Raw genomic sequence first — 56,315 nt, 5'->3', positions numbered from 1 at the left:
CTAGGGACTGAATGTATTACAGGCATCTAGCATGAGAAGTCCTTCCCTTCAAACAGTCACCAACTACTTTAACTCCCAGATTCATGACTGTGTGTGTGTGTGTGTGTCACACTCCAATAGTGAAATACACAAATGGAGACAGCAGAAGGGGTCATGGGTAATCTAACACCACTGGTCTTTTAAACAACTGCCCACTTGTGGTAGAAAGCAAAAACTACAGCTGCAAATGGGCTTTAGTTTGATTCAGTAATGTGTTCAATAATGGCTGATGATTATATATAATAAGCCTGCAATTGTTGTTGACTCATTTCTCCCTCCTGCGAGCTCCCGTCTGGCACAGTATGAAAAGATGGCCATCGAGTCCAGACGCTCACAGCTTCATTCCCCAGGTGGTCAAATGGACAAATGTCTCTGCTCCACCAGACCATTATCACCTCTTCAGATCATTTACAGTTAAAAAGAATTCTCTTGTCATGCGCTTTTTATTCACTGTGCTGTGTAACTTACTTTTGTTTCACATGTTGTCCTGTATACAAGATAAACAGAAAAATAAAAACCAAGAATACATAACAAATATCTGTACAATGAATCCTTGCAATAATGTCACATGTTAATTAAAGTTAAATTAGTGGGGAAGTCCTTCTTTTAGAAAAGCAGACAATATACAGACAGTATTCTTCAGTGTCATTTGTTGTTTTCATATTTGACTTAAATGGCAACGCTGACATAAAAATCAAAATATTTTTTTCAATATTTACAAGTGAGTGACGGATTAAAGGGAAAAAAAAACATAAAGCAACCATGAGCTGTAAGAGTGTCAGAACTCCTAACAATTATTTTGATTAAATGAATAGATGTTTGGATGGATGGATGGTTGGAGGGATGGATGGATGGAGGGATGGATAGATGGATGGGTTAGGGTTAGGGTTAGGGTTAGGGTTAGGCACCATTTCTCATTAAACTTTCTCGTTAAACTTTAGTTAGTAAAGTTAGTATAGTTAGACTTAGTTATTAGTATAGTTAGACTTAGTTCCTGTGACAAAATAAATGATTTTATTTATTACACAGGTACATTGCAGTTTAGGCAATTATGTTTATTGGATGATTGAAGGACGGATGGACGGATGGACGGACAGATGAATGGACAAACGAATGAATGAACGCACAAATGTATGGCTGTTTGGATAGTTGTTTGGGTATTTGTATGCATAAATGGATGAATGAATGAATGAATGAATGAATGAATGACGTGCAGATGGATGGATAGATGAAAATTTCAGTGGATAGATGAATCTAAAAAAATGAATGAATGGATATGTGGGTGGATGGATGGATGGATGGATGAATGGATGGATAGATGGATGGATGAATGGATGGATGGATGGATGGATGGATGGATGGATTGATAGGTGGATGGATGGAGGACTGATTGAATAGACAGATGGTTGAGGTTGAAATAATAAATCATTACATCACAATATGCATTATGATTAACTAAATTGGTGCATGCTTGTGTGCGTGTGTGTGAGTGAGTGTGCGTGTGTGTGTGTGCGTGCGCGTAGGTGTTTGTGCAAGTGTATGTGTGTGCGTGTGTGTGCGCGCGCGCGTGTGTGTGTGTGCGTACGTGTAGGTGTGTGTGTGCGCGTGTGTGTTCGTGTGTGCGTGCGTGTATGTGTGTGTGTGTGTGTGTGTGCGTGCGTGTATGTGCGTGTGTGTATGTTTGTGTGCGTGTGTGCGTGCGTGCGTGCGTGTGTGTGTGTGTGTGTTCCAGGACAATTCACCAGCTGATTGTGGACATACAGATGTGTTACATTAAGGTTATGTAACAGCACTGAGCACAGGCCACTAGGAGTCTGACTGATTGAGCAGTAATCCTGTTCATGCCGCTCTCTCTATGTGACATGTGACAATGTAAACAATCAATATTACGGAGGAATAGATGAGGTACGAACAGATAAACAAATCACATTCAGAGCTGTGGCAGAATCACAATCTCCGGTACTGTACTAACAAATGTAGTTATTTACCCAAAGTAGGCCATCATTATGGTGTTGGTGTGTAAGTGCCATGCTGTGTACAGTCAATAGGTTGTTCAGTTTATTTTGTAAAGTGTGTTGGACACGTGATTTTCTTCACTTACATTTTGCTGGAGTTAGAGGAGAGTGAGGAGTGATTATGTGAAGCATTTCTCCGCTCTCATGAGAAAGGGTGACAATCCCATCATGCCTCATGCATTGCTCACTGATTTCTGGATTACCCTTAATGTGTGATGTATGGGGATTATCTCTCTCTCTCTCTCTCTCTCTCTCTCTCTCTCTCTCTCTCTCTCTCTCTCTCTCTCTCTCTCTAATACAAATTGAAATGACATCCTGAACCTGCAGCTTTTTGTTTAATATTTTGTAAGGATTCTGCTTGACTGATTGTAGACATGAGCACAGCTGGAGTGCGACGAGGCTTCCTGAAGAAATACGGTAAGGTGTTGTTTTATCCTGATGACCTAAAGGGTTAACAGGTCTGTATTTTCTCGAGTTTTTTTTTTTTTTTTTTTGCATCATGGTTGCATCTTGCCTTCAATGATTGTATAGTATTTATAACAGACAAAGATTAGATGAAATATTATTGCAATGTAGTGTGAGATGTAGTGTGTAATACTCCTGTGTGTATGTGTGTGTGTTAAGTATTTTATGTCCATGATCTCTCCACACAGATTATTTTGCTTATAGTGGACTGCATCCACTATCCACTGCATCCACATCCACTACTGATTTAAAGATATTTCCAACGATTCTCTAACCTGCATTTTGACATATTCTTATATTTATGTTTCTGACATTCGTTTTATTAAAATTGCACCTATATGTAATTGCTTGAAATCATGAATTCAGAAAAATCTAATAACTTCCAGATTAGAAGCCACAATGTATTTACACAGTTTTTGTATTTACACACAATTTGCACCTCTCTATTTCTCTCCTTCTCTCTGCTGTTTAGGTTTGTGCTCCATTTCTGAATTCCCTCTTTCTTGTTCGTACGTCTGAGTCATACACTAGTTTGGGTCATGTACGTCGACCCGTCGACTGCCTCTAATCCTATCTGGGACCACAATAATCCCTGAAAAACAGAGCAGACTCTGAGCTCTCCACATGTGCTCTTAATCTATGTCTTTGAAAGCGTTCTAGCTAGAAGATGGTGAACAACCTGACTAACCAGGCTGACTATCTCTTTAACTAACCCACGCTAGATGGCTCTCCCTGTCACACCTAGCAGTTGCTTCATAGTTTATTTCCAAAGTGGCAACATAGACATTTTTAAATGTTTGTTAAATGGTGTTAATGAAGCTCTAGAAGCAGGACAGGCTTCAGATTTTATATTAATACACTTGTTTCTATAGTAACATCTTACATTACCTGACAGATCAAATCAACTTAATAGTACAAACCCATAGACACCCAAGTCGAAGAACTCCATTTATTTTGCTCACACACTATTTTTCTCTCCTCTCTGTCTCAGGAGGCTTCATGTTTAAGCAGTGGAAAGAGAGGTATGTGGTGCTGACCGTAGAAGGTCGGCTGATGGTGAGTAAAGATGCTGATTCCTCTCCAGAGCAGGTTGTGGTGCTACAGAGTAACTGCCGGTCCATTGTGGAAGGAAAGGAGATCCTGGATCTGCCCCGTTTGCCACCAGGAGGGCGCAGGGACTGCTGTTTCGCCCTCATCTTGTCTCAGGATAAGTTCTTATTACTGCTCTCGGATAACCCTGATGACTGCAGGTCCGTCTGAGTGCATATGAGTTTTTTTGAAGCCTTTATCCCCATGTAGTGAAGTTTAAGTTACATTCGGTATTAATTTAACATCACTTTACCCTGCATAATGAATAGATTATTAATGAATAGATTTATTTTAAAAGCAGGAGGCTTAATACATGGAAAGTTATCCAGCACTAATAATGGATAAGGATATTTATGTTTGTGCTTTGACCTACATAGTTCATTTAATAAACCATTTCAATTGTTTTAAGCTGTTTTATTTCACCTGAATTTCCAATCTCCTAATACCCAGAGAGAAAGAAATTGGATGGAATCTAGGATGTTAATCCCAGAATGAGAATGAGTGATATGTAATAAGGAATTTTCATCCCATTAAACCCTAGGCATTGTGTTGCAAATTGAACTGAAAGTCGATTTCTGATTTTTTGAATTTTTTGATTTTCTTCCACAGCCAGTGGCTGAAGTTAATGAAGAAGGTGAAAGAGGTGAGTCTTTGTTATATAATTATACAGTTTATAATCCATCACAAAATTGAACCTTTTTACTACTTCAGCTTTATCATTATCTGAACTAAATCCATTTAGGATCAATATGAAGATCTCAAATCTAGATACTAGAGGTGCTGTGCCAGGATGTGGAATAATCACACAGACAATAAGTTGATCTGTATGTAGGTGAAGTTCAGTGTTAATACACCATATATAAGGCATATTGAGTGACTGTTTTGTTTTAGGGTGTGTCCTCTTCATTGATGCTGAAGCGGCAGCAAAGCATCGCCCCATGTATCACAGACAGAGATTCTCTTCCAGACACCCCTACTGAGAAAGAGCCCCAGTCCCCCAGCTTCAGCGACAAAGCCGTCAGTTCCCCACGGACCCAATCCAGAGAGAGCTCCTTCAGAAGCAGAGGTGAGGAGCTTAATGTATCAGAAAAAACTACAATAATACTGTATAAAAAAAAAAGCAAATCAATATAATAATGTTATTTGTGTACATTGGAAATAACATATTATGAAAAAATACTATTATTTAAAATAGACAGTTTTATATACAATACTTTTCGCATATTGTATTGAAGAGTGCCGATAATAATATTTGACAACATTTGACATTTCATCAGGTGTATATTGTAGAGCATTAAATCTTTTCTCATGTATCTTTAAGGCAGCATTAGTCAAAGCCAAAACCACAGCCCCAAGTCCCTGCCTCATCACTCCAAGGACTGCCTGCGCCATGGTAACAGCAGTGATGCGCGTGCTGTAAGGGCGGTCTGTTTGCTGATGGGTGGGGCTGCTGCCTCCTCAGCATTGGGTTATCTAAGCTCTTGTACAGGCTCCTCAAGTGTTACTGCTCAAGCACCAGAAATCACCCACGCAGTGGGTTTCTCAGAGCTTGGAGGAGGAATGTCCTACCACCACGCATGCGTCGAGGCGGTCGACTCGCCTCATTACAACAGCTTCGACTTTGAAGGCGACTCAGACTTCGATGCTTTCGACTGTGGAGGGTTCACTTTCTGATGGAGGATTTGAGGTTCTTAACTAGGGAGCAGTAAATGGTTTGTACTGTATAGATGGCATTAAAACTCGAATTGTCTTGTTCACCGAAGGCCTAAGAGTTGAGCATTTAATATCAGAATCAGACCATTATTACCTTTATAGATAGACCTCATGAGTTAAAGTTCATGAAGACTTCAAATCTATTTAGAGGTTACAGGAAGGCTATGCATACAGGGTTGAGTTACACATGTGGGGTTGAGTTGTGATGTAACTGACGTTTTAATGAATTCATATTTTAGGATGTTAAACACATATATGAGGCTAATTAATTAACAGTATCATCCAAGAGCGATTGGGGACAGTGGAGGAAACAGTGTCTTCTCTGATTTGGAGATATTGCTTATCTCAAGGCCCAAATTTTGTATAGAAAAAAATTAGATGAATTATATCACTGTAAACTGAAATCATAACAGAAATAAGGTTATGCAGATTACTGGAATGCACACCGAGACATGGACTTCACCATCTCTAAACGCATCCCAAGGAGAACAAACTGCTTTTACATTACAGGATATCAATCCCACAAACGAACACCTAGGCAAGGCATGATGGGAACTGGGATAGAACAAAAGATAACACAGATAAATGTTTTGCTTTTGGTGTTGAATATCTCAAATTGGTTCTTTAAATTCAATAACGATGAATTACGCTCACTTTCCTAGTGGATTATGTCGTAATATGGTGTATTTAAAATGCAAACAAAAAATTATTTTTCTGAGAATGTGGGAATCATGACAAGAAGATGAATGTTAAAAGAAAAATTCTACCAGTATCCATCATTTTAGTGCATAATTCAAGGCAATAGAGAGGTTTTTATGTCCTGAGTGATTCAGAATAAGGCTGTGTGTTAATCTGCTCCGTCATGCTACCTAAGCAGCAGTGTGAATAGGTGCACTGACCTTCATGATGTTTTGTGGAAGAACGTGATAACCTTCACCCTACAGACTGCTGTAATGTGTGCTGGATTGAATGGAAATATGTTTGGGGAAAATTGGTGAATACAGTGTTGTATAAATTCTGTCTTTCTTTCTTTGTTGGTTTGTTTTGGTATAAAGGTCCTTGTTTGTATTGTCTGTGAACTGTTCCTTCATTTGTGGCCCTCAATCTGTAGAGCAAAAGAAACACCCAGTGTTTGTCTGATTGTGACAGAAAATATAATTATCTACTGTTGTTGAAAAGTTCTAGTGTGATGATAATGTTTTTTTATTTCGATGTGATGACTGTGCAATTTATACCTGGTTTATTTCAAATGTTTTATGGAGTCTTCTGGATTTTTTCACTCTTTTTTCGTGCTCATTATCTTATCCTAATGTTTCTGTGTGAGTTTATGACCTGATTTCCTAAATCCGTGTGTGTGTGTAGGTGTGTGTGTGTATGCGTGTATGCACGTACAAAGCTGACTGGTGCAATAAAGTAAAGATGATGTGACTGATGCTCTATTTGTCTGTCTAAGGAGGAGGAAATGTATCTGTTGTTTAATTATGCAGTAGAAACAAATAGAGATTTTGACACGTGTCATATTCTTGAACCAGGATACACGACACATTAGACAAAGCCACATGCAGCAGCCTTCTCTCCAACATCTTCACATTCATGGCTTCGTCAAGAGAAAAAACACACAAAGCCAAGCCTTGCTTGCTTTAGCAGCATTTCTCCATCATAATCTGTAGGGGACAGCAAAGAGTGAGTGTTACATACACGCCAATATGGTGAAGCAGGAGGAAAAATGTGCTTTGTCTGTAGACCATAACAAACATATCAGCTATGTTATGTTACTGCAACATGCTTCTGATATAATACAGTAAGTAAGACGAAGTCTACTTTCAGCCACAGTATCAGCATGATGAAGCATATGGGTTCTGTCACGAGTTGTCATGAGTTTTGTGACAAAAGCTCAGTGTAAACCCTGTTAAAATCATGCTGAATGCTGACTGTTTATTTTGCTATTTCAGGCCTCATCACTGTTACAATCCCAGAAGGTGTTTAGGGGTATGGATGGGATGCAACAACATGAAATGATAAGGTTGGATTTTCTTTGGTGTGTATGTGGCAATCAACAACCAGGACAACAAAATAGAGGGCAAAACCTGTGTGTATTAATATACAAGTGGTTGTGACAAGTGAAAGAACAGCTAATATTTACAATATTTACAATACTTAACAAAAGACACAAAGGGGGAAAGGGACACGAGCTGTGCCAAAACAAAGAAATAAGCAAAACAAAACCACTCTATCTTGAACTTAACCCTCTAACCTAAACTACAAAGGAAAAGTAATGAGACAGATCTTCAGCGTCGAACGACGCCCTAACTAACCTACACTACCTACCAGTGTTATATAAAGTATTAGAAAGCAATACTTGAGTAAAACTACAAGTATCGTACTAGAAAAAGACTTTGGTAGAAGAGAAAGTTACCTTTTAGAATATTACTCAAGTAAAAGTCTTAAAGTATCTGATATACTGTACTTAAGTATCAAAAGTAATTTTCTGATATTTAATGTACTTAAGCATTTGAAGTAAAAGTAAAAAGTAAAATTTCAGTGATTTTCGGGAGGCATAAGAGCACGGGCGGTTCTAGGACGTCATCTTTAGTGGGGTTTAGCCCTCAGTGAGAATTTAAAACAAGAAGAGTTTTATATATGACTACATAGTAAGCCAAAAGTTATATTATTAAATGGCAAAAGTGGACACCAAAATGTTATGCATGATGCCAGTCTTGAATCAAATCGGTTTATGTACGTGTGCATTCTCTACAAACAGTTTGTCCAATAAATGCAGTCTTTAATAAAAATATTCACAAGACAAAGACCAAATCAATAAATGTTATTTTTATTTAGTATTGAATGGATTGTTTGCATTAATATTTTGTTTCTGCTATCAACTCTGGTAATAAGAATAGTGAAATTTCACTGCTTTTGGTTGCCGTATCTGCGGCTTTCCGCCGATTAACATTATAGATCAGAGGTATTCAACTAAAATTTAAAGAGGTCCAATAAGAGAAAATTTCTTGAAACAAAGGTTCGGAAGTTCATAATGTCTAACTAGTTAGTGTGATATATATTTAAGTAGCCTAGTAGTTGTATCAACATCTGCAAGCAATCAATACCTGACTGTCAAATCAAATAAATTCACTACAATTCAAAAACTTTTTGACAATATTTGTCACGTAACACAGAACTGAACACATGTATGATTGTAGATATGGATAACGTTCGCTCATTAAATAAATAAAAGTAGGGCTACATTTCAATAAGAGAAAATAAATACAATGTGAAAATTGTGTATGTTTAAATAAAGTGCTTAACTTTCCCTTTTATATCTCAGTGAGAGAACTGAGCTCTAGCTTGGCTTGGGTTAGGGTTAAACCTGGGCTTGAATGGAGTCAGGGCCGTTCTCATACACACGTGGAGGTGCTCATTAGTGACCCTGGAAGCATATTAAGTTTGGATTATGTTAATTGTAGAGAAAGCTGCCTCGCAGTTGCATGTAGAGCCAAACATGGTCAGGATGTATAGGGCTACTTCCCTCAGACCTGGGAAAGCTGTCTCAGGGACGCTGTCTTCAGATTTGAGTGGATATGTTTGTTCAAAACCTGTATGTTTTGTCTCATAATGGCGTTTCACATTAACACTTTTAATAAGTGCCCCGGTTTCTGTACATATGAGACACACTGGTTTAGTGTGAAGTGGGAACAGAAATTAATCTGTCCATTCTGGATTAAATGCTCTATTCTCGCTGTCCACTTTTCTTTTTTTGGAGAGCGGCATTTGTTCTTTATTCTCCCGTTCTCCGTCTCACTCGTCTGTTTCTCGCCCTTTCTCCATCTCACTCGTCTGTTTCTCTCCCTTTGTTTTCTACATGTATCGCTATCTTTCTTCCATGTGTAACTTTACTCTAATTCTCTCTCATCTGTCTTGCACTGTTGAGTCGCAGTGTTTACTTCAGGAATGCATAGACTTGATTGGCTGAGTACTATCACGTGGTATGGCTTAACTCACATGCAATTGGTCTGTGCGTTTACACTACCACTCCCATAAAGATCGCAAAAGCTGCGTCGGTGAAAATAGAAGCGCCACGTAAATTTTAAATCATAACCTTTTGTTTGGGCTGTAGGTCCGGGATGGACAGCTTCTGGGTCCGGACCGCGGTCCGCCTGTTAGTGACCCATGTTATAGATAAACGCCTCCAGCTCTAACTGCGCGTGCACGCTGCGCGTGCCTGAGCTTCTCCGTAGAGCATGCGGAGCGTAATGCAATCTAGAAGCAGTGATTCGCCAAACCTCCCTTATTGCAGTCGCACACATTTCTTCTGATTTTATTTTGTAGTAACGAAGATGTTTAGCGGAAATATAACGGAGTAAAAGTATACATTTTATCTTGGAAATGTAGTGGAGTAAAAGTTGACAAATTTAAATAGCGAAGTACGGATACGTGAAATTTCTACTTAAGTACAGTAACGAAGTATTTGTACTCAGTTACATTACAACACTGCTACCTACCCAAACAAAACGTACAGAGGGTGGCACACGCTCCTAACCTAATGTGTCTGATACAGAAATGATTACCTACGTGTTGCACAATGTATGTCACGTGGCGTACTTACCTGTCCACTTCCCCCAATATACACAATGTCACACACAGGGCGAATGAACACTAACATACATACGCAGAACGAGTGACTAACGAGTTGGGCTACATGAACAGTATGACATACAACGGAAAAACGCAACGCAACGCAACGCAACGCAACGCAACGCAACGCAACGCAACGCAACGCAACGCAACGCAACGCAACGCACAAATCAGCACACGTTATCAAAGCAGGGTCAAGTTCAACCGGAACACGAGCGAACCAACTTCATGAATGAATGGTGGCGGGTTTAAATAGGCGGGATCGGGCGTTGATTGGTGAATCAACGAGTGACGTCACACAGGGTAATGAGGATTGACAGAAAAGGTGTCCAATGGCAGGGATCTGAGGAGTCAGATAGCGGAGCAAAGAGAGAGAGCGGGAAAGAACAACAAAAAAAAAACACAGAGCCGACAAACACAGCACGTAACATCCACACACAAGGTAAAATATCTGCATCATCTCCATATTGCACCATCAAACCAAGTGTTTTAATCTTTATATATTATACTTACTTTAGTACATTACAGTGCAGGTCAGTACTTATTTACAGTTAGAGGAATATCTTATAACTGATTATGTGCATACAAATGTTACGCAAACTCTCTCAAGCTGAGATCTTTAATCAGTGAGTGACACCCACCCAGAAGTTCATGTTGTACTTTAGATAGTCACATGTGTTTCAGCTCCTCCCATCTACTGATGGCCAGCCCCAACACGAAAGTGAGTAACACCAGCCCAGTGAAGTGCGCCACAGTTTCACAACTCCATTAAGTTGAAATATTCTTTCTGGAGAAGAGCTATGGACGTCCCCAGCACGTTACTATTGTTGGGTTTAGTGATAGCTCTGTTAATATTGCTCAGATGGAGAAACAAGCCAAAGAATCTTCCTCCTGGACCTACAGCTTTGCCTCTAGTTGGAAATATTCTCACCATGGACAACCGTGCACCCTTTAAAACCTTTCTAAAGGTAAGCAGGACTTCATCTTCATCAGATATTCTTGTAATGCATTTTCCACAAACTCCACATTATTCTTTTAGAAATCATTGCTGGAGGAGTTACATATGTAGTATTTGTAAAGTAGTATATATTAGAGAAGAACCATGCAAATGAGAAGATATAGTTTTGATATTTGAGGCAGAATTTAAACCTCCATAGATCCCTGCTTAACAATTTCATCCACCAAGAGACTTAATTATCATAGCCAGATACAGCTTTTACTTTCAGGACAACATTAACAACTGTTCTCAGACCAGTCCTTCGCACCTAGTGGGTTATCACCTCGGAGCAACACTGACTGGTTTTACAATGAGCCATCAGAACCATCACAGAGTTTCAGGCGCTCATCAACATAGCGAGTGTAACCTCATTAACATTAAAAGCTTGAAATTGTGATTTGACGGTATTTAAGGTTTGGTTTCACTCCACAGAACCCAAGCTGCTTCATCTGCAGACACTGTCATGCTATATATAAAGACTTCTCTAACTTGAAGAATGACCAGAGCTAATATTTTAGCTCTGTCTTGCGTTATTTATTTATTTATTTATTTATTTATTAGTATTAATATTCAACTTATTTGTTTGGTTGGTTCTACTTTTATTTATTTATTTATTTGCAATCTTTGTATTGTTGAATCTATATAAAACCAAAAAAAAAAAAAATCTAAATAAAATCTACATTTGTGGTATTGTATAGTTGTTAAACAGTGTTCCGAACATCTGACTGTTTTAACAGTGGAGTAAGACGTACGGTCCTGTGATGACGGTGTATTTAGGATCCCAGAGAGTCCTTGTCCTGGTGGGTTACGAAACAGTGAAGGAGGCCCTTGTTGACAATGCGGATGATTTTGTCGGCAGAGCCCCGGTTCCTTTCGTCCAGAGAATTCTGAAAGGATATGGTGAGAAAATAAACAAAATGATAGTTTCATATTAGAGATATTCAAGTCAACTCAATGACATATTACATAAATAGAGCTTCCCAAGTTACACTTTTTTATACAGAACAGAACAGATGCTATTCACAAACTAACTATTTATTCAGAAGCTTTAATATTTGATTACAGGAGGAAAAATATTAAAAGCAAAATTAAAAAAATAACAAACTGCAAGATGATTGAAAGTCAGTATGTATTTATTCTCTGTAAGCTGAACCAATCCATACTGATCATGGTGCAGTGGATCCCAAGAAGCTCACAGAGACTTATAGCATTAACTAGTACATTATCATTCATTGGGTCATGTTCATAACCTTCCGCTCATCTCTCAGGGCTTGTCATCAGTAACGGAGAGCGCTGGCGTCAGCTCAGGAGGTTTGCGCTCACTACACTGAGAGACTTTGGGATGGGACGCAAGAGAATGGAGGGATGGATACAGGAAGAGAGCAGACACTTGCTGGACACCTTCAAAGACACAAATGGTAAATGAACCATGTGGATACAAGAGTGCACTGAAGTTGGTAAAGTGTTTTTTTTAGTAGCTGTAGTTTAAGGTCAAGTTTAAAGTTTAAGCACAAGTACAGAATTATTACTACCCGATATTGAAAAAGAGTTTCCCTGTGAACTAAGCAGAATTTAACACTTTTTTTGTAGATAAGGTTAATTTAATTGACTGTACTGACATTAGAGGTGTTAATCCAGTCTCTGGGCATTGAGGAGTCTGATGGCTTGGGGAAGAAACTGATGCTGGAGGAACAAAAGGTGGCTGTAAGGGTCCCAATGCTTTTGTACCTTTTTTCCAGATAGAAGGAGAGTGTTGTTTGTGTGAGGGTGCAAGTGGTCACTCTCCATGATGATGGCTATGTGAATGCAACATAATCAACAACATTTGACCAATCAGACTCAAATATATAACAGTTCTGTGCTTATGTGTGTTATTTAAAGTATTAAATAAATTGTCAACATTGTGAACACAGCAACAGTTTAGTCTGTTGCATGTTTTTGAGAACTCAGAAATGACTCTGGCCTGTTAGATAATCAGGAGCTCTTGGTTGCTTATTTCTGTCCAGTGTCACCAGATGAGGATGATGTTCACTTTTGAGTCTGGTTCCTCTCACGGTTTCTTTCTCATATCATCTCAGGGAGTTTTTCTTTGCGCTGTCAGCTTAGACTTGATCGTTATGGATAAATGTTAGAGATAAATAACAACTTTAAACATTATTATTTTTTTCTGTTTCTATACTTATGTAAAGCTGCTTTGAGTCAGTGTGAATTCTGAAAATCAATACAAATAAATTGAACTGAATTGAATTTAATAAGATGACTGCAAACCTTTCTATATTTGTTTTTTTTTTTTTATTCCTGTAGCTGTTCCATTTGACCCTACGTTCTACCTGAGCAGAGCCGTGTCCAACATCATCTGCGCCCTGGTGTTCGGGCAACGCTTCAGTTATAAAGACACCCATTTCCTGCGTCTACTCCAGATCATCTCTGGTGTACTGCAGTTTGGAAGCAGCTCTCTAGGACAGGTATGTGATGATGTGGACTTCAAATACATTGTGGAATTAAGAAACACAATGTTAGAATCATCGCTTCAAGCTAAAGGTCCAAGCTAAAGGTTTGCTGCTCAGAGTTGAAACCCAAATAAGATATATTTATATCTTATATATTTATATTATGGTTCAAGTGTTTATGATCTGAAAATAATATGAAGTAGAGGTTCAAATAATATCTGATATGAAATGGTAATATTACTTCTGTAACTTTACCGAAATGTAATAATTCGGCTATTCATGCAGCGAATGCATGTACTGGCAGTTTTCAATTAAATTGATGTTAATTACATTTTATTTGATTATTATACGTTATATTTTTTATCCTGAGTGATAATGTCTTTGAGTATTTGTTTAATTTTTTTATTGTATTTTACATTTGACCTCAAAAAAAAAAAAAGAAAAAACTTTTTCCATTTTAGAGTCTGTATTTCCTATCCCCGATTTTATTTCAGGTTTAATGGACAGTTCTTGTGTTTAAGGGCAGTGGTATAGAGAGTACTGAATAAAAATATTTCTGTTTTACAGTTGTATAATGTCTTTCCGCGGCTGGTCGAACTGTTTCCTGGTAAGCATCACACCGTTATGAAGGAAGTGGACGAAGTCAAGGCATTTTCTAGAGGCAAAGTACAAGAGCACAAAGACTGTTTAGATCCCAACAACCCACGAGACTTCATCGACTGCTTCCTTGTCCGACTCAACCAGGTAAGAACACCTTCTTTTCGTTACTTTGGTCCAGACCGATTACGAGCACTACTCAGAGTCGAGTTACTTGTGTGCAGTGAGGTGTTTTAATCAAAGATGGAACTAAAACATAAGCACTGCTCAAGTTGTCCAAGAGTTATGCATTTAGTCTGGAGGCAATCTGAGGCCTGCTTGATTCAGAACTTGGGCTGCTCTTAGATAATGGTTTAAGTGTCAGACTGTTTGATGCAAACACAATGCAGTAAATTAGAATTATTTTTTGGGCAGTGTTGCTGATACACATTCACAAATAGTACATATAAATGAATAGTTTAATAGTTTTAAAGTGAATGAAAACATTTCACACACAGACCCTTAGAGGAGACTAGATCAGAGATGCCGCTCATCTTGAGGACTGCATTTGTTTGTAAATTTGTTTATAGAATTTAGACTTTATGATTACATGATCTTTTTGGAGATTTAGGGTTATGTAGGGAAGCATTGTGTCCCCCGTCTTGTGCCCCATGTCCCCTGGGACTAGACTTCAGTATAACTAAATGTGATGCCCTACTTGATTGGGTTTGCCTACTTGAGTGAATTCTAGGTCAAATATTTATTTAATTTAGCGTTTCTATAAAATGGTTATTTTTATACTGCTGTCTCAGTTCACCACGGCTTTTTTCTTCAACAGGAAAAGGACAATCCCAATACAGAGTTTCATTATGACAATTTGATAGCCAGTGTCTTAAACCTATTCCTGGCTGGAACTGAGACCACCAGCACTACTATCAGATATGCTCTGATGTTACTGATCAAGCATCCTGAAATACAGAGTAAGACATAACTGAAATAACTGAAATAACCCTAAATATTAAATCATTCTGGATACAAAAATCAGCTAAAATAACAAACAACCCATTTGGGATTGTCATTAACAATACACTCACTATCCAATTTATTGGTACACATGTACAAATGATCATTCATGCAATTATCTGATCAGCCACTCGCGTGGCAGCATACACTCATGCATGAGTGCCAGAAAAAGTTCACGTCAAACTTCAGGAAGGGATTAAATAAGATCTTAGTGACTTTGACTGTGACATGGGTGTCAGTGCCCGATGTGCTGGACTGAAGATTTTAGAAGCTGCTGATCTCCACAAATCTCCATCAGATCTCCATCAGATCTCCATTAGATCTCCATTAGATCTCCATCAGATCTCTAGTAATTACACAGAACAGGAAGGAAAAACAACCCATTTAGGTTCCTGTTCTTAGCTGACAGGAGTGGAGCCTGGATGGTCTTATGATGTTGTAGCTCATCCTCCTTAAAATCTTTTCAGTGTTCCTGTATGGTCAGACCAGTCTAACTGAGATCCTCTTTCCACTCAGTGGATTTTATAACAATTGACATGACACTGAGATCACCGTCATTTCCCCAGCTCTAATGTTTAAGGTGATCATTTATCGAGGTTCTTGATTTGTCTCTTCATGACTTTACGCTGCAGTTTCATGATTGGCTGATTGAACAACTCTATGATTGCACAGGTATTTAACAGTACATCAGGTGTCCCTAATAAAGTAGGTGGTCATACGGTGTATAAAATACGGGTCTTGAATTTGCAAACATTCAGGATTCGTTTCAACTTAATTCAAGAACATAACGTTTGTGTTGAAATGATAGTCATCAGAGTGATTAACACTTTCACATGAAGCTATTAAACAAGTTATTAACACAATTAGTAATAACACAGTAATTTATACAACAGTAACAATACTCATAATTCAATAATGCAGTTTGTTTTTATACAAAATGACACAAGTTCCAGATGTCATCGTCATATTACACTGCACACCATTTTCTCAGCTCGGATGCAGAAAGAGATCGACGCTGTGATTGGACGAGACCGGAGCCCTTCAATGGAAGACAGGAAGTCCCTGCCGTTTACTGACGCAGTGATCCATGAAGTGCAGCGTTATGTGGATCTCGTGCCGCTCAACCTTCCTCATTACACCACACATCGCATTACATTCAGAGGCTACAGCATTCCAAAGGTAATGATGGAAAAATTACTTTTAACACCGTAACAGTAACGTCTACACCAAAAACACACCACAAAGAAGAAGAGTTTGTTGAAGTCCCCAAATTATTTTACTCAAGGCCTGATGTAGCTTTCCTACAATAAATGTTGCCAAGAATTGAGAAAAAAAGAGGCATTTTGTAGATGACCAATCACAGAGATTCTCTGGTAGGTTTTCTGTAAAGATTTGGAGGTTATTATTTAAATAGTCTTTCTTTTTTTTTATATTCAATGAACTTTTATTTAGCTGTCCATCAACTCTGTCATGCTTTGAAACACTACTCATGCCAACATTGTTCAAATGTTTATAATTATCCAGGAAACATCTGCATGGAAGTGTTTAAACACAGAATAATAAAACAGTAGATTTTCCAGAGTTTGGCTAGAAAAAGTGCACAGTGAGTTTACTGTATCACCAAATCCACTGCCTCTATTTTAGTTTGGTTTAGTTGACCAAAAATCTTGGTAGAACTTCTGTAGAATTTCTGTCCTGTAGGTTTTTATTTGATTTATTAGAATCTTATTAGAACTCATGTCTTGTTGTTAGTAACCTCTTGGAAATTCAAGTAATTTTAATGCTAACGTTCTGTGAAAAATGATAAACTACGTAGGGCAAAAGGAAGTACGGTAGAATGCCATTGTAAACACAGGTAATAGTAGAAGGTTTGCTGCGCTCTTCTGACAGCTTGAATGCACTCAGAACACATGAGCAAGAGATGGTTGATGGAGAAGTCGGCCTTGTGGACCTTTTGTGGACGGCTGGTTTATAAAAAGCTGTTATATTCAATGTTGTTGTAAATGAGACACTAAACAAAACTACAGTCATGAGTTTTTAACATCTCAGCGAATCTCCTGCAGGATACAATAATCTTCCCCTTGCTTCACTCGGTTCTGAGGGACGAGGAACACTGGGAGGAACCCTGGACATTTAACCCCAAACACTTTTTGGACACAAATGGCAACTTTAAAAAGAACCCTGCTTTCCTGCCTTTTTCTGCAGGTGAGAGCTGCTGTTATTCACCAGGACACAGTTTAACATTAACACACAGGATCATTAATATAGTCCAAAATATAACGGGTCAAACTTTAGAAAACTGCAAACGTACTCACAACTCAATCATTTCTCTAATACTGTTTTACATTTAAGCTATTTAGCAGACGTCCTTATTCAGAGTGACATTGCTCACACACACACACACACACACACTCACAAAAACTCTCTCTCACACACACTCTCTCACACACTCACAAACACTCTCACACACACTCACACACACTCACACACAGACACACACAAACACACACATGCACACCCAAACACACACACTAACATACCCTTTGCTCTGCTTTGTACTGATTTCCAGGCTGATTATTAACTACAAGACGATCCATATGAAAGTGCAGTAAGGGTTGTCAGTGTGATCATGTCAGATATTGAATCTTGATTGATATATAATGGGAAATGCAAACTTTGATCTGAAAAATCTGAAATATAATGTTTCTGAGTGTTTAATCAAAGTGCAGCCACATGCTCTGTACTCTGGTCAGTTCTAAAGTGACAAACACACCGGAGGTCGTTAGATAGAGCAGAGATAAATAACACCAGAATAAGGATGAACCCAATAATGGTTGTGTAACAGTGTGTATGACTGATCTGTCCTTTCCCTCATGCAGGTAAGAGGTCCTGTGTTGGTGAGTCTCTGGCACGCATGGAGCTGTTTATGTTTCTGGTGTCTCTGCTGCAACATTTCACCTTTACCACACCTGGAGGACCCGAGAGCATTGACACCACTCCTGAAGTCAGTGGCTTTGCCAACCTGCCCCGCAAATACCAGCTCATCGCTACCCCCCACTGAACTAGGGCGGTACTGCAGACTGATTATCACCACCACTAGTGTGATCTTACATAGACATTCATAAATCTGAACATAATATTTGTGAATGTACCATTCAGGCATGTAGAGGAATGAATGTTATGTTTTGACAAAAGCTGTCACATCGATAAGGATTAAAATATCCACTGGTTTCAGCTACAGCCTCTGTTTACACAGCAGATGAAGTCTGAAATGTTCTATTCCAGTGGGAAATTTGTGTAATTTTATGTGAATTCTTATTTTCATTTGCACATTATCTTTAGATGCTATTTATAGATAGAAGCTAGAAGAACAAGAGACTAAAAAAAAACAGATGTGAATCATATAATATGATTAAATAAGCTCCTGTAAGAATTCTGAAATAACAGAGCAGAAATCTGAAGCCAGCTTTGTGTTGATCCTTTTTCACAAATGCAATTCAACAACTTACAGTTTCTTTATTATCAGCCACATTTTCATTCATGAACTTAATTAATAGTCATTACCATGCTTTAACGTAATTTAAACAGAAAGCGACGAGCTGTACGTAACTTTACGGTTTTGTTAACATTGACAGAAACACAGAAATCATTTCATCGTGTTTATAAATACATATGAAAATACAGAGCTTGTGGAACGTTGACGTGTTACAGAAAAAGTGTGAAAACTGTCTTATGTGATCATTTCTCAAATTATCATCATCATCATCATTTAAATTTTTTTTTGCTTATTTTCCTACTTTTATTTCAGGATGTATGTTAAAGTGTAAATTATTATGTCTGACAGAATGTAATAAATGAGAATTTCCCCACAAATAAATAACTAAATAGAGCAAATCTCTTAATCTACATTAAATATATAGATGTGATTCGTATTAACTGCAAGGAGCTTAAGAGAAATGTCTGATTCTTCCCTGTAATCGGCACAAACGTCTCGTTCGTAAAAAGGCTGAAACACGAGCAACGTTAAAAAATTGTTCTGTTAAATCCTTAAACTGCACCTTAATGCGCTGAATGATTGCTTTCTGAGAGCAATTCAATGATCCATTTGGCACAAACATGAGAAATCTAGGATTATTAAAGACACTTGAGCTACATCCAGATTAGGAAGCGATCATTTACTTAAGGTGTGCTGACGTATTATTGGAGCTGAGACTAATCACATCTGTTTGTTAAAAGTTGTTTTTAAAACTATGTGATATAAGTTACATGTGCAGCTCATTTTATAGCAGATCCAGGTCAAACATTAAGGCAGTGAAAGCCCTAGAATTGTTCCTCATATCTACAGTATAAAGAGTTGTAATTTCTTGTTCAGGGTTAGATGTTGGGGAGATGGTGGTCGTACTTGGGCTTGTGTTTGTTCTTCAGCTCGGGTGCTGGGGAGATGGTGCTGCTGGTAAGCTGAGGCAAATACTGGGCCTGAAAACCAACGCAAAGGGTTTTCTTAATTTCAGTAATTCATAGAATTGATAAATAAATAACAACATGGAGAACATGGAGGTCATGTGCTGCCGGCTCATGTCTCTACACAGAAATGTTTCAGCTATGGATCTCAAAGGAGGTGATTTTTAATGGAATATTGAGAAATGAGACATTTTATCGACATTGTTCTGACATGAATGAGGAAACTGAACGGGACTGAAAGGTGCACTATTATTATTAATATTATTATTATTGTGTTGTATACAAATTTAGACAATAAAATATAAATTCAAACACAGTATACATTTATTTCAACAAAAGCAACAATTTTGTGCTATTAAAAATTTAATACATCATAAATCTCGCCACCGCACTGAGAGCCGAGCTGCACAGATTGTTCCTGATTAATGCATCTATTTAAAATTGTGTGTGTGTGTGTGTGTGTGTATATGTGTTTATGTGTGTGTGTTTCCTTTTGCTTTTTTGATTTGTTTGTGTGACAAATAAAAGCCTATAGTATAGTACTGAGTATATAGTACTGATAACAGCAAAAACAGCTCCTCCCTCTAGGGAAGGGTTTAAATCATTTCAGTTTTAATAATTTCACAAATTTAATAAACTACTTGATCTTTTCTAAATGATGTCATTCATAACCATGTGATTTCACCTTACACATCCCTTGAATTATAGAACCGCTTCATTATAAAAAGGTTTTTCTAGTGTTCTAATGTCCAAGTACAGAACCCCAGAGATCTATACAGAGGGACGAACAAATGAATTCAGTGTGACGAAGTAGGTGAAAACCATCCACTCCCTTTAAATATGTGCGTACGTTACTGCACTCACATGATTTTTCTTTGTGATTTAGAGCAGATGTACGGACAGGACATTACTCACCCCTGGCACTCTGCGTCTGGCACCTTTCTCATGACGCCTCGTGGGTCGATCGCTTTCTCGTCCCCATCCGACCCCACCCTCATCCTGGAAGTATGGCAGCTCTAATAACTCCTCACATGTCAGTCTTTCAACAGGGTCCATCACAAGACAGGACTACACTCACACAAACACACACATTCACACCCCCACACACACACATTTAACTTATAATTGCATATATCAAATCATTATATTATAATGTAATATGTTGTGATGTATATGCATATGTATATGATGTATATGCATATGATGTAATGTTTATATATTATAAACATTACATCTCCATTTATGAATATTACCTTCATCACAGTAAGCGCATGCAGAGAGGCACCATGAAACCTCTTCTCAAGTGGCTCCTACAATAAGCCATAAGCCATATTTATTAGTTAAGCAGTGGGGCAAATGTGTGTGTGTGAGTGTGTGAGAGAGAGAGTGTAGTGTTACCATGGTATCTGGTTCAGGGATGCTGACTCCACTGAAGAAAGCATTGGAGCGAAACACTTGCTGATGTCGAGGTATCAGATCACCTGAAGCAGCCAAAGTTAAAATCTTTGTTCACAAAGCTTTATTGACTTAGCTGGACACAGACATTATAGTATATATTTTTCTTGTTCTAATTCAATAAAAAAATTGTCCCATACGATAACAGAGTGCTTGTAATTCTGGGAAAAACTGAAATGACAGTCACCAAGTAGCACTGCATGTTTTGTTCGGAAGGAAGTTTAAACAAAAGCACAAGAGCTAAAGATAAAGAAAATTTATCATAATATCGTAAATGGCTAAAAAAAAAAAAACATCTTAGCAACCAACTGGGATAGCATAGCAATCACCAACCAGACAATTGGGACTGCATAGCATCCAATTAAAACATCATATCAACAACCTAGCAACACCATAGCAATAACTGGGTTAGCATAGTAACCATCTAAAATACCACAGCAACCACCTAGCAACAATTTGGTACATCGGAGCAACTGCTTAGCAACACCCTAGGAACCATGGATTGCACATCAACCACTTGGAATATCATAGCAACCACCTAGCAACACCCTCCTGACCAATTGGGATTGTGTAGCAACCACCTGGAACATCATAGCAACCCTGCCCTGCTGTGTTAATCCTCTCTTATTAAACGTGGAGCTGGGGTTAAGATTAGAATAATTATTCATTTGGAAAGTTGATTATTAATAGCAATTAATGATCATTGATGAATTTGCAGTACATGAATGACTGTTCAATTGTGTTCCATCAATGTTTAACACACAGAGTGAAAAGCTTTGTGCAGTTCATGTGTCTTTAAAAGAGCTTGATGACTTTACATTCTGCTTTGCTAACATCTGGTTAGTGTAACTCTACAGTACAGTGGGATCTCCAGTAGTACAGGTCATACCCAGTGTCTTGCGGATGTGGTAGAGCTGATCTACATCTGAGCATCCAGGCCACAGTGGACTCCCGAGAAGGAGTTCAGCAAAGACGCAGCCCAGAGCCCAAACGTCCACCGGTGGGCCGTACTGTGTGTCTCCTACCAGAAGCTCCGGCGCTCGGTACCAGCGTGTGGCCACGTAATCAGTATAGTCATCACCTGGGCCAGCTGTCACACACACACACACACCATATTGGGGACAATTACAATTACAACTTCAGCCATCAGACCACACTATTCCTGTGTGTATGCTCAGGCCACACTTTAAACTATGGTAACGATATACTGAAACCTAAGTAGGTAAACGGAGCTTTAGGCAGCACTAACTGACTGGGAGGCCCCGGATTCACAAAAGACTGATTGGCAAAAGTCTCAAGTTAAATGTGAGATAGGTGGGGAGCAGAAACGAAAACCTGATATCGATGTTTCTGTTATATCACAGTATCTGCTTACAAAGGTGACGCCTCCATATCCTCCAGGAAGCGCAGGCATCCGAGTCAGATCTCTGTGTGTTTTCAATTAACTTTACTTTTCTAACTCAATAATTAATATTAGTCAGAATATGATAAGTGAAGAACTAATATGTTTATATGTTTCAGGATTTTCAAAAAACTATTCACAATATTCTCCCAAACATTTCTCAAACATCTCTCTGTGAAGACCTTCTGGGTGAAAAAAACAAGGTTTACAGAAAAATAAAATATATTTATAAAAGAGAGAGAGAGAATGGGGCAGTGATGCAGTTTAGGTCCCACACATTTAACATTTATTATTCATTAATGAATTAGCCAAACAAATCGAAACATCCAACCCGACACTGAGGAAGACCCTGAGTAAATCCAGGCATAAACCTAGAGCTGTAGAGAGAACAGACTGTGCTCACACTGTGACCTCTGAGCAGAACAGACAGAGCTGCATTTCTTAACCCAATGCACTAAATATAAAGGAAATCGGCAGCAATACGTCCTGTCATTAGGAGACATCATCACAGGGATGATTACAGCCAAATATGTGACTGTCTGCCACAAGCTGAGGAAAAACCAAGCCTCATGTCCCACATGTATATGATATTATTATATTCTAATGACTATAGACTTCAAGTTTTGTTAATTCATATTTTTTTAATTATTTAATACTATTACAGTTATTATTGTTCTGTTGCTTTCTACCTTGTTCTCTTAATGTTAATCTTAATGTAAACACCACAGTCATGCTAATAAAGCTCAGTGAATTGAACTGAACTGAATTAAAAGAGAGAGTGAGTTTGTGGGTAAAAAGACGACCTACTCAGAATTCGGGCAAACCCAAAGTCGCACAGCTTGATGACTCCTGTTTTAGTTAGTAGGATGTTTTCCGGTTTCACATCTCGATGGATACACTGTTGGACACACACACACACACACACACACATACACACACACACACATGGTGAATTAAAAGTCTTACACAATACAAAAAATAGAAGCAGATATCATACCTGCATTACAGTTTTTCTGTTTTAATGTCACTGATGCTTCACTTTTCTTCCTTGCAGCCCTGTATATATTAAAATCCTAATACAGACATGGATCAAAGAGACTCTACTTTAAAGATGTGCTCCCACAAATCAACAAGTCTTCTCTGTCTTTGAAAGAACGAGACGAGGGCAGCTGCGTTATATAAAGCACAGACTGGGAGAGCTAACGGGCTCAAAGAGCTGGATACTGACGTTGTGTTTGTGGCAGAAGTTGACAGCCTGAAGAGTTTGCCAAATGATGCGCTTCAGCTGGATCTCAGGAACCCTAAAGGACACAGGGAATAAAATGCATTTGCACCAAAAGAAAGCTGCACATTTGTAATTCTGCTGTCACAACAGGGCAGAAAAACATCTCTGTAGTAACGGAGATGACTCCTATAGCAAGAGAAAAAAGCTGTTAGAGTTCAGGGATTTCTCTTCCATTTTTTTTCTTGCCATATCATCTTTTCCTTTCCTTAAATAATTAGAATTCCTCTTCTCTTTTATTTTCTTACCTTCCACTTTACTTTTATATTATCTAGATGTTCCCTTCTTTTCTTTCCTTTCCTCATCATTTCTATTCTCTTCTCTCTTCTCCTACCTTACATTTTTTATATGTTCTTGCCATTACATGACTACCGCCTTTCCTTTCCTTTCCTTTCCTTTCCTTTCCTTTCCTTTCCTTTCCTTTCCTTTCCTTTCCTTTCCTTTCCTTACTTCAAGTAAAAGACATGAAGACTAACCCTCTGGGATGCTTGTCGAGTTCATTGAGGACAGTTTGTTCACAAAACTCGAAGACCAAGTGAAGTCTTCTCTTCCTCCTGAACACCTCCAGAAGGTTGACCAGGTTTACATGCTTTAACTGCTGCAAGGGGAACCAGGTGAAAAGAAGAACTATGAGATCAGACACACACACACACACACACACACAAACACACAGCCCTTGCACTTGTGTCACATTTGTTACACAAATGATGCCAATCAGGCTACAACGCATGTCATTGGACTGGGGGAATAAACCTGAGTACCCAGAGGAAACAGGGAGAATATCTCCACACATACAGTACAGTATGGAGGCAGGAATCAAACGCAAGGCAAACATGCTAACCACTAATCTTTGTTGTTATTTATGGCAATGATCTATTTTTACAGTTTAAATTCCTAGGAAATATCATTGCATAGTTAGTGCAAATTATTAACTAGCCTAGCTTGCTAGCTAGTTGGCAAAATCATCATCGTTAGAATCTTCTACATTATAGCTACAACAAAGCAGCACAAATTTAAAGCTAGACACTTATTATTAAATTACTGACAAAAGCCTCAGTAATTATATGATCGTTCTTAATATCTAGTTGATTTGTAATATTTGTAATAAGTTCTGTAAATTAGTTTCTTCTTTTCAATACTTGGCAACACAAAACTGTATAACTCAAGAAACAGAGTACAATTCCCAAAGAAAATGATGTTATTGTTCTTGTTGCTAAGTAGGTTTACGTTGGAAATCTGCTTCCTTTTGCGCCTTTGTGCTACAGGTGACTACATACAGTGTGAGCTGTAACTGATACAGTCATTAGGAGAAGTTTATGTTCGGTTGAAAAACTAAAGACAATGAAGAGAGAGACAGAAGGAAGAAAAAGCCATTCAACCTTCAGCATTCGGATTTCCCTCAGCGCTATTTTCTTGATGACCGGATCATCCTCAGATTCCACAAACTTCTTGATGGCCACTATCTGGCCGGATTCCTTGTTGCGGCATTTAAACACCACGCCGTAGGAGCCCTCGCCGATCTTAGCCAACTTCTCATACTTCTCCATGGTAGAGCCAGTAACCTTCATGAACACTTCTAAACAAAAATCAACACTAATTTCATCAAATATACATGTATTCATCAAATAATGTATATTATATAGTTAGAAAAAAAACTAAATAAACCAATATTCATCTTGATTCATCTTGACCATTCAGATGACTTACAGCACTTTAACATGAAGCAGTATGAACTATCTAGTACAATATTACTAGTTAATACTGTGGAAAGAAAAGTTTACCAAAATCATTGAAGTAACCACAAAATGTTCTTTAGATTCATATGTAGTTACACACAACTTATGGCACCAGTGTAACCTGCCTTCAACATGCTTTGGGTGAATTATCTAATCTGATTGGTCAGAAGGAGTGCATTCAGTATGTATAATAGCATGGAAGAGGTGGTAGGACTGGCTGTAAAGTGAACCTGGGCTAATAGAATATACACAGACTATAGACTATACATAGACTATACATAGACTATACATAGACTATAGACTATACATAGACTATACATAGACTATAGGCTATACATAGACTATACATAGACTATACATAGACTATACATAGACTATAGACTATACATAGACTATACATAGACTATAGACTATTCATAGACTATACATAGACTATAGACTATTCATAGACTATACATAGACTATACATAGACTATAGGCTATACATAGACTATTCATTGATTATACATAGACTATACATAGACTATAGACTATATCAGATTAATAAATACAGACATCTATGTGGTGACGTTTTTCTTTAGAAGAAATTTATTTAACATTTATGGAGTCAGAAAAAGGCTGATTAGGGAATTACATATAAACAGGTATAATAAGGCTGCATGTCTGAATCAGTTCAACAAGAGCTGGTGATTAGATTAGATGTGGGCGTGTCCAAGCGACAAAATTAAAATAAATATGCAAATATGGAGCGACTTGGTGCAGCGACAACCAATAGGAATGAAGGAATAGCGCGCACGTGACACACATTGCTCCTCTCCTTTATCTCGTATTGATATAATAATAGAATTTAGCCTCGCGGCATATAATAGAAATAACTTGAGTTTTATATAAATCACTAAATTCTGATGATAAGTTAGTTCGCGTCAAGCTGATTAGTGACTGTGAGCTTCTATTACCTGTTAATAATTATATAGGAAACATTTAACTAAAAACTAAACCATTATTAATTAACTTAGCTGAATTAGTTTAAGCTGAATTAGTTCTAGTAAAATTATATTTATTCTACATCAATTTCCAGACCTGCTTGTAACGTTAAAAGCTCTGAGTGTTCTAAGTGAGATACATGCACTCAATTCCACATGGGGCAATTTAGGGTAATAATAATAATAATAATAATAATAATAATAATAATAATAATAATAATAATAATAATACCTTGAATATCACCTTGAATCTGCTCATGCATGAAGAAGCTCTCAGGTCTGATGACTTTCCCCAGGTTCTGTTTGGTCTCTGATCACCTCTCTGCTGATCACCTGATCACCTCTCTGCTGATCACCTGATTACCTGATCACCTCTCTGCTGATCACCTGATTACCTGATCACCTCTCTGCTGATCACCTGATCACCTCTCTGCTGATCACCTGATTACTTGATCACCTCCCTGCTGATCACCTCTCTGCTGATCACCTGATTACCTGATCACCTCTCTGCTGATCACCTGATTACCTGATTACCTGATTACCTGATCACCTCTCTGCTGATCACCTGATCACCTCTCTGCTGATCACCTGATTACCTGATCACCTCTCTGCTGATCACCTGATCACCTCTCTGCTGATCACCTGATCACCTGATTACCTGATTACCTGATCACCTCTCTGCTGATCACCTCTCTGCTGATCACCTGATCACCTCTCGGCTGATCACCTCTCTGCTGAGTCCGTGCGCGTCGTCATTCCTTTTGAGTTTCCCCCTTGAGTTTATCCAAAATCTTAAGTTGTTTTACCCTGCTCTGCCCGAACCTGTGGACGTTCACCTTTCCCTGCAGTGCAGTAGTTCACTGGACACCACGCATAAAGTAATCTCTTCTTTGGGTCGCATCCCAAATCGGACGCATTAGTACTTTTAAGCGCCTATCACCACTGACCATTTGTCCTGGCTATGAAGTGGACTAGTACAGGGTGTGTGGATATAATCTGAGTTCAACCCAAGCTGACTGCGTGCCACATGACGCTACTGCATCCGAGCAACCGGCCTAGCAACGCGAGCTGTTTATATCCGGGTCACTGGGAATGAAATTTTGTACCAATTCTTTTGTTTTCAAAACATATTTAATATTTAGTTAACGTTAAAGACTCCGAAGCAGCAGCTTCCATATTCTTTGTACGAATTATATATGTTGTATTGCAATGTCTAAATGTTGCAGGACACTTATTTGGTTTATCCATAAGGTTTATAAAAGGAATTAAATCCGAAGTAAATCATCATGTAGCAAAACTATAATTCTATCTCACAACCATTTCTATGGTAATTTGGAAGTTTGGGGTCAAGGGCTAAAATATCCTCATACCTTCCTCATCCTCATGGACACCTACCTGTTACATAAATCCACCCTATTTATAGGATTCAGTCATTCATACATAATTCTTTCTGTTTTATTTAGAGGTGTTCTAAGTGGAAGTGGTTAAAAGGCAGACTATACAATAACAGGATATTTTCACAACACTGTGTGAGAAATTTGGGAGAATTATAATTGTTTCAAGATGACTTTAAATCAAGGTGCCAAATCTTATGGAAGAGTTCCAAACTGACAATAGAAAACAGACGATATCTCTTTAATGACCATACAAGCAGTTTTTCCACATTGTCCACTCCAGTTCCTGGAAGAACTGCTTTGCTTTCTGTATAACTTACAAAAGATCCACATCAGTCTGCAGAAAGTCTTTGACCAAATATAAGGCTGCACACACATAAATCAGTCTGTCATTAAGAAAACCAACGGCTTTCAGCATGAAACTAAAAAAGCAAACATCTGATGTAAGTAGAAAGTAAGTGCAAATTGAACATTTTGCCAAAGTACTCATTGAACACTTTCACATGCTTCTGCTGGTGTGAAAATGGACACACCGACAGACGCAAACGGACTATTGGATTGAAGCCTGTACCACAGTGAGACCTCACAGTCCTGAAAAGACCCATTTTACAGAATAGTTAGTATCACTATGAAGCACATTAATAAACAGAGAACACACATCAGGAGCCTACACTGTAAAGACAATCAGCTACATTGGTTTCTAGTCATATGATCCCATGCATACACTACAGTTCTGCCATATAATCCATTCAACATCATTCTGCTGTCTTGCTTTTTCCTGTATGTTTACTATCCTGGGAGTTTACTACCCATCAATCCATCCATTCATCCATCCATCCATCCATCCATTGTCGTTATCACTTATCCAACACAGGGTCACAGGGAACTTGAAACCTATCTCAGGGCACTTGGGGGATAAGGTGCAACCCAATCACAGGGTACAATCACACACTCACACATACTTCTGTTCACATACTGCAAGCAATTTAGAGATGCTAGTCAGCCTAAAGCTCATATCTTTAGACTGGGAGAAGAAACCAGAGGACTCTGGAGGAAACCCCTGGGAGAACATGCAATCTCTGTGCACACAGCGGAGGCAGAAATCGAACCTTCAACCTGGAGGTTTTTTTGCTGGTCTCAGCTATAAATTTTTAAACTTCAACTTCACAATCCAGAATCTGAAAAACAAACAAACAAGAAAAAAACGTTCAGTAAGCAGGTGAAAGGTTCAAACCAACGAGACAGTCCAAAGGCACAGAAATGGTGAAGATACACTGCTAGAAAAACACATGAATAAAACTCAGAACTTAGGCAAATGAAATGAGGTAAGTTGTGTATATGTGTGAACAGTCTTTTCACACTCGAACAGCAAGAAGTGCTGCGAACATGTTAAACCTCAGGGGAAGAAACTCTGAACTTGTGTTGGTGAGGATGAGACATGCCCTAATGTTATGAGTTGCTTCTGTTTCCCACAATATAACAAACTATTAGACTGATTTAAACCAATGTGACCCTGACCAGGCAGTTACTAAGGATGTATTGATCACACAACAAAAATTAACCCTCAATCTCTCAGTTGTATACCATGAGATAAAAATGTACGTTTTGTAGTATGTGAGCCTACTAAGCCCACTAGAGGGCGCCATGTAGCCATCAATTTATACACCATCAACAGTAACATAGTAGTGGAAGAGGAATAAGAGGATGAGAAGAGGCTTTTATTTGTCACATTATTGTTTAAGTTACAGCACCGTGAGCACACAGTGTATAAATCTACATAGTGTAAATATCTACACAGTGTAATATCTACATATTGTATATATCTACATAGTGTATAAATCTACATATTTTATATATCTACACAGTGTATATATCTATATAGTGTATATATCGACATAGTTTATATATCTACACAGTGTATATATCTACATATATCTACATAGATATATACAGTATGTAGATATTACACTGTGTATATATATATATATATACATTATGTAGATATACTGTATACACTATGTAGATGTATACACTGTATAGATATATAAACTATGTCGATATATACACTATGTAGATATATAAACTATGTCGATATATACACTATGGAGATATATACACTATGGAGATATATACACTATGTAGATATATACACTATATAGATATATCTATATAGTGTATATATCTATATACACTATATAGATATATACACTGTGTAGATATATACACTGTGTAGATATATACACTGTATATAGTGTATATATCGACATAGTTTATATATCTACACAGTGTATATATCTATACAGTGTATATATCTACATAGTGTATATATCTATACAGTGTATATATCTACATAGTGTATATATCTATACAGTGTATATATCTACATAGTGTATATATCTATACAGTGTATATATCTACATAGTGTATACAGTATATCTACATAATGTATATATATATATATATACACAGTGTAATATCTACATACTGTATATATCTACATAATTTATATATCTACACAGTGTATATATCTATACAGTGTATATATCTACATAGTGTATATATCTATACAGTGTATATATCTACATATACATTACACCACTGTAAGCATTGAGCTTCAATGCATATATCATTTGTGTTTATACTTTTGCAGGAGTGAAAATCACAAATGCCTAGGCTATTTGTCTATTTGTATTAAAATACAGAGTTACGGCATTACACCATACAGTTTTTGTAGAGACTTTAATTAGAATGCAGATGTTTTAATTAGACTTCATACTATAATTAACGACTAATAACAATGAGCGGTTATAAAGTGGCCACAATGCACTCTGTGCTGCTCTGGGCTGATTGAATAATTTTTAGTGTGTGTGTGTGTGTGTGTGTGTGTGCGCACACCCTGCATCCTGAATAGAATAGCAATCTATGTTTTCTTTGTCTTAGATGTCATTTTTATTTCCATGTTCAAAACAACAACAACAATATGCACCCAGTTCAGTCATGTTCCTTTATGCCCTGTTCATCACTTTAATTTTCAGAATCTAATATAGTGTCTGATACATAGTGAGTCATTACTCAGTGTACAGTATAGTGAGAGGAAAGTGAAACTATACTGTCACAATGAGTTGAGTGTCGCCGCTTTGCATAATGGAGGCTCTCTGGGAAAACCCGTCAGATGTGGCTACAGAGTTTTGGAGCCAAAATATTGTGAGAGTTTCTGTTAATAGTATTACTAAAAATCCATCGGGTGAGGACGGGGTTAACTAATGCAGTTAGATATGTGTTATAGCCAAATGGGCAGAAAAAAGTGTTAAAATGTTTAAAAACACAAACTGACAAAAAGATTTTCCTACCAGCATGAACAGTGAGGTCGAGAATCACAATGAGGATTCGTTTCTTATTGTAAACCATAAACCGGTTGTTTTTCTGTTCACAGATTAGGTTATAAATGAGGAATGAGGTCATCTTTGAACCTTTAAAAGTGATTTTGTCTTCTGCTTGAAAGCTAAAGCAAAACTACTGATATGTTATATGAGTGTGTGGAGTGTTTTCCCAGGCTGTACCTTGTCTTTATGGGAAACACAGGTAAAGTCAGCTGAGGCTGAACAGGCCAGGTCTTTGTGGAGGAATTGTATGGGACGTGTCACTTTGGCAGTTTAAATTGTGGTTAGTTTGGCCGACATCAGTGTCGCACAGCGCTGTCCATCTCATGTATGTGTGAGATAGAGATAGAGACGTTTTCCTAATTCGATCTGTCATACCATCACTTTGCTGTGGGCTGCGTGCAAAGCAGATGTTCTAGAGTCCGTTATGCTCATTTCCTGGGCGGAGAGCTTTGTGCTGTATTACTGAAGTAACAGGAACAAGAAAAAAAGGAAGAGAGAAGATATGAGAGCGAGAGGAATAGCTGTTAGTTAATAGGTTCTTTCACAAGTCAGTTTGACACCAACTAATTATTTGCACTGGCAAAAAGAGTCTGAAACAAGAAGGTTCCCTGAGCTTGAAGGAGCGTGAGAGAACACATGAGAGAAAGAGCGATACAGAGAGCAGAAGAGGAGGTGTGAAGAGAGTCCTCATCAGAGCTTGAAGCATAAAAGTAGACGGGTAGAAAAGGAGGAAAAGAGGGAGAGGGAGTGGGAGTGCAACCCGATCCCAGGACTTACACACCACCGGCAGTGAGAACACTCGCCTCATAACTTCAACTACTGCTGTTGCTACTGACGCTCTGTGTTCATCCAACACTCATTGTTTTTGGCTGTTTTTCACTTTCGTTTCAAATTTTATTGACTTTTCTCCAAAGGCGATTTGTTTGACTGTTCCATCACTGAGCAGAGAAACTACAAGGTATTTTCCAGAAGGATTATTTACCTTTCAATTTCCTTACTGCTCAGGAGTGTGTGTGTGTGTGTGTGTGTGTGTGTGTGTGTGTGTGAGAGAGAGAGAGAGAGAGAGAGAAACAACGTGTTGCTGGAAAGAAGCATGCAGGAGCACTTGGGGATTGTTTTGTTTTGTTTTGTATGTTACAGTGGACGACATTTTCATCAGCGGGACTTGAATTTATAATCAAGGTACTAACCTTCAAACCTTCTGAACCACGCAGTTTAAATTCTGATATAGATTTCTTTTCTGTTCAGCCTTACACAGCATTAACCTAAACTTGATCTTACTCTCAAGTTTCGCATGCTTAAAGTGTTAAAGTGTTAGGATTACTATTTCTGGCGACTCAGCATTTCTGTTTGTCTTCTCTCTTTGCTCTTGCTATCTGATTTGTCTGCAGGCTGTATCAAATCCACTGGGGGAATCTATCTAGCAAGCAAAGGGTCAGAAGATCAGGAGCTTCACAGTAGGACCAAAAAACCCTGACAGATATTTGAGAGGCTTTCTAACAACAACCTGTGAGAAAAATAAAACAGAACCAAGTAAGAGGCAGTAACTTGCACACAGTGCTTGTCATTGTGTCCATGAAGCAGGCTTTCTCCTAAAAGAAAGAAGTCTCCAGGACGGGGAGAGAAAGACGGGGATATCAGCCAGTCTTGTGGTCTTGAACAAGTGCTCCTGTGTGTGTTTGCCAGGAGAGAAGCAACATTGAAACCTGCAACTGAAAACTAGCTCGTGTTTGGAGCAAATGCTTATGTATTTGGTGTTTATTTGTGTTTGAGTGTGGCCCTGACATCACATGTGCTCAGACCCTGGGGAGCGCTGCCTTGCGTCCACCCTCTGAGCAAGTGTGTGGGAGAGACAGCGAGAAACAAGAGTGAGACAGTTTGGCAGGAGCTGAAGTGCGAGGCGAGGGCTAGTCACACACAAACTCTCCACCTTTGCATGTGTACTGTCTGGGTTTAGGATACAAATAGACTCTGTGTATCCTGGGAATTCCCTCCACTAATACACCCCAGCATTTATTGACTCTAATATTCCAGGTGCTTTCCATAAACTGCATCATCCTCATCAGTAACATCAATCAGCTGGTGAGCGTTTCATCTCTGTCACACCTGACGTCGACCTTACCTGAGTCAAGTACCTAAGTTTCAGTACTACAGTACATCACCATCACCATCACCATGAGGCAACTTTGTCTGGCACTCGCCGTTGTTTGCTTGGCATCTGTAGCTGCTGCCATGTCCACATGCAAGACTTTGGACCTCGAGGTTGCAAAGAGGAAGCGAATCGAGGCCATTCGTGGACAAATCCTCAGTAAGCTGCGCATGGCCAAGGAGCCTGAGCCTGAAAAGGATGCCCAAGAAGACAACATTCCAGACAGCATCATCTCACTCTACAACAGCACTGTGGAAACCACCACGGACCAACAGAGTGAGCTAGTTCCTGCCTCCCAACAACAGGAAGAAGAGGAATACTTTGGCAAAGAGATGCACAAATTCGACATGACTCATTGTAAGTACCTGAGTGGAAAGATTTGACCTGCTGAACCACTTTATTAGTGCTTATGTCGAGCTGTAGGATGCGTCCATGTGTATATCCACACAAGTAGCCATTAATGAGCACAATATGTGGAAGCTGTTTAATAGAGTGCAGTATACATGGCCACTGAAGGAAGAAATATGGAAAGGACAGGGCTGGTCTGACGTCACGCAATTCGGAAAGGCTACTTAACTCTTTTTCCCAAAAAAATGGAATTTGCGCCTGTTTTTTTGTGTCTGTGGTTAGCATTGAATTTCTTTGTCATGTCACAGTCCATGGTGGTTCTTAATGAAAAATAGACAGTCTGTGCTTTAAGAATTTGTAGTATTTGTTTTTTCCCTAGCCTACTACGAGCAATAAATTCAAAGAAAATTTCCAAAAGAACAAAACAGTTAGTATTTTCACACATCAAACCCATTTTTGCTCTCTTAGATGCCCCAAGTGCTTGTTCATAATGTACCTAAAATCTGAAGGTGATCACTAAATCACTCCAATCACTAAAATGATGTGTAAGGCTTTAAAACAGAGGCAAAAACAAATGTCTTATGCTGAAATCCAACAGTGTCCTGATTAATTTTAAATCAGACTTATGACTCATAATTCATTTGTTTATACTTGTTAAAAACGTCAGATAAGCTGTTTTCCGTTCCGACCGCAGGACAGAACCCCGGTTTACTGGGAAAAAAGGGTTACGTAAAAGTAAGAGTAACTGCCCGAGGCATCGTCTACATCTCCCCCATATGACTACAACAATTATTAGCAGTTCTGTTGTCACTCACGTCTCTATACACTTTGTTATGACTTGTAGGCAAAATAAACCATCCAATTATAGTCAGTGGAGTCAAAACAACGAACAAACAAACTAAAATCTGAAGGAAAAAACTAACAAACTAAAATCTGAAGGCACACCTGAAGGAAAAATAGTACTGTAGTATTGTTATTTTAAAGCATACTCAAGTAAAAAAAAAAAAAGGTACCCTGTTTAAACGGTCTCATTGAATGTAATTCCTGAGAACAATAATGAGAGAAATTTTTATTTACTTGACGCAGCTTCTGTTCAGGATCAGAATCTACAAGCCACACTTGAGGTGAACATACGCCTTATTAGGAACTGATGTACACTTTTAGTGTGAAAGAGGAGGTCCATGTTTGCCAAAATGTTCACACCAAGACTGTCATCAAAGGGCATCGTCGTATATTAGCGTACGAGCGATACTGTTTCAGGATATGTGATATTCAGAGATTTAAACATTCAGAAATTTAAACATTATTAGCAGAAATAATAACGTTGATTATTTGAATATGGAAATGTGCTGATGATTTGAACTAGCTAAAGCTTACTTAAAGATACAGCAGTTCTGCCAGGAAGCAATAACTATTATAATACATATGGATTTTTTGTGGCTATAGTAGTATAATATTAGTTACTGTTCCCAGCTTCTTGGGTTTTTGACTGTAGTTTTTGATCTCACAGAAAGCTCATGAAGTATTAGCGTGAAATGAGCAGACTTATATAATATAATTTGGGTTTCCGTTTTTATTAAAATTCAAGAGAATAAATTTCAGATTTGTGAAGCTATTTAATGTCTTTGGATAAGGCTTATATTTTACATACTATTATTATTAACATATTAAGAGGGATATAAATATATATTTGAAATGGGCTTAACATAGAAGCTTGTGGGACCCCATATGGCACTGGCTTGGAATAATCTACATTTCCTGTGTTTTCAGGTTTTTCTATGCATTTTAAAGCCGTGGTCAACAGGATCAAACGATACTTGATTACTGACAACGTGCTTAGTAACTAAAAACAAAATAACTGATTGAATGCAACCGAATTTGGCTGGATGATTACTGGGCATATTTAACATGGGAGAGGAAAAGGTTGGTCAAGAACGGATTCAGGAAGAGACAGAATTACTTTGGCAGTGGGCAGGAATAGGATTTAAAGAACAGTTCAGTGCACATCTCTGCTGAATTCTAATGCTCATGCTAATACAAGTTTTCAATCATAACTCTCATAATTAATAAATAATTAAGTGTTATTTTGAGGGTATTAATACTTGACTCAAGTGTTGTGGAATACGTTTGCTCGTACTCAATGTTATTTCAAAGAACACGTTGTCTATACTTTTACTTGCGTATAATTTTTTTCCACGACAGTGAATATTATCAAATATCTGTCATAATTATAGTCATAGTTCAGTTCTTGATCATTTGCTGTTTCTCTAAAGCCACAACGACAACGAGTCACAAACATCATACAATAATCACAGAAGGGATTTCATAGGGACTTCACATAAAAAGGGGAATAATAAGGGGCACAACATGGAACTTGGAGGGACAACAAGCTTTTGCAGAATTTCTTGTATTACATACTATTTATCTCAGTCAAAAATAGTTGCTGTTATTTGTTTAAAGCATTGAAGACAGATGGTTGTTAACATGTATTAGTCATCCAGGCACAGCGGCAATTAAATTAAATAGCAGTAGGGATGATTTAAAAAGAAAAAAGAAACACCTGGTGTGTGAATAATATGTAGTAGTAAAAAATATACAAAGAAATTACAAACAATTTTTGTAAATGGTTAAGGAATGATTTTAATAATGTTTTCTTTAAAACCAGCTGAGTTTGATTCACATTGGACTCTATGGTCCAGTTCATATATGATTGTAGATTCAGCATGCATTGATATTTAGAGATGGACTGTATAGTTTTGTGTGAATATCATGTATACATTATTATAAATGCAAAAATTTAATTACAATATATTACGATAAAGGAAAATAGTGTAGGAAAACTTTCTTCGTACTGGAAAAATAAAATAAATACAAGAAATAAATACAAGCCCTAGACTCACAAATAGATGACAAATGTTCGGTTAATGTTTACATCTCATTTAAAGATCAAAAAAATGTCTCCTGGTCTTTTTTCCCCAATCTTTAACTCTCCAGTTTGTGTGTCTGACAACACTGAAGCATCAGATTCCTGTTCTTGGCTCACAGGAGTGGAACCTGATGTGGTCTTGTGCTGTTTGTAGTTCATCTTCATCAGTGATTGATGCCTTGTGTTTTTTAGGATGATTTTCTGCTCACCACAGTTGTAAGAGTTTATTTGAGTTACCATGAAGTAGTCTTTCTGTCAGCTGGAACCTTCCTGTAAATCTGGCCAATCTGTTCTGACTTTATTCATCAAGTCCACTCATTGGATCCTTTTTTTGGTTTTCACATCATCCTGTCTGGGAAAATCACAGACAAAGATCATCATCCTCCCAATAGTCTGACAATAATTTCTGACACACATTACTGGCAAATCTGTGAATTTGCATTAAACAAGTTGCTCAGTCATTGTCTGCTGGTGTTTAGCGCTAGTAGTGTAACTCTTTACTACTGCACATGTCATAACTAACCAGATTATTGGTGTTATTTAGGTGTTTCTACAGGATTTGTCATTTAGGTAGCAGCTTTAATCTGGTTTAAGCTATAATAATACTCTGGTTACAAACGCCCAAGTCAGATAAAGATCAGATTATTGGTGTGTATGTAAACACACAGAGAACAGAATCTTTTTGTTTTGACCTCATGCTTAAGTTATTTCTACTCATGGTTGTTAAGCAATGGAAATAAATGATATACTCTAATGCACACAAAAAACTCATGTCTTATCTGACTCTTCTTAAATTGTCCATCATGATATTGTGTAGTTTCTGATGGGTCCTGGAGCTTCTTTTCTTCCTCTTTTTCATCTTATTTTTCTTCTTCTTCTTCTTCTTCTTCTTCTTCTTCTTCTTCTTCTTTCTTCTTCTTCTTTGTATTATTATTATTTTCTTCTTCTTCTTCTTCTTCTTCTTCTTCTTCTTCTTCTTCTTCTTCTTCTTCTTCTTCTTCTTCTTTCTTCTTCTTATTTGTATTATTATTATTTTCTTCTTCTTCTTCTTCTTCTTCTTCTTCTTCTTCTTCTTCTTCTTCTTCTTCTTCTTCTTCTTCTTCTATTTCTTCTTCATTAATGTGCAACATTAGAACACCAGGTCATATTCAGTTTTTCTTTTACATTTTTTTGTGCATGACTCTAAGAGTATCTATGACTTTGCTGTGTATTGTTTGTGTTGTTGCTCCCATGTGTCAGATTGCTAATCAGGCAATGTTCAAACAGGCTCAACAGGCTCTTAGAATTGGCTAAAAACATCTAAAATAAACATCTAAACATTCACCTACTTTGGCCATCTGCTCGTTTAATAGCTCTTAAGGTCCTCATTTGAATTTTTTCTTTTTTATGGCACTGCAGGCTGCTCTTCTAACTCATGAACCTGCTGTTAGCAATTTAGGTCCATCTGTTGATAGGTAAATAGACGTTTTTTGAAGCTTGCTACCCGCCTTCTTTTTATCACCGCTCCTCGATTCCACTTTAACCACTTCAAACGAAAGGTGACATTAACACAAAGCCCTTGATCACAGATGTACAACAGCGAACAAAGGCACGGGAGACAGGGGGGTTTCGTTCAGGCCTTAACCGTCGTCACATAAGAAAACTTTAAAATAATTGTTTTGAGAAGATGGAATGGACATTCCCGTTGCCCTCAATTTTCATCTTATCTTTTTTCTTCTCTGGTCCTCTGAGAGAGGGGGCTTCCTGTAATTTGATCACTGGCCACCTTGGGCTCTCTCTTTTTATTTCTCGCTCTCTTTTTCTGTTTGTGGCAGAACTATTTGCTAGGAAGGAAGGCTGGTGATGCGTGCTGTGTGAGTCAGAATTAAACAGTCCCAGGGGGAGCAGTGAATTTCCTGCTGACAGGCGTTCTTACAGAGAGAACTATCATCTAACCTCTCTAAGTGTTCTTTCTCTGTTGGTTTATATGAGTATTAGTGTGCATGGGAGGATCTGTGGACAAGTGTGTGTGTGTGTGTGTGTGTGTGTGTGTGTGTGTGTGTGTGTGTGAACATGTGTGTGAAACTTCTTCACTGAATTCAAGTCAAATGAACCTCCACACAGCTATTACCAAATAAGTGTGTGCTCTCTCTGTCTCTCTCTCTCTGTTTCTCTCTGTTTCTCTCTCTCTCTCTCTCTCTCTCTCTCTCTCTCTCTCTCTCTTGAAAAAGATGAAAAAAGCATCTCTGCCTGCCAAAGCTAAGTTTAGCAGGATTGTTTTAGCCAGAAACGCTCCAGCACTTCCCAAGAATTCACAAGAGTAATAAAGTCGCTCCTTTAATAGTCGCTTTCTCTCCCAAATGCATTTTCACTGTTTTGCTCATTAAATACAAAACACCCTCCAGGAGATCTGATTTATTGACCACTCTCCATAAAGAGGTGCATTCTTAAACGTAAGGCGGTTTATTTTCTGTTCCTTGTGTTGAAGACGTGTAATGTGTGCATTCTACTCAGGCTTCTGCATCTACGCTGTACTTTTAACAACGTCTTGTTGCACACGATCAACAGATGACTCAGAAGTTTACCTTCTCAGCAGTCTTAAAAAAACATTACTTTGACTAATATCAGATTAATAACCAATTTTGAAACCACTTTTGTGATATTGTTAGTTGACAGGTTTTATTTTTGTACACTTACACAATGTAAAGTGGTTTATTCGGTACATATGATCCAAGCTAACTCTGGCTTGTCGTGACGGTAGATAGGACCCTAGATTGGTATGCGCTCATGTTTAAACATCGTTATAAATGTTTCGAGGCCCTAATTCCCAATTGGCTTTCTCTAATTCCATATATGGTAAACAGGAAAGTTGAAACCCATTCATTTAAACCAAAAACCACTACACTTTCAGTTCCATGTTCTGTACTTTCATGTTATTTGTACCTTAATTGGACAATGTAATGTATACTTGCTTGTAATTTCTCCTTCAAAGGCATTTTGTAGTGGTGGTGGTGATGGTGATGGTGATGGTGGTGTGTGGGAGGCTGGGGTTTGGGCATGGGGGGGTGTTGGTCGAAATAATCCATCTTATTACATTTGAACTGTTTTTCATAAGCACTGCTGATGACAAAGTGTTGATGAGTCAGCAACACGCAATGAAAAATATCTACCTAAAGCAACTTAAATATAGAGGGTGTTCGAGTCAACCTGTCACTGATAGGAAAAGTGCCGGAAAGAAATCAGCCCCAGCCTCTCTTCTTCATATATCAGTCTTATATTTCATTGTTTATACTAAACTTAATTTAAACAGGTTTCTTAATTCTACATTAACAATTCATTTACATGTGAAACCAATTTCATGTGAAATCTCATGAGGATCACTTGGAGGGAACTACAGTATTACTAAATAAAACACGTGATCGAACAGCACAGTGATAATGTGTGTCTTGTATAACACCGTCGTAGTGTTGTGGGTTTGATTCTCAGCTCAGGTGTGAGCTTGGTGTTTGATTTTATTCAGGACTTTGAAAATACCTGCACAAGTCGTGTCAACCCTACGAGTAAATATTCAATTCAGTCATACGGAACCGGTAAAAAAGCCAAACAATCTGCCTAAAATCATGAAAGCTTATACTATCTTTTTATTTAAATCTTGCTTAGCCATGCTAGCTTATTTATCCCAGCCCCCCCAGTCGATTTCAGTTGATTGGCCGAGATTAGATAATGTGTTGGTGTCCATGTCTGATTCTTTTGTTTTAGAAATAAGGAAGAAAGATCAACATGAATTTCATATCTATAAATATCTGCCTCACGCTGCACGAGTTGGGTTTGGCCACAGTATGATTTACTGTAATTTCTAAATTTAGGACTTGTTGCTTGATTCCATTTAGATACCATGAAGATGGCCTTGGACTACAATCGCTATGATAGATTTATTACTGCAAATGAGACGAACAGTTAAATAACACTCAAGTAAAAAGTTAAATAATAATTGTACATTTTTGACCAAATAGTACACAATCTTATAAGTGAAATGTTTTATAATCACAGTATCTGGTGTCACCCAGATGAGGATGGGCTTCGTTTTTGAGACTGGAACCTTTAAATGTTTCTTCACCTCGAGTTTGCACATTAGGTAAAAAAAAACAATTTTCAAATATCAGATTAATAAATTAACAAATAAAACTCAGTTGAACTGAACAAACATAATATGTCCAACGTGAAACATTAGAAAAGCTCAGTGCGTAGCCAAATGTTGTAATGTTATGTGGCGGCCATCTTGAAGAACGTTCTTGAAGAGCTCAAACTGTGAGGTGATGTGGATGACACTAATAAAACGTTTAACTTAAATCTTTAAATACGGATAACACAAACTTTTTTTTAAATAATATTACTTAGCTTAACAATATGCTTAAAGCTAGCAAAGGTGTTTTGTTTATTTGGGGCTCCAATCGTACACATTCGATTTTCCCCGATATGTTCCTTTAAGTGGTTATAGCACACTGCTTTAAGCCTGCACACATGCCAATGGTCTTAGTATTAAATGCCTTTCTGTGTAAAAATAGAAGACAGATTTTGGAATGTTGAAGGGGAGAATTCCGTATGCCCGGGAATACCTTTCCCGAAATGGCATGAAAAAAAGGAGATGGAAATAGCTTCGGAATAAAGTATAGATTTGCCTCTATTAAAGTTTATATAATTTTATATGCGCGCTAAAACTGAACGAGAGTTTGTCAGAATTGTTAAACTGGTTGCCAGTGTGAAGGGAGCACACGCAACCCTTAATAAACTATTTGGAGCGATTCCATTCAGACGTCCTTCACTTCTCCTCTCCTTTTTTTTCATATCGTGTCATTACCTCTGAGAGATTTCGCTGAGCAAAGCAACGGTGTAAGAGGCACCATGGAGCAACTGAGTTCACAGGAAAGAGAGTGAGGCAGATGGATGGATGAATGGATGGATAGGAGCAGTGTGCTTTGGAGGCTGGTATTTAAGCTTGCTGGAACGTGGCTGCGCCCGTCGATAATGATAGGTCTGCCATTGTGCCTGTTAGGACAGCTGTCCTGAGCTTACCTGAACGTGTGCCTACACACACACACACACACACACATACACACACACACATACACAGACTCCCTCCACCTTCCTGCCAACAAAAGGATCTCTGTCTTCTCTCAATTTTCCACTCCTGCAAATACATACAGTTCTTTTTTAAATCTGGAAAAAAAAAATTGCCAAATAGTATGGATCAGTCTTTCCCAACCCAGTCCTTAGGGCACCTCATTCCACATGGTCCACATTTTTTTGCTTTCTCCCAAGACTGAACACACCTGAACCAGGTATTTAGTGGGAGGGAAATGAAAGAGAGCAAAAATGTGACAAAAGCCTGTGGAATATTTGGAAACACGAGTACGGATATTAATTTCAGTCGAGATTCAACATACATACACACACACACACACACACACACACACCTTATAATGTGTGTGGATTCAGTAGGGATTTTTCAGCTGCCAGCCGCACGTCTTGCGCCATCAGTGAGTCAGTGTAAAGTGTAGGCGCTAAATAATTTCACCAATTACAGCAGATTTCAATAGAGAGAATTGTGCGTGTCGAGGCAGTATTTATACACGAGGATGACTGTTGCGTACTTACCGTATTATGAAGGATGACGGTAGTGTATGGGGCTTGACGGTTAATGAAATAAATCAGCCTATGCTGAGTGTGTGCAGAAACACACACACACACACGCACGCACGCACGCACACACACACACACACACACACACACACACACACACACACAGCTACTCAGGACACTCTTGACATTTTTGCTATTCTATGGAAATTCCCACCATGAATGTTGTCTTCAGTCGTATATAGTATATTATATTAGTATATATCAGCACATTATTAGAGCATTATGAGGCATCATTAGAGTGTATTAAAATAGAATTGTAAGGACAATTATACTGATTTATTAATATGGACTTCAAAGATTCAAAGAAATTGTCTGTGACATTGTCGGTAGTGTTTGGTCAGTCATGAGGGTGATGACAGAAGGAAACTGAAAACCAGAAGTAATGTTTTAATTTTCCCACAAGGTTTAATGCCAAGTGAAACTTTTAGCCCATTCAACAATGTGGTTTCGAAAAAAAAATGTAAAAGGTTTAGTGAACGGTTTCATTCTAGCTGTATTTCCCCACTCTTAATGATTCGCTATAGATTTCCTGCTAACTGAAGCTTCTGCAGCTTGTTGCTTTTTTGTTGTTTTGTTTTTCTACCTGAATTATTTTTAACATGTTTAATTTGATGTATAATCACTCAACTTTCACAAATCCCCATTTTATTTCTTTAATTAGGATCAGAATATTTAGCGCAGTCGTTTAAGTTTAATAAATAATTCGAAATAATATATTTTTTTAATTTAATGATTTTAATGGAAATGATATTAAGCACAATCATTTATCTTCAGTTTCAGGTTTTATAGTTTCGTGTTTCTTTACTGTTTTTGTACTGTACACAAATCGTTGCAGAAAAAAATGTAGTATGTAGGTGCAAAAAAATGAAGCGTGAAAATCATGTGCATGTTTATGAAAGGAGCTCCAGGATTTCGACACACTGATTGCACAACTGATCTCAAATGATGACAAAGATGATGTGACTTTAGTAAATAGCATGACGTCTTTTTATATTGAAGCGTATTGACATGTAAGAATTACTGGAACAAAAGTGTATGGATTGTACTGGCAAGTGTGTGTGTTTGTGTGTGTGAGTGTGTGTGTGTGAGTGTGCATGTGTGTGAGTGTGCGTGTGTGTGCGCGTGTGTGAGTGTGCGTGTGTGCGCGCGTGAGTGTGTCTGTGCGTGTGTGTGTGTGTGAGTGTGTATGTGCGCGTGTGTGTGTGAGTGTGTGTGTGTGTGTGTGTGTTCGTTTGTGTGTGTGTGTGTGTGCGTGTGTGTGTGTGTGAGTGTGCATGATTTGGAGATTCATGAGTTGGAGATTTCAAAGAAAGGCAGAAACAGATAGGTGATTCTTTCTTTCTTTCTTTCTTTCTTTCTTTCTTTCTTTCAGCCCTTTCTTATCATTAAAAAATAGCTGACTCACACAACACATGATGCTGCAGACCTAATATTGCCTTGCTGGGGTAAATTGCAAGGCCTCAGTGGCAATATGCGCCCAAATTAATTGCAATGGCTGCAGTGTTCTACATAACAGTAATACAGTAAATTGTACACTCCACTCGGCAGGTGACTAGTGTGGACTAACGTGTGCACCGTAGCCTAATATCAGAGTAGGTGCTACAGGTGCTTTTCATTGAGCACCACATACAGCAGGATGTCTAACTCCCTCCTTCTCACCCTTTTCTAGTAGCTCTTTGTGGTTGCTGGGAAGTGAGTCAGATACACATTCCTAATTATTTCCAGCAGTAAATGTAAGACCATCTTTGCTGACTTTTAGCTTTTGGCTAATGCTCAGTGACATCAACATTACAGGTGATCAAACTCAAGAATCTGTCCATAAGAATCAGGATATGTTACCTGACCCAGGCATAACCATGACATATACTGGACATAATGTCAGATTCTGTCATAAATGTAATGTGCAGTCTAGACACATGATATTGGTAGATTCTTGACCCTTTGCAATAAGACATTAAAAAATGTAAGAATAGTAATAAACTGATATGACAGTTTATAACACAGGGCTAGTAACACCTTAAGAATAAGATCTTGATACCTAGAATTTATATAGCCTTCGCTCTTTGTCATAAGTCTAAGATGTCATGTGCTGTCATAACATGACATGGGAGTTTATGACACAGAACAGTAAATGCACAGAACATTTACTGACTAATATCTTGACACTCAATATTGATAATACAGTTAATATTTCTAATGCGCTGTGTAATAAGACCAACATAACATGTAATATACGTAATGCCAGATCACAAGCGTTTTAATAAATTCATAACAGTTCATAAACAGGGTGAAGATACATGTTAAGAATAAGATCTTGATACTCAGTAGTGATTGACACTTGACCCTATTTTAAGACTGTTTTAAGACAGACTTGTCATATATGTAATGCCAGATGTCATATGCTGTCATAACTTTTGGTAAACTATGCTTATAACACAGAACAAGTAATGTGTTAAGTTTAATAGCTCAACAATCACTACTGATAGAGTTTTCACCCTGTTTAAGATGTGTGTAATAAGAATAATATAACAGACAATTGTGTCATTTGTCATACACCAAATGTCATATGTCATACGTTATAAATAATCATGGCCATTTATTACACATGACAATTAACATGTTAAAATCTCAGCACTCAATATAGAGACTTACTTCCTTCATGTCACATAAGACACACATAGCCATGACATACACTTAATGCTAGATGTCACATTTTGTCACAAATTGCCTTGGAAGTTTATGATTTGTGAGTATGTGCCATAAGAATGACATAACTATGTCATATACCTGACATACAGTATGATTGTATATGACTTCAAATATCATACTATTTATGATTAATGATCATTATAGCTGTTGTGATTTTTAATGTCTTGGACGATTGTACCATTCCTTTGTCATTTATTAGCATATTATTCTGTATGATAATAATTAACGCTAATAACTAACTAATAGAAGTTTCTCTTTATTGCAGGGACCAATAATTTTACAGATAAAAAGCAGATGTATTTTGATGTGGGTGAAATGAAGCAGAACATCAAGAACTACGAACTCCTGACACAAGCCAAGCTCAGGCTGCGTTTGAAAGACATGTCGATAAAACGTGGCTTGTCGCAGAGACTGGAGATCTACAAGGGTCTGGGCAGTTCTGCTAAATACCTGGGTTTCCATGACATCTCCAACGATTTGCAAAACAAATGGATTTCCATTGACATAACAGCTACGCTCAAAGAATGGCTCCAGTCTCCTGGTAAGTGACTTAGCATAGTATCTTATTAAGCATGCATGCATTGTATGTATGGGTTACTAAAGGAAGGCAGTGTTAGCAATTTGGGTGACAATCAGCTTAATTCAGCACCACAGTAAAGATGCAGACAGTCAACAGCATATAACAACTAGTCCATTTAACTGATCCTCTACCACACTGATTCATTTATTTAGTAGCTGTGTTGACATTATACTCTATTTAGGGTATCAGGTGATTGCACTTGTGTACACTTGTGTTCTGGGGACATTCTGGGAACATTTATTACACAAAGGATCATTTAAAATGAATTCCATTGGACCATAATAACTATAATAATCTACCCCTTGACAGAAAACGAGCAAGGATTTGAGCTGAGGCTATACTGTGGATGTGGGAAGACTGTTGAGGCTTTCAACTTTGGCATCTCAGGTTTGATCACTTATTTTATCATCTGTGCATTGCATCAATTATTAAGGTAGGATTTCTAAAAGAAACATTGTTGAGATCAAAGCCCAAGACAGGACCAAATGCCGGTCAGTCCAAGACGTCCAGGTCAATAGAGAAAATAACTCTAGATTTGACTGAAGTCCAAAGCCAGACTATTTTTGGTACTACTTTTTGCTACGACTAATACAGTAGACCTACCTAGAGGGTGAAAAAAATGGCAAATGATTAAAGTTGGGAAAAAAGGCAACAAAGGCAGAACAATATGGCCAATCATATGTGGACACATGATCTTCACATGTTAGACATCCCCTTGGATATTAGCATGAAGCCAACACCTTGTCTTAATGCACGTCACTTTGTGCACAGAGACACTGTCATGAAGTTAGAAGCATGCAAGTTTCTAGAAGGTCTTTTTATGCTGTAGCATTATTAACTCCACTCCTCACTAGATCTATGGTGCGCAATCCCTGAAAACCATCTCTGCATTAACCACCTTCCATCTTTCTACTCTACTCTGTAGACACGCAACATGTATTGGCACAATGCATCCTGGTAGTTAGAGTTCTCCTGGGAATCACCATTCTTAAATCAGGCTGAAGTTGTATCATGTGAGTATGATGACATTAAAAGACATGACATATCTGTATGTGTGTTCTCAGGTATGACTGAGAACAGAGGAGACAAACACACTCTTGCCAACTTAATGGCCAAACCGTACATTCTGGCCATGTCTGTTCCTTCTGATGGTCATAGCAGCTCATCACGCAAAAAACGATCTCCAACACCAGAACCAACATGTGACGAGTGAGTCGGTTTCTCTCACTTCTGATAAAACCTTTCATCATTACCACTCTATCTTCTCCAATTTCTCTCATTCATTCTGTCATTTTGTGTAAAAGACTGTGACTTTGTCTCACTAGATCTTACAAATCTTTTTACTCTTTGTTTTTTTCTTCTAGAAAAACAGAGACGTGCTGCATGAGGAAACTCTACATCGATTTCCGGAAGGATCTCGGCTGGAAGTGGATCCACAAGCCTAAAGGATACTTTGCCAATTACTGCATGGGCTCATGTGCATACATCTGGAATGCTGAGAACAAATACTCACAGGTAGGAAGAACATTTCTGTACAGGGTCCATATAGTATTTTATATTTTTTTTTTATTTCATGTCACAGGTGAATAAAAGATGAATTTAATTATTTATCATGATCTGATTCCGGAAATAAACGTAGAGTCATCTTCTTCAACAAGAAAATATCTGCGTACATTTTAGCCAGTGCTCCCTTATGATCAGTCATCAACCAGAACAACATTCCAGCATTTTCCTTCTTCCTGCCTTGGTCATTTCCTGAACACGTTTCCTGTTGAACATTATGTTGAGACAGTCGTAGAAAAAAATCTTGTGCTAATGAATTTGTTGTGGAAAAGACTATTGGGGCACAAAGCGCTGCTTTAAAAATGTTCTAATAACATTAATAAATTCTAAAACTCAGGCACGAAGAAGAAATACAGATGTTCTGTAAGAAATCGAACTAGTCTAATTAGTATCCAGCTATAAATGTATAAAATTATAAGTATAAAAATTTTATGTGCTCAAGTCTAAAAATTGAAACAAAAATGAGCCTTTTTAAAAGTCTGCTTATACTGTAAAAATGAATTCAGTGGTGTTTTTATGTCAAAGTTAACTCTTCTAACTAAAGCTGTTGCTGATTCTATTCAAGATGTCAATTTGCCAGGAAACGAAATCTTGCTGATCAAAAAAAAAAAAAAAAGTTTGCTGATCATATGAATGATAAATTTTACACAGGGTGATATTGAATTAATCAGAAGTAAAATATCACGTAAATAACCAAAATATTCCATCAGCTAGAACTGAACTTGCTGCCTTGCTGGTTTTATGTTAGCTACTGGAATTGATGCTAGTCTAACTTAGCATTAGCAATGAAAAAATATGCAAAAGTCTTTGCAAATGAACGAAATGTACTTCAACATGCTACAGAGACAAAGAAATCTCCTCGATTTAAACTAACTGACGCTTTCTACGTCGTACTGAAACAATTTAATGAGGTAGCGCTGGTGGACGCTAATCCTCAAGATCCATAGCTAAATGTTAATGATGCTAAACTGAAATGTTTGGATATATACTGTAGATTGATATAAAGCATACGGTGTATTGTAACTGTGATGTACTTTAAATGGTATATGAACTGACAGTTCTTAATCCTGGAATGAGATGTTAAAGAGACTTGAGCATTAGAGCCTTGTTTTTGTTGAAAAACACACCAATGAGGCATTCACGGCATGTTTTAATAAATGAGTAATGCTATCCTGTAAACCTGTACATCCTGGGATTCATTCCAAATTTTTAAAAGCACATGTATATGACTGAGGTGAGGCGTGATGAGAAGGCTGATGGAGTGCATTAATGAGGTTCAGTCTTTAAACCTGGTTTGTGCCAATACATGTTGCGTGTCTGCAGAGTAGAGTAGAAATTCAGTGTGGTTTTTTGTTTCTTGTTTCTATGCACTTCATATATTATTCATACATCTGGGGTATTAGACAGGAGGCTTAATGGGAGTCTGAGGCTCAAAAAGGAGCTTCTTCACATTTCTATTCATTCTGTTTTTAACTTTCTTAAATTTAGTTTGTTTTTGTGTACAGTCTCAGGGGAAGTAGGTCTCACTAATTTTCATTTCTTAACTAATTAAAGTTATATGCTGTAGATAACTGTGTACATGACAAACAAAATCTCGAATCTTGAGGCTAAATTCTAATCCAAATCCAAATTCTCTACTGATCTATTAGTAGAGGATATTCGAGTAAAATGGATTTAGCAAAATGTGAAGCAAAATATGACATTTATTCAGCAGCAGCAGCAGTCATTCAGATCATTCCTAATGATCTACTGGGTTCATGTCATGTTCCTTAAATGTGGTGAAATGAAATAAGATTTAAATATAATAAACTCTATTAAAAAGTGAATTTAAATGAGCGCTCTCTAGTTCCTTATTTTCTGCTTCCTTCCTCACGCTTTACCTTTTGCCCGTCTCTCATTGTCACACTCATCCATGCAGAAACACACGACTGTGCTCCTTTACTACACTCTAAACTACCCTCTCTGGGGTGTTTCCTTTTGCTTTACAGATTTTAGCCCTTTACAAGCATCATAACCCTGGTGCGTCGGCTCAACCGTGCTGCGTACCTCAAGTCCTGGAACCTCTTCCTATCATGTATTATGTGGGCAGACAATACAAGGTAAGAAACATCTCAAAACTTGTTTAGATTAACATGATGATTATAGAAGATGATTACGAATCCTTGTGTCTCTCTTCTGTTCAGGTGGAGCAGCTGTCCAACATGGTAGTGAAGAACTGCAAGTGCAGTTAATGGCTTTGACGTTCCTTCAACTCGAGTTCTCTCCTACACACGCACACACACACACACACACACACACACACACACACATATACAATGATGGGGACTGAACGTCTCTGAGGAAGAGCATGGAAAGACAGCAGAAAGGACCATAAGAGGAGAAGCAGACCAAGTTATGAAATAGAGTAAAGAAGACTCCTGAATTCTAGTCCTCAAAGACAACCTAGTAGACATACAACAACAACAACAACCAAAATATATACTTCATTTCATTTTAGAATTTACTTCACTACTGTATTGCTATTAATTTATTGTAACTTAGGACAAGTTGCATTTTACCGTGTCCCATAAAACTACATACTGTAACAGAGGTACACTGCTAATTTATTTCCATATGGTGCTGTGGAAAAATAAAGGGATGAGCAACATCCGTCTGAGGACAATCCATCCAGTGTTCTGGAGAAAAGAGATAAATAAATGAATGTGCTTACCAGCAAATACCCAGATGTTTGCACTAATTCGTGGACACTGAATCCCTCGAGGACAGCAACAATGGACCACAAGGACTGTTGACCTCGGGTTTTTTCAAAATATGGACAGAACCTCCAGTCATTATTCTGGACAGCTACATGTGTTAGCCCCTTACTAATAAAGGGGGCTTTACGTTGACTCCTTGACTGAAGGTTTCATTGTGCTGTATATTTTTAATTTGTACCTAAGTCAAACTCAAAGTGCAAAGCTTTGATATTCTACACATCTAGTGAGCAGTTCGTGAGACATACAGAGGCTAGGGGTTTGAACGACTACTAATTTTTACTAGTTGACTAGTAATCGACTAGTCGTCTTTTCCAGGTAAAGTGTTTCAGGACGTTGCTATTTCAAGGGATTTCTTTTGTGTGTCACAAACTTCAAACTACATTTTAATTAACAGTCAGTTCCTCCAGGATTTCATGAGTTTCTGATTGTAGAAATTAACACAAAACTCTGTCAAGCAAACTCTGAGATATCCGGAAGAGCTTGCACTTTTTAGTGAGTCAAAGCCACCTTCAATTCACGTGCGTCAAACGTATCATAAGAAGTGATAATGTACTGTATGTTTCTTCACTGGTTGGAGTGTAAAAGAACAATCTGCAGTAAAATTAACCATTTTTGTCAAAATCAATCACCAAAAAAAAAATTCTGGAGGAACTGATTGGTGCAACATTTGCACAATAATAAACCGGTGTATCGTATGGCACTTATGTATTTACGTAACGATGTACGTTGTTAAAATGCACTCGTGTGGATGAAATGGCGGCTCAGCTGAATTCTGGAAAATAAGGAAGCAGAGGAAGCTCCTTATCACTTAGTAACGGACAAAGGATTCAAAATCTACAGAAAAATCAGGAAGGTTTTTCATCTAGGAATCTTCATCTACTTTTTTTTTAACTATAAAACTCTCTGAACGTTTCACTCAAACATCTCCATGATGAATAAAATAAAACAGACTCCATTAAAATGTCCAGCTGAGTCTTGTGAAACTGACGTCAGGATTTTCTTTATGTACTAAATATTTTCACACTAATAAAATCCTGCTTTCTGTAGTCAACTGGTCTGTAAATCTTCTCATGGATGTTTTTTTAACATTTTCCTCAAATCATCCAACCCTCGTTTTTTTTTTTTGTTGGAGTAGAGCAAAGGCCTGTTCGTGGTCCTTCACCTGTGTTTAATGTGCACATCTCTGTTCTTTGTCCAGAGGAGAGAGTGAGTCTCTTTTCTCTGAGTTTGGCCTTGATGCGTTGACGTGTACAGTAAACACAGTGAAGGTATTTATAGCGTCAGTCTGCTTACTTTCACGCTCCCGAATGAAACAGGTTCGCTCGTTGTGTTGGTTTAAGAGCGCACTGATACAAACACAAACACCTGGACTTCCTCCAAAGACCAATATTTTGGGATGGAAAGATGTTCTGACCTCGTGTAGAGGTGAAATATAATATTAATATTTTGTAGGATGTTTTAGAGTTTTATTTTGTTTTTATTATTATTATTATTATTATTATTATTATTATTATTATTATTATTATTATTGTATTGTGTGAAACAAATATTTTTTTTTTGTATATTTCAGTTCTATCTTGTTGTAACTCCTTCTGTTCACGGCTATCATACTGGTTTATATTTGCACCCAGATTATTTCATTATTTTCACACATGCTGTTGAAATAAACCAAAGATTTTGCAGAGGGATGCAACCAGAACATGTTACAGACTAAAGTTCACGTTTGTGGCTTCTTTTTTTTATATATAATAAGAAGAAAAATGGAAAAAAAAAGTTAACAATGTTTGACAGCCGTTCATGTAGAAAAGATAAAGGGGTGGAAAAACACAGTGGGCAAGATAGTGTGGCCGTGCACATGCTTGTGTGTGTGTGTGTGTGTGTGTGTGTGTGTGTGTGTGTGTGTGTGTGTGTGTGTGTGTGTGTGTAAAAGCCGCTGGTAAACAGTGCACACCTGTTTGTCCTGGAGTCTCTCATCCCTGCCAGGCACAGTTGGGCTTCACATGAAAGTGAGGAAAGCACAAAGTTCCCGAAAGACAGACCTCCTCCTCGTCCTCCACCTTTTTTCCTCCTCCTTCTTACTTCTCTTACTCGTTCTCCTCTCTTTCTGACTCATCACATGGTCATCAAGCATCTATCCAATGCTGAGAAGTTTTTGTGCAATAATCTCTTAAACTTCAGGCTTCTTTCCTTCATGCTCTCTGACTTAGACTTAATCCTGAACGGGATTTTATCAAAATAGTCTAATGACACAATAAAAATTCCTTTGGAAATTAATAATTACTTGTCATTTGAGCCACAAGTTTCAGTGAAAATGATTCAGAAGTCGGTGAATTAGGAATTCTTACGATTGTAAGCATTTTGTTTGGACAAAAAATCTTAGAAAATTACATGAACTAGCAAAATTGTAAGCACAGGATTCACCCGTTAAACTGTGAAAACACACATGTAATTATTTCCTGATAGCTGTACTCATGTTTGAGGCACGAGAATCAAAAAGGACTTTAGCTTAATGGACATTGTGATGACATCACACAATGTGGCTTGGCATTTCTAAATGCTTACATTTCATAAATAAATAAATTATATGATTTGATCAAATAAATTAAATGATTATGACCCACATTGTTGGTTTGCTGACTTGTCTGGCGGTTGGCTTTTATTCCCAAAATTCTCAATAATATTTGGGTTCTAACAATATACATATCATTTTTCCAAATAATATATGATTACATGGCAAATTGAGCAGAACTATGTTTCAAGTTTGTAATTAGATTTAATCTGATCTAACTGGAGCTGATCTAATTTGGGATTAAGTTAAATGATTCCACACCCAGTCAAACAAAAGGGTGATGCTTGAATGGACTTAAAACATTTATCTTTAAAATATCACTGATGATGATGTGTCATTAAGCTGTTTGACAAATGATTAAGAACATGCATTAGTGTAGGAGAGAGGGGGGGGAGAAACAGAGAGAGAGACAGAGAGAGAGAGAGAGAGAGAGAGAGAGAGAGAGAGAGAGAGAGAGAGAGAGAGAGAGAGAGAGAGAGAGAGAGAGAGAGAGAGAGATTTCTAATTTTGTTGGTCATGTAACAACCGTACACAGGTAGAAATGCAGTAAAACGCTAGTCATCTTAGCAAGCTAGTCGGTTCAGCTTACTAAAATCTTACTTATTTACTTACTGATCATCAACTGAAAACTCATTCAGAGGTCATTTGGAATGAAAGACAACACAAAAAATCTCACTGCATCAATTTTTTATTGGCCTGCTGAGCCAGAGATAAACAGACACCCAGAAGAGTAAAGCTGAGCCTCGGATTAAAGAAAGAGAGAAACTTTAACACAAGATAAAAGAAGTGGACGTTTTACAATTAACAGACAACATTAAAAAGTGAGTAAGAAGTGAGATCTTCTGCACCTTTGCTATCTGCCTTATAGTTGTTTTAGTGACACTACTGTACATGCTATTTTTTATATTTTTGAATCAGGGTCTGTTTTATATACTGTATAAATGACTTCAGGCAAAAATGGCAAGTATTTTGTTGTAACTGCTTGTAACTTGTGGTTTTGTCCTAATATCCAGCAGGTCGTGTTCAAAACCCAGCAACTGCAATTGTATTGTTGTTGCTCATCCTCTCTCTCTCTCTCTCTCTCTCTCTCTCTCTCTCTCTCTCTCTCTCTCTCTCTGTCTGTCTTTCAAGAAGGGGGGATTAGTGTTTTTCAGCTAGGCATGAACAGGCCCAGACCCGCTCCTAAGGCCTGAGCTTCTTGAGCTTGCATATACAAACACACATGGGCCTTCACACATGCTGTAAACATACCACAAAGTGCAAAGATTGAACCTTCATGCTATCCAGACCCCACAGAGACTTCTGGAACATTTCAGTTCTGACAGCTCCTGACACGGCAAGGACACGGGAAACTGCAGACAGCGTAATTCAACACGGCGTCATTTCAAAACTCTCCTGTTATCCAGCATCGCTTTCTGACTACAAAAAAGCGGCACGTGTCGGCTTGGCGTGTGCTAGCGTGTTAGCATGCCTTTGATGTGGTAAATATGGCTTTTCATCAAGGCAGAGCAGCGACGAGAAACAAAAGGAGACAAGGAGTGAGGAGGAGCGAGCGACTTCCCATCAGCTGCACCTGTTTTATCAGGCCACTAATGACAACATGAAGCGACACTATCGTTAACTGTCACATAAATCTTTCACAGCCCTAATATAGTAGTCCAACTGGGCAGATAAAGCAGCCACGGTCCCTGGTTCCCCAAGTGTACTTCACTCAGCAGTTGGGTTTAATACAGAGTGTGTGACCGTTTACACACACACACACACACACACACACACACACACACACACACACACACACACACACACACACACACAGGATTTTGCTCATGCTGTGCTCACACCCTCAGACTCGTGATGTGGTTTTGTACTGCGTGTCAGCTTGTGCAATTAACACAGCTTGCCGTTTGGAGCGACAATCTGAACTCGCTTTTGAAGTAGTTTTGTCCGTCGTGCGTTTTTTTTTTTTTTTTTTATGCTGTAGTTGTTGAGTGAATAATGAGTGCGACATACTCTCACTCTCTGCACAGACGCACGCACAACAAACACCACTCTCACCACCACTTATTCATGTTCTATTAAATCTTTACACAAGTCGTGTCTTGCGATCGTCTCTGTGTCTCATTTGCGTTTCATCCGAGCCGAGCACTGCCAATAAACGTAATAAACATCACAAGATATACAGTAATCAATGACCTCATGACCAAGTCTTACAACATGACAAGAGGCTGGTCCAAACCTCAGATTTTTACAGAAGTCTTTCTTTTGTTAGAAGGATGTAGGATTACTGGATTTTTCACACAGATAAATCTTTTAAGTTCATTTGTTTTCATCACTTCTCAAGCTCCTCTCCAAAATTTACGCCTCATTTATCGAGCTAGATTTATTTTTTTATACTGATTTTATGCTCTATCAGGTGCTGCATCAGGTGCTATAAGTTTGTTCAGCTTGCCATTAGATCTTCTTTTAAAGCTATGCATCATTCGCCTGTCAGAGTCGAATCACTGATGTGTCGAGTCAATGATCTGATACACAACTCAAGCTGAAATGGTTTTGTGGGTCTTATTGCTCAGACATGCTTTTGGGATTCAGGTCAAGGCTTTTTGATCGCCACTCCAAAGTCTTTCAGAAACCTTTAAGCCATTTTGTTACAGAGGTTTGCTTAGGATCAATGTCCTGCTGGAAAACCCAGTTGTGAACAAGTTTTTACTCTTTGGTTCATGTCTTGCTTCACTATGTCTTGTTAATCCTTATTCCTCATGAAGCCATAATTTTTATCTAGGACCCCAGTCCATTTTCCATATCAACATGATGCTGTCACCACTATACTTCACCTTTTATCCTCCTTGATTGATTTTATGGATTTATTCTCCATTTTTTGTTTCATCTGGCTTTTTTATGATGCTCATCCAACTCCTTCACCAGGTCCTTTGATGTTGTCTTGGGGTTCATTTGTTCATTCCGAATGATGCGGCCTTTCTGTGCTTCCAGGATTTTTATTTTTTATACAATTTTTGTACAGATGTTCATGGCATCTTGAATTGCACCTAAGAAGAAACTGGACTGGTACACAAAGGACAACTATAGGACATAAAGATACTAGGTGTGTCCCAAATTCAATACCTCAGCACTATTCTATGCCATTTTTTGGAATAAATATGCATTCAAAATAGTTTAAGTAGAGTGTTCACACTGAATATTCAAATGGTCAATGGTTGCAGCCACATTCCCAATATTTGGAATCCCAATGGCCAATCGGAATCTTCTATAAATTAATTAGATCGATTTGTGTAATCTTCCAGGTGTACATTTCTGACCCACTGGAAATGCTGAAATAAATCGACTGAAAAATAGAGACCTTTGGCAACTACTGCATGAAATCTGCCTCATAAAATATTAATTTGTAGGGTGTGCAAACTTTTGAACATGCAAAATTCAGATACATTCAGATGAATAAAGTTTACTAAAAGCATATAGGATTCTAATGTCATCTCAGTAAGTTAGAATGTTTTATATTACTACTTACTGCTTATTTAAGGGGATTAATAGATTCTAATTTTTATTTATATTTACAATACAGCTGTTTTGATGTGTAAATGCAGATGTTCAGAACATTAGGGCTTTGAAACACAGCATAATACAAAATAATCCCGAGGTCACGACTCGGTCAGAGAGCTGTTCCTTATGACCGCCGGCCACAATAATGTGAATATTCTCAATACTTTTTAGCATCAAACACAACATTCATTTGTTCATTTCAACCGATTCCTTCTGTTAAAACAATTATAGCTTTTACAAACCAATTGAAACCCAAGTACTTGACACGTTTTATTGTTAATTATATTTGCACTCTTTTAACTTTAAACGACTTTTAAAAACTAAAAAGTGAATGTCATCCTGCCTTGAAAATACATTGAGAATCCCAGTTCTCTAAACGACCGCAA

At 37.9% G+C, this 56,315-nt stretch overlaps 3 protein-coding genes and 1 long non-coding RNA gene across 11 annotated transcripts; 2 read left to right on the top strand and 2 right to left on the bottom strand.

Annotated features, from left to right (window-relative positions):
• Positions 1-4,081: 4,081 nt before the first annotated feature.
• On the bottom strand, positions 4,082-10,590 carry LOC132849345 (uncharacterized). Its single transcript, XR_009648893.1, has 4 exons — positions 9,925-10,590; positions 6,557-6,985; positions 6,221-6,426; positions 4,082-4,660 (listed from the first exon to the last, which is right to left on the bottom strand). It is a non-coding gene; the product is annotated as an uncharacterized LOC132849345 (long non-coding RNA).
• A 99-nt stretch (positions 10,591-10,689) lies between these two features.
• LOC132849255 (cytochrome P450 2C20-like) lies at positions 10,690-18,893 on the top strand. The gene is made up of 9 exons (XM_060875510.1): positions 10,690-10,921; positions 11,688-11,850; positions 12,219-12,368; positions 13,255-13,415; positions 13,968-14,144; positions 14,815-14,956; positions 15,991-16,178; positions 17,063-17,204; positions 17,879-18,893. Exons 1-9 carry the CDS (start codon positions 10,754-10,756, stop codon positions 18,058-18,060), a joined length of 1,473 nt encoding a protein of 490 aa, XP_060731493.1. The 5' UTR covers positions 10,690-10,753; the 3' UTR covers positions 18,061-18,893.
• On the bottom strand, positions 18,502-27,281 carry LOC132849281 (cyclin-dependent kinase-like 1). Of its 7 annotated transcripts, none has more exons than XM_060875542.1 (11): positions 26,853-27,280; positions 26,551-26,713; positions 24,979-25,175; positions 24,076-24,197; positions 23,546-23,618; positions 23,125-23,215; positions 21,805-22,005; positions 20,859-20,941; positions 20,714-20,770; positions 20,376-20,528; positions 18,502-19,475 (listed from the first exon to the last, which is right to left on the bottom strand). In XM_060875542.1, exons 2-11 carry the CDS (start codon positions 26,579-26,581, stop codon positions 19,374-19,376), a joined length of 1,110 nt encoding a protein of 369 aa, XP_060731525.1. In that variant the 5' UTR covers positions 26,582-26,713; positions 26,853-27,280; the 3' UTR covers positions 18,502-19,373. The 7 variants fall into 7 exon arrangements, with proteins under 7 accessions (XP_060731525.1, XP_060731520.1, XP_060731527.1 ...); XM_060875537.1 differs by having other exon boundaries at positions 26,551-26,852; positions 26,915-27,280; XM_060875544.1 differs by having other exon boundaries at positions 26,551-26,805; positions 26,915-27,280.
• A 4,132-nt stretch (positions 27,282-31,413) lies between these two features.
• Positions 31,414-51,520, top strand: tgfb1a (transforming growth factor, beta 1a). Of its 2 annotated transcripts, XM_060875518.1 has the most exons (9): positions 31,414-32,053; positions 32,236-32,277; positions 32,487-33,601; positions 45,172-45,447; positions 45,796-45,873; positions 46,551-46,695; positions 46,851-47,001; positions 49,038-49,148; positions 49,233-51,520. In XM_060875518.1, exons 3-9 carry the CDS (start codon positions 33,271-33,273, stop codon positions 49,278-49,280), a joined length of 1,140 nt encoding a protein of 379 aa, XP_060731501.1. In that variant the 5' UTR covers positions 31,414-32,053; positions 32,236-32,277; positions 32,487-33,270; the 3' UTR covers positions 49,281-51,520. The 2 variants fall into 2 exon arrangements, with proteins under 2 accessions (XP_060731501.1, XP_060731509.1); XM_060875526.1 differs by lacking the exon at positions 32,236-32,277.
• Positions 51,521-56,315: the final 4,795 nt, after the last annotated feature.

Source organism: Tachysurus vachellii, chromosome 1 (assembly GCF_030014155.1).
Source record: "Tachysurus vachellii isolate PV-2020 chromosome 1, HZAU_Pvac_v1, whole genome shotgun sequence".
Lineage (NCBI taxonomy): Eukaryota > Metazoa > Chordata > Actinopteri > Siluriformes > Bagridae > Tachysurus > Tachysurus vachellii.
The sequence above is the reverse complement of the archived record's forward strand: the minus strand, read 5'-3'. Positions and strand labels throughout refer to the sequence as shown.

Excerpts from the sequence above, each read along its gene's own strand:
- LOC132849255 (XM_060875510.1), top strand. The coding sequence starts at position 10,754 with ATGGACGTCCCCAGCACGTTACTATTGTTGGGTTTAGTGATAGCTCTG. Across the intron at positions 11,851-12,218 it reads GAGAATTCTGAAAGGATATG|GGCTTGTCATCAGTAACGGA; the intron begins GTGAGAAAATAA and ends CTCATCTCTCAG. Across the intron at positions 14,957-15,990 it reads CAAGCATCCTGAAATACAGA|CTCGGATGCAGAAAGAGATC; the intron begins GTAAGACATAAC and ends CCATTTTCTCAG.
- LOC132849281 (XM_060875542.1), bottom strand. The coding sequence starts at position 26,581 with ATGCATGAGCAGATTCAAGGTGATATTCAAG. Across the intron at positions 25,176-26,550 it reads GATTCAAGGTGATATTCAAG|AAGTGTTCATGAAGGTTACT; the intron begins GTATTATTATTA and ends ATTTTTGTTTAG. Across the intron at positions 22,006-23,124 it reads TGGGTTTGCCCGAATTCTGA|CTGGCCCAGGTGATGACTAT; the intron begins GTAGGTCGTCTT and ends TGTGTGTGACAG.
- tgfb1a (XM_060875526.1), top strand. The coding sequence starts at position 33,271 with ATGAGGCAACTTTGTCTGGCACTCGCCGTTGTTTGCTTGGCATCTGTA. Across the intron at positions 45,448-45,795 it reads AGAATGGCTCCAGTCTCCTG|AAAACGAGCAAGGATTTGAG; the intron begins GTAAGTGACTTA and ends ACCCCTTGACAG. Across the intron at positions 47,002-49,037 it reads CTGAGAACAAATACTCACAG|ATTTTAGCCCTTTACAAGCA; the intron begins GTAGGAAGAACA and ends TTTGCTTTACAG.